This window comes from Cajanus cajan, chromosome 7, assembly GCF_000230855.2.
Source record: "Cajanus cajan strain Asha chromosome 7, NIPB_CcT2T_4, whole genome shotgun sequence".
NCBI classification, from domain to species: domain Eukaryota; kingdom Viridiplantae; phylum Streptophyta; class Magnoliopsida; order Fabales; family Fabaceae; genus Cajanus; species Cajanus cajan.
The window spans coordinates 675,111-736,058 of record NC_138523.1 but is presented as its reverse complement, the minus strand read 5'-3'; the positions used below and the strand labels follow the sequence as shown (position 1 = coordinate 736,058).

Sequence of the window (60,948 nt, the reverse complement as noted above, 5' to 3'; positions counted from 1 at the left end):
ATAATGAGTATGGAATCATGTGAATGCAACGCATAGAGACTGTTTTCCATGCATCATATGCATAAAAATATTTTTATAAGGATATGATATGGAATATACCATCAGAGAAGATTCCTTGTGTAAAATCTTGAAAATCAACCTTGGGGATAGCTTAGTTTAAAAGTATCAATCTTGCCCTCGTGAGCATGGGATGTATCTTTTGTAGCTTAGCTATCCCAACCAGACCCTAGTAGTATGTCCTTTTAGTGAAAGTGTACAGAGGATATGATCCGACATATACTCCTAGACTATTTTAGTGTATTGTTAGGGACAATACACGTGTGGTATTTTTACTGATGTCACTTGCATGATAACATGTAGTTCATGTTCATTGCATATGCATCATGAACTTATCTATTGTTGTTTGTTATGTTATGAATGAATTAGGTATGATGATAATGTGTAACTGTGTATGTTATTTCTTATTGTATGAGTTATTTTTGTTTAGCTAGCCAGTTTGCATTCCTACACCATGAGCTATAGTGAGATATTTCTCATTCCTTTTTCTTTTGTGTTATTTTCTTATGGTTGTTGCATGTGATCATTAACATGGTGCTGAGCATGTTGGTGATGAGACCTAGTCCTCATTGTTGAATTTTGCTCCAGTAGGACACGTGACACTGGGGATTAGTTAGGATTTGATTTATATTATTTAAATTGAGTAGTTGATTTTACTTTTTTTGTAATTTATTATTTTCGCTAAGTTTAGTTTATGTTAAAATGTGATTCTTTCTATCTATATGGATTTTGAGTTTATTTATTATATTGAGGTTATTCAGTTTTATATTATATTATATTATATGTTATGGTATGCAGGGTAGAGGACGTTACATTTTTCGGGAGTATGTCCATAGAGCAAGCTAGAAACAGCGAGAACACGTGAATGTCAAGGAAGGAAAAGGAAGGGAACGTGTGTGAAAGGGGAGGAAGTACTTGGAGAAAAAACATGCATATGACTCAACACATTTAACATTGTCGAGAAAGTTGCACGTGCCTACAATACTATTTTGCACCAGTTCTCTAATCGGGATGCGTGTGAAAATTGAAAGAATGGAGAGGGTAACATTGTGAAAACTGAAAGGGGTAAGAGGATAATGTAAAAAAGCGAAAGAATTAAAGCTACCTACTTAACGAGATGCATGTAAAAACTGGGAAAAAAATGTGTAAAAAATAAGAAGAAAGTACTAAATTGAACAACGGAGATGTAAAAAAAATTTTAAAAAAATTAAGAGTATTTTAAAAATTTGCATTTTTAAAAAAGAAAAGGTGGTATATTTATAAATAATAATAATAATAATAATAATAAAATTAAAAAAAAATCCATATCAATTTAACTAAATATAGATCCAATTAAAGGCTAGTTGATAAGTTTTTTAAACCTATTAATCCGATTTATTTAAGAAAACAAATAATATTATAATTAGATATTATGTCAACATAATAATAATAATAATAATAATATTATTATTATTATAATGTACAAAATATTCAAAAGGAAAATATTATCAATCAAGATATTAAATAGATATTTATACTTATACAACATATTTATATAACATAATTTTTGTATTTATCTCTCAATCACATTTTATTACATTCATTAATGATGAAGAGTTAGACATGAAAAATATTAAACAAATTATTGAATGAATTGTTGTCATTACTCAATAATGTATTAAATATTATATATGTTTTGGTCTTTTTTAAAGGCTTAAATAAGAATGACATACATTGAAGTTTAGAATCGATCATCCATCTAAAGGCTTTACGACGAATTGACAAATTTATACTCTACGATATTTTTTTAAATAAGTATTTAAGATGAATTAGACTTTTCAAAACAGCATGTTGAGCCTTAAAAAATACTTTATATAAAGTGAACAGGTCAAATTCTCCAACTTGGACATGAAGTTACAGAAGTACTACTTTGCCTTTATCTTTATAACCGATCCTGTGAAAGGAGTTATATTTCCTTGTTAAAACAGGAGACAAAAAAAAATCAAATTCGTATTTTAGAATTGAGAAATAGAACAATGTGGGCCTCGTAAAGTTGACCCTTCTTCCATTCATTTCATTCCTACAAAAGTAGTTTCTTACTCTAGTAAAATCTTCGCCATTAGAGGAAAATGAAAAATCCTTCTTTTGCTATTCCTTTGCTTAGGCATGAATATGTGAAATTTTAATACCAATAGAAAACCTCCAAACAGGAGAGAAAACCTCGGATATGAGAATTGACACCAAGGAGAGACACCCTGAACTCAGACAGGGTTCACTAGGACACTAACTAGTGACCCACTAAGGCCAACTTCCAGAAAAAACATCTCATCACTGATAAGTGATAAGTCTAGAACAATTGATAGATGGTTGTCTTCTTTAAATAGTGTAGTCATGCATATAAAGAAGACTTTATTTAAAATAAAATAAAAAAACTCACCTTGATAATATTTATGTCTCAAAAGGAAATCTTCGGTGAAAACTCATTGGTTGAAAGATAATTTTGGTGAATAGAGATGTCAAGGGAGAATCTTGAAAGTACGAGAAAATCCTCCTTTTCAAGTAATTTTAATATCCTTGAAAATACTATTGAACTTGTACTAATATTAACATGGGAGTTCATGTAGGTAGCCATTAACCGATTTAAGGGTTGTATAAGAGCATCTGCAATGGGGATTGTTTATAAGCAACTCCCTGTGCCACATCACTTCAAATCAGCACTGACCCGCTTTATGGGTTGCTTAAATTTTAGCAAAGTTGCTTGTAACTATTTACTATCAATGAATTTAATAACAAAAAATTCTGAATCATATGTTGTGCTTCAAATTAGATCATAATAAATGTGGGAGAAATAATACTTACACAATTTGTACAATCGAGAAAAAATTAATATCATAATGTAATAGAAAAAATAAATAAATAATAACGCAATACTACCATTATACAAATCTCTTGTTCATGTATCATTACTCTATAGATAGTAGCTTTGTTTCAATCACTGCTGCAGTGAACGAAATATCACTGCAGATTTTCTAGCTGGACAGTAGTCACACTTAGTTACTTGTGGCTCAGGGTCTACACAATTTCACAATCTAAATTTTATGGATTGTTACGCTTATGAACGATTGTGTATGGATAATTACCCAAGGTCTATTACTGTTTCATAGAGTCCAGCCCTCCTTTCAGAAAATACAAACAAAAAATAAAAAATTTGTATTTGAAGATTTGTTTACTTAACTAGCATAGTAAAAGAAAAAGTTTACACAAGGACAGGGGAGAGTAGTTGTAAAATTCAATTACACTAAATTCTCTATTTTCACTAGTTTGAACATTTCACAATATAACCCGTTACAATTAAATGCAAATGATATTAAAGCTATAATCTTGATTTATTGTCCACAATTTGAAATGAGTACATAACGCTACCTAGCTCTAGGTAGATACATATCTACAGAGTCTCGAAATAGGACCGGAAAGAGGAGAAAATTGACTGACTGGCTAAAACAACAATCATTCCAACGACTTGAGAAGCCTAAATAACGCAGCTGCCTCTCTAATCCGAGAAAACTCGATGCAAAACGCTTGAACCTCAATGAAGAGATCTTTAACTGCAAGTTCAGATCATTCACTAAAATCAGTCACATGCTGCCATTTTCACTTCTTTTGTGTGCCAGTAAATATACTAAATTACATTCACCTCTCAATAGCCAACAACAAATCAGAAACCAGGCAAAATCAACTCTCAATACTTTTTTTTATTTTAAAGAAAGGAGATTCAAATACAAGAGATAAGATATCCTCAAAAAACTAATCCAAGAGGGAAAAAAAAAAAAATTAGAACATGAAGATATACAAAGCCAGCCCCCCTAAAAAAGTCCCTTAAGCCACAGAATCTGAGTGCACTAGTCAAATCCCAAATAAACTCCAAATGTAACAGTCGACTAGAGAAAATTCCAGAGTTTCTTTCCAACCGAACACACCAAACAACCACAAATTGAGCACAAAGCCTTTTAGCATCTCTATTGGTGACAAAACTTCTAAATTTAACACAAAAGAACCTTTTGGAGATCTTGGTGGGAAGCCAAATTTAGTACCATGTCCAATGTATAGTTAAATTCAAATAGCAGGATGGCAGGAAAACATGTGGTTACAAATGATGATCCAACAAAAATGATTATTCAATGATGGCTTGTTGATTAGCTGTATGTAGTATGTGACTGAAATTTATAATACAATAAACACGCAGCCCCAACAAAACCCCATCGGAAGTTTATATTCCAATTAATTCATACTTGCTTACAAATTCAGCAGCTTATTGAAAGTAAATTTCAAGTAATGAAAATATTTCTAGATATGCTTAGTAAACAAAACGCAATTAGAAGAACTTCACTGGTATGCCTTCAACAAAGAATGTCTTTTACAATATTATCTACCACAAACAAACAACAAAATCCTTACCTTACTAAGCAAAGTCGACTACATGGATCAACAATATAATCTACAACAGTTTTAACAAATTCCAAACATGTTCAAGCATACCCATTCCACACCTTCCACTAGACATCAACTATATAATTTGTCCACAGCAAAACTAGCTATTTACCAATAATTTATCTTATTTTCTTCCCTTTATTAGTGACCCAATTTATTCAAGACTATAAAATTACAAGAAATAAAATTATGTTATACAGTTGTAGACATTCAACAATGTCCCAACTAGGTAAACTCACCATTAATAATGTTGTTCCGAATTAGGCTTTGCAGAAAAACGCAGACAAGTCTCACAAGCCTGTTCTGCATGTATTTATCCTGAGAGAAAGAAGGTAGAAATCATAGACGTTAATTACTGAAAAAATAATAACATAGTCATCTTGTGAATTGCAAACAGAAATGATTACCAAAAAGATTTTCATTTTTCTATGGCAATATTATTTGTATGGATACAGCATACCAATGCCTGTTTTGTGAACCTTTTTTACACCCACATTCATTGCTTGGAATTATTTTTGGATTTGTCGAAAAATAAGGTACTCTAGTATACATAAGCAGGTGATTAGATAAGGGCGTCTTAATAAGCACAAATGTGTGTGCATGCATGCATCGTACATTCATGTGGACACTTTTCTGTCCGGTTCAAAGAATATTGTGAAGTTAAGGTATCATCTACAAAGCACTTCTATGATACCACAAAACAGCAAACAGATTGGTGATTTCCGAAATTCCAGACCTAACACCATCTCTAAGGTCAATTATTTTGCTATAAAATAAAGTGCCAATAACTATTAATACAGAAGTACAATATTTTGGTGAAAAAATGTTTTTCAGGCAATAAAAGCTTATGACACAAATGCAAAGTTAAGTACCTTAATGCTCACACAGGATGCTATACAATTAGTTATGTACATGTGAATGAATTGTGATGGTAGTTCAACTGCTGTAGTAAGCCTGTTAACAACTTCCATTGAATGTAGACTCATGTCCATATTGACCAGTACTGTAAAGTATCTGTATCCATAAATAAGCAAATAGAAATAAAGAAAATAATAGCGATAGGATAATTTATACAGTAAATGACAGAAAAATATAATAGAGGAAAAATCCGTACTCTGCTATTTCTGGAGAATTTATCAACTTAGTGAGAACGTCAACAGCGATAAGGGGATTGTTTTCCACCAGTTCCTGATAATTAAAAAAAATGAGAATAAAACATCAAGAGCTAACTTGGTCAATGAGTCATCAAAAGAGATTACAAAAACACGTACTGGCAATTTTCTTGGTGTCAGCCCACAGTGATATACAAGTTTTGGATCATTCGCCAGCTCCACCAGGACTTGCTGGATTAAAAGAAAATCACACATCGTATTCTTCATTATACATTCGATGAAAAGAACTAAGATACAGATATCACTTTCCATACTGCAATGAGATGCAATCTGTAGCAATTAGCAAGGAATATCTACAGCAGATCATCTATGCTATTATATGTTGAAGAGCCTTCCAGTGATTTATTCAGCTTTCCTTAAAATCCCAAACTAAAAGGAAAACTTTTTCCTTACAAATCAATCAGGAGATCCATCTCGTAATCTAATTTCCACGTAACAAGTTGCAGGTTTGGATTCCATACGAACCACATTTTTTTCCCCTTGATATGTATGTTACAATGTGGTACTTGATTGCTTGTTCAGAATTATTTCCTCATCTGTCCCTACATTGTTCTGCTGCTGTCTCTTAATGATGCCCTACGTCCAAGGACCAATTTTTAACTAGCTTTAAAAAATTTGGTCAAAGAGGCTAAATTTTTTAAGGCAAATTGTTATTCACAGTTCCACACTACTATTAGGCTAATTTGGTTAGTGTAACATTCATATTTCAAGATATTTCATGAGTTGAAAAAATGATATTTTAAGATTAAGACTTTGGATTTTGCTCAGGGTAAATCATATTGTCTTTTCAAGGGCTTATCCACTTATTCTTAACAGAGATGCAGACACAGGGTAATCTTTGCTCCTATGATGTTTTCATCTTTTATCAAATAATAATAACAATAATAATAATAATCACCTCTTGCTGTGCAGGTGCAAGAGCTCCCTTCAGAGCTTTTGCAATTAAGTCCCTTACTGCAGCCCCTCTGCTGGTATCAACGCACATACCATAGTCCCACATAAGTTCATGATTGTCGTCAGGATTGAGCCAAACTAGCTGAAAAGAGTTTCCCAGCATAAATAGTTTGGATAATTAAGACTTAAGAATCAAGCACTGTAGATACAAATATGCAGTACCTCCCCATCAAGTATCGGAAGCCTTGGTGGAAGGGGTCTAATCCAGTGAGGACTTAATCCTTCCAATGAAAGATTTGACAATAACCCAAGTACTGCCTCATCTTTATCTCCAGCACCATGTTTAGGTTTTGTTCCAGGTTGCAAGTCAAATCTATAAATGGGTCATTATAATAATACAGAGCATAAGAACTTTGAATCACCATGCTAAAATTGCTAAAGGAAACCATTAAATGGACAAAAAAAACAAAGTAAAATTTAATAAATAAAAAACTATAAATTAGTCAATCCACCACATAGGTCCATACTCGTGTGAATCTGCATCACAACTTGGGGGAACATCTGGGTCTGGGACTAGATTTTTTACAGAACCATCTTTAAATAAGGATCGATATGATTCTGGATGAACTTTATCACAAAACTGCTGCTTCAACTGATCTAGTGGAGGGAACTCCTGGAATCAGAGAGGATAAATAAGTATGAAATCCTAAACCAAGGGAAGGACTATCTGGAGACATTTAAAAAAGCAGGGATACATCTCAAGAAAAGTTAGATATTATGGAAGGACAGTATTGGATATATTATGGGCAAGTATTTTGCAAATCTATTAGTAACTTACATGTAATGACTGATCAAATCCTTTCACATAATCTGATGCAGACTGTTTAAGAAACTGCAATCCTCCAGGCAAAGAAAAACACCTCAGATTCTCAGAAATTATAAACTGCTAAAGATAAACATCTAATGAAAGAGACAGAGTAAGGAAGACCAACAGAAAACATTTAAATGCATGTTGAAGGTGAAACAAGTGGCAGAATCTAAAACTAAAAATATGTTAGAAATATGTTTGACCATCAAACAACATTCTATTTATAAATTTTCCAATCCTAGACAAATTTAATGACCAACAAGAGCATAGATTTTATCAAGGAACTTTTTAGGAGAGATGAAGGAGAAGGGAACATGAAAGGAGGATTAGAACTCCAATCCAACAGACAAATATTAGAGCCAAAAGAAACAAGTTGAAGGAAAAAAGATTAGAAAAAATAACACCAAATCAGCAACAATCTCAAATCAGAAGTCTCTTATAATAATAATATGGAACCAGCAACCAGTAAAATAGACCCCCTTAAGAAATACATCTTCTGAATAAAACTTCTGCTTTCCAACTAACTTCATTCAAATTACAGAAAACAAAATAACACCTCTAAATTCTTCCTCTACTTGACAAAGAGTAGTTTTCCAAGGTACCATTAATAGTATTACATATCAAAACTTGCAGGTGCCTAATAACAATACCTATAAATTTCCTCTTTCCAGACTATGAGTTCAAGAAATTGTAGCTAATAGATAACAAGAAATGATGCTTAACTGCATAAAATAGGAATTATGTTGAAGACAAAACAACATCATTATGGAGGATAAATAGAGATAACAAAGTATATGACTAGCGTTAGACAATAAAACAGCATATCACCTCTTTCCCACTGTTGGAGATATCAACACCTAATAGCTGCAGAATAAATGCCCTCTCAACTTTTTCTGACCCTTCATTACAGGAAGCCTGTAACCAAAAAAAATTATCTTTATCTTTCATAATTGTTTCAGCTAAGAATTTCATTAAGAGTTCCAAAAGGCAATTGGCTAAAGAGAAACTACAATAGTAAACACTGAACATATTTCAGCAGGCAAGGTTGACTACATAAACCAACCAACACTACTTAGCTCTGTCAAATCCACATTTCAGTTACACCATTTGCACAAGTTCTCTTTTTAATAGTTTATTCTAGTGTTTTCCTAGCCCCTCCTCTCCCCACTAATTGGTCTATCTTGCATTCATACACTTTTCTTACTCACATGGTTGTCAAATTGCTAGTTTAAATCATACACATTTTTCAGCCCCATAGTGACAAAATTAAAATTGCTAGTTTAATGAAATATAGTTAGTTCTATTTTGTCAGAATTTCAGGTTTGAGAAGCAGTGAAGATCAGAAAATTAAAATGCAGAAAGTATGTTAGATTTTTCCAGTTTGTGCAACATTTCAAGTCACAAACTTTTTCATTGTGTTTGGATGAGCATTATAGTCATACATATTGTCTAAGTTATAACATGTATCATCTAATTTTAGCGTTAAATGTATAAGCTACATAATGTAGCGTTGAGCTGAACATGGATCCAAACATCTGGAAATATAGTCTGTTGAGACATTTACTTTCTCATACATCACTAACAATATTCTAACTAATTTCAACGATAAAGCCTTATTCAAGGTGCCTGTCCATCTTTCCTATGTTCTTCACTGACTCTTTGTAAAGGAATCATATACCCCTCTTGCATTCAAAACTGGTTTTAACTTTTAACTTCAAAGAAATAGACAAAAAAAAAAAGTAGTAACCGTACCAAAAAGCTCCAACAACAATAACCACTTACGTTTACGATGAAGCTTATGAAGGGATTTGAAGCAGGTTTCTGGGATGAATAAGCCTCAACTAGCAGAGCAAAAGCTATTAACCGCTCAGTGGTGCTGAGCACCTTGTTGTCCTGCCCGCAAATGATTCCAATTAGACAACATTCAACACCATTTCCAAAAAAAATAGCAGGGTAACAAAAAAACACACACCAAAAATCTTTAACTCACAAAATTGAAGAAAAAAAAATACAAACCCATCATGTTAGAATTTAAATGGGGCAAAGAAAAACCCCAACCCCAAAAGAAATGACATGCCAAAAGCAGCATCTAATTATGAAGAAGAGTTGTGATAGAAAAACCCTAGTAGTTGAAAATTGAGAGTACGGAACCAAAAAGGGTAAAAGGAAAGGGATTGTTACCTGTAAGAGAATGAGGAGATAGGAAGAGATAGTGAAATGGCGAGAGGAAGAGATTGCGGAGTTGAAGTTGGCGAGGATCTCATGGAGTGGACGCTGCTCTGCTCTTAGGAGTGAATAAAGTGTTTGCGATTCTTCGCCACTCAACTTTCGAATGCTCATCTTCCAGATTGCGTTAGTTAGGGTTTCGCAATTTGGGGAACGCTCAAAACGCGATTTCTAGGTTTTGCTTCTCTCTCTCTCTCTTCTATTCTGCTGTTATCAATACCACCATGAACAAGAACAACCAAAGGAAACCAAATCAAATCATTAACATCATTTTTTTATTTTATTTGTTTGTTGAACTAGATTTATTTTTAATTTTATTTTATTGGGAACCTGTGCTGTTTTGAGTTTTCTCTTCTTTCTCTATTTTTAGATAAATTATATTCAATAAAAAATATAAGATTTGAACATATTTTTATTCTTATTTTTTTGATTTTTTAATTATTAAAAATATTTTTAAAATAGTTCATATAGAATTTGTTTTTACGATTTTGGATCTACTTTTTATTTTAATTTTTTATAATATTTTGTTTATTGAGTTAGTTCCTTTTAAAAATTAGTAACAACTAAAAATAATAATTTTTTAAGACTGAGTATATTTACTCTTTTATATTATAAATTTTAATTATAAATTTATTATTATTATTTATTATAAATAAAGGTTTTAATACACAAACAAATGTCACTTGATAATACATTAATTTTTTTTCAAAATATTGTTGATTTTTTATTAATAATATATGTAATAAATAAGTTGTTGCAATAAGCATATATTATGTGAAATATTTAAGAAGTGTTTGATACAATGAAATATTTTAGTTTTACTATAATCTGAAGTTGTAAATCTTAGTTTCTCATGTTTAGCTTATGATCCAAAACTTTTTATACATTCAGACTAATTAAATATGTGAACCATAGCATAAAATATATAGGTCTAAAAGCCAAGGATTGGATATGGATCGGGACAAACAAAGGCAACACAAGTGTGAGAGAACTATGAGTGTGAGCTTGACATATCTTGTATTTGTCAACCTTATTAGTGGGAATATGTTTATTCTCTTGTCAAAGTTCACTCCTATAAGGTTATTTTTTATTTTCGCTTTAAGTGTTGCTGCTAAAATTTATTGGCATTAAATTTAGTGAACTCTTCAATGTGTCTTATATTCACCAAGCTTGCAAGAACATTTGTGAAAACTTCTAAAACTACACCTTGGACAAAGTGAACATATTAGGAACATGTGCATTCTTAGATTTCTTCTTTTGAATATCAAGTATAGGGAGTATGGGGCAAACCCTATTAGTATTAGGTATTATCTTCACCTCGATTGGCTCCTTGACATGTTAGAATGAAGGGATAAACAACTAGTACTTTAACATAGTTGTTAGTTTGATGTTGGTAACATATTAAAGCCACAGGTGGAAAAATTCATCCTCCATGGGATGAAGTGGACAAAACTTCTAGTTGGCAAGTCAAATGATAATTTGCTGGTGTAAGACACTTTTAGCAATTTTCTCAAAGGTCTTTCTATTTTTGGACTAGTAAGCCTTTTTTTATTTGTCTTTATCTTCTTCTAGCATTAAGTGTGGATACATCCATGCTAAGCACAAAAGCCTTAAAAAGCATAGTGTTTGTGGGCACTAAGTGTGATTGTCCTTATGTTAAACATTAAAGTCGCAAAAAATGACTCTTGCTTGGAAACTAAGTGCACCTAGTTGTGCTATGCACCTCCAAAATAATTTTAAGATGTGTATTAAGGTTTTAAAGCAATATCATGTTGATTATTATGTGTTATATGTTTTGTGAGTTTCTCAACCTTTATTTCACACTAGGAGCTTGAGTGAGATGTATCTCACTCTACCTTTTCTGTTTGCTTATTTGTGTTTTGACATTATCATTTGCAAGAAAGGATCAATTTAAGATTGATGCAGAGGAGATGTTCAGACATGAAATTATGTTGAAGTTTAGACGTGATCTCAAAACTTGAGTTATAGTTTAATATTTTGGAAACTTATGGGTCTTTTTATCCTTTAGTTGCTTTGGTTTTGAAAACATTTATTTGTCCTTTGGAGTGCAACAACTTTATTTGTTGCCTTTGATTTTTCTTTTATTAAAACATTGGGTGTTCAATTTAAAGTTATACATGTAATAACATTTACTAATTTGGGAATTTTTTTTTTAAATCATCACACATTTTTCTTTCTTTTTAAAATTTGTTTTATCTAACTAATGTCATGAGGGATATAGGGTGTCAAACTTTTGTCCTAGTTCAAGCCTTTGCACCACTTCACTGTCATGACCACAATCATAGCTACCTTTTGGTTGCCGTAAAAATAGTTTTTCCATCTTTTGAATTGTGGAATTTGTATATTTGTTTTGGTATGAAGTTGCTAAAAATATGAAGTTTGTAGAGTAACAATGGAGTCGTAAAAGAGGAAGGGAAGCATAGACAACAAAAAGAAGGGGGGAAAACAAAAAAGGTAAATAAGGAAAGAGAGAAAAATAATAAAGAAGGAAAGAAAAATTTTAACCATTTATTTAAATTAAACAAATTGTATGGTCCTAAAAATCTTTCCCATGATGGGAGACATGTCAAGGTTACTCACCCTAGCCTTTATTCATAAAGCATTGTTCACCTGGTGTATTTTGTTGTTTGTTACATTTATTATATCTTCATTGTAGTAAGATTGTTGAATATATTATTTCTCATACATTGTTCAAAATTTGTTGCATCAATAGTGTATATGTATACAACTTTTCTCATTCATAATTATTTTTATGTATTTATATTTTTAAAGTCATTTTTTAAAATAAAATGTAATACATATTTATTTTTTCTTCAACAATTGTCATAAAATTATATTAAATTCATATTAGGATGAATAATAAAATATAAAAAGTAAGATACATTATTAGCCAGTAAAAACTTTGATGAGTTTTTTGGTTAAATAAAATAATTAATCAAGTTGCTTAAAATATGAAAGATGATATGAAAATATAGAGAAACATACAAATCTATAAAATATATAATATAATAACTCACATAAGTTGCTTTTCGGGAAATGTATTTGATGTAATGCTCAATTTTAGCTCTAATAATACTTTATGCAAGGTGATATTTAATGTTTGAGATAATTAGATATGATAAAAACATGTTAGCTAAGCTCATTTTGGCCCACCTCTCCATCATCTTGCTGAAAACGGGTCAAAGAGGGATGACTCAACAAAAAATCTTAAAAAAGACAAGTCTTAAAAAAGTAAAAAAAATATATATTTAGACTCCTAGTAATTAATATTCATTTCATTTGTCTACCTAATGATATTTAATCACACTATTTCACTTGATTTTTCTATTTTTCTTATCTTTGATACCAAGAGCATCTCCAATATATTTCATCCTCATATTTTTATTTTCTCGCAAGTTTTTATCATTTGTTTATCTGATTCGTAAAATACTAATTTTGTTGTCAAATTTCTCGAGCGATCTTTTTTTCCTTATTATGAAAAACTCAATTCTATTTTTGTTAGGAACATAAACCCTTCCGTGGGGGTTGTTATAGTGGAATGAAACCGACAATGGAGCACAAAATTGGAATGTCACGTGTTGCATGTGTTAGTTCACTTGTCGATGAGAAATTGAGATAAAAAAGAGTGACTATGAAAAGACAAGTGCACACTACGACTAAGATATTTATTGAAGTTCTTATTGATACGATATGTTGTTTAAAAAAACTTGCATTAGAGTAGACATAACAATATTTATCTTAGTTGAGTTACTTAAATAAGTAATGGTTCTTAGAATAAAAACATATTTTTATGAGAGAAGTGCTACAAGAAAGGATATTGTTATATGTGTGAAAGAAAATTATATAGTAGGGTTCACAAATTGAAGTTAAGAAAATTATATAGTAGAGTTCACAAATTGAAGTTAAGAACTTGCTTGCATTGTAATCAAATTTGGTGAAAAGATAATTGTTGTGGTCTAAAATATTTACTATAGAGAGATAAAAAATACATAGAATATGTGTTCCAAAAATAACTATTGTGACTTAGAACGTCCATTCTAAAATGGTGTATTGTGCTCCAAAACACTCATTTCAAAAAATATAAAATAGGGGTTTCAAAAAATTTAAAGATATTTTAAACTAAGAAAAATGTTGGGTACAAGAAGCACATTAACAAGTGTGCAAGAAAATATAAAAATAGTTATATTTTAAAGTAAACTAATTTAAACATATATTAAATATAATTTTGAACTATATTATTTTGATATTGAAAAATTTAAACCAAAAACTTTATAATGTGAAAATTTTAAAAATAATATTTATTTAATTAAATTATTCTCATGACGCAATCATGATGTAACTTTTCTTTTTCTTGATAAATGTGAGAAATTCATTGTTAAAAGACCTTTTTAACATTACTCTTTAATATGTACAATGTCGGATTCGAATACAAAATTACATATCTTAAGAACATAAATCTTTTTATTCAATTTTTTTAAATAGAAATGACGAAATAAGTAAAAAAGAAATTGCCTATGATTACATGTAATATTAACCTTGAAATGTAAGTTTAAGGATGACTCCGAATTATAGTAATAGATTTTTAAAAAAAATTGACAAAAATCTAAATTAGTGAATGATGCATGTTGGTATTAAATTAAATGTTTTTTTTTATGACAGATCAACTTTTTTTTTTTTAATGATGGGACATTGAACAAGACGTTGAACTTTTATATGAAAACTCACTTAACATCACTACAAATTTTGTACGGGCTAAGGCCCATATATAAATTTTGGCACTCGTTAAAGTAAATGGCCTGTTAGTCAAAGCCCAATAAAAAGGGAATGTTTGTTTCAATTCTTAAAGCTACATGATATATTATTGACTAAAAAAACAGCAAAATATTATGTTGGGGGAAGAAAAGACAAGGACCACAAAGCCTTTTATTTGCGCCATTATGCATGTGTGTTGAATAATAATAATAATAATAATAATAATAATAATAATAATAATTATTATTATTATTATTATTATTATTATTATTGTTGTTGTTGTTATTATTATTATTATTATTATTATTATTGTTATTATTGTTATTATTATTATTATTGTTATTATTATTGTTATTATTTTTATTATTATTATTATTATGATTATGATTATGATTATTATTATTATTATATTATTATTATTATTATTATGATTATTATTATTATTATTATGATTATTATTATTGTTATTATTATTATTGTTATTATTATTATTGTTATTATTATTATTATTATTATTATTATTATTATTATTATTATTATTATTGTTATTGTTATTATTATTATTATTATTATTGTTATTATTATTATTATTGTTATTATTATTATTATTATTATTATTGTTATTATTGTTATTATTATTATTGTTATTATTGTTATTATTATTATTATTGTTATTATTGTTATTATTATTATTGTTATTATTATTATTATTGTTATTATTATTATTATTATTGTTATTATTATTATTATTATTGTTATTATTATTATTATTATTATTATTGTTATTATTATTATTATTATTATTATTATTTTATATTTTTGGATTTACTCTACCAATATTATCATTTATTTAGAGACCAAAATAATATTAACTATTTAATAATCAAACTGAACCTAACACATCAACTTATCTTACAATAACTAGTAATTTAATTCCAATAAATATACGAAGTAAATGTTTTTTATATATAACTTAATTTTATAGAATAAAAGTATTATTATTTTATTATTTAATGAATCAAATTCATATAAAAATTATATTAATATACTAACAAATAGTTGATTCAAGTGATACTAGATTCAGTCCTTCTAAGTAAAGTATTAAGTTTGAATCTTGTGTAAAAGAAACATGATAAAGAAGGGAGATCCTACTAAAAGTGACTAAATTTTTCAATAAAGATTAATTATTAACAAAGTTAATAAATATTTTGTATCTATAATATGATTAAAAAAACATTATAATATACGTATTATTCTAATCTTCCATCATTAATAACATCATTGATATTTCAAATATAATAGAATTTGATATAACAAATAAAATAAAATTTACTTAAATTTGAAGATAACTTAGCATCGATTAAATTATACTTTTAATTTCTTATAATATTTAATTTATAATTTAGTCTTTTAATTTTTAATTATGTAATATTAGTATTTCAATTTTATAAAATTCATATTTTGATATCATTACTAAATATTTATCTGTTAATTGTTAAAATTATAAGATTTATTATCTGATATTAAATAAATTACATGATAATTAATATTAAATAATATTTAAAATAAATTATATTTTTAATCTTCATTTTTATTTGATAAAGGTATAAAAATAATAGATACTTAGAATATGAGCTTCATAAAAGCTTCTTGTTAAAAAAATATATAATACAAAGGAATGTACTATATTTTTAGCATCGCCTATTCATAATACGAATTTTGTCTATTGTTTGTTTAATTAAAAAAGGCTTTATTTATAACATGTTAAACTTTTATTTGTTATAATTAAAATATTTAAGAGACATTATTCATGACCTGATAAAAGTTATATAACAATAATTTTTAATTTATTAACATTATAAAATATTTTATACTATCACAATGTATAGAAAATAAACTCTTAATTCAATTCGTAAATCTTACATGTGATTCTTTTTTAATTTAACTATTATTTGAAATAACACATTTTTCTTAATACCTTTATATATCTCAGATATTTTTATTTATGACTATTTTATTTTTTTTTACAAAAAAAATAATATCTCCATAATTGAAAGTTATAAGACTAATTTATCAAGAAATTAAAATAATAATTAATAAGATAGTTATGGGTGAAAATAGGACAAATTTTCTAAGAAAGGCCTATTGTTTGACATGGGCCAAACTAGACTTTATTAAAAAATAAGTTAGGTACAAAATTTCATCAAAGTTCATTTAGTTTAAAAAAGTAAAGTTTTAAGTCATTCAACATTTTTTTTTAGGTTTAATAAAACAACTTTTTAAATAAAAATAGATAAGTACTTGTTATTGTTGTTGTTATTATTATTATTATTACACTAAAATAGTTATAAGATATTAAAGTTGTATACTTGTGTATTTTTTCAATTGTTAAACACTGACTTATATATAAAGAGACAAATTTATAAGCTTATTGAAAGATAAATTTATGTCTCATTTAAAGATCTTATTATAAAATATGTTTTAAATAAATTATCAAGAATGTTGTATCATACCCTTAAAATATGTTTATATCATATTAACAAGTTTCACTTGATTTTTATAAAGTTTAATGATATGCATATTTTTTTCTTAATTTAGTGTTAAATTATCGCAAAGTAGACCTTAAAGACGCTTTATATGATAGGTCAAGCTATAAAGGCTTTTAAAAAATGTCTATGATAAATAAATAAAACAAACTAGATTTTATGTTTTTAACTAAGGTTAGAATTTAGCTTAAAAAAATCTAACTCGACTTAGTTTATTTCTATCCTAGAAACAACTCCTCTTCCTTATAGACATTGCTCTATTCATATTCTGGTATAAAATTTAAGGTAGCTATAGTTAGAATACAAGTGCATGATACCTCTTTTAGGTTATTAACCATTTATATATTTGATTTAATTGTCATCCTCTTTCATTTTTCTCATGAATATTTATTATTTTTTATATGCTCTACATTTGTTCTCTATGAATTTAAGTTGTGGACAAGGTATATTATGATCATATCTTTAATCATATAAGTCACATTGCAATGAAAGTTAAGTTATACAATGGACATAATCAATCAAAATTGATTTGATTTTTCAACCAATTTCAAGTATAAAAAAACCTTGACATAAACATGACCAATGACTGACAAAAATTATCGTCGATCGACCTTAATATCTAGGAAGAACCACAATGCTCGTATAATAAAAAATGGAGCTTGTATAATGTACTTAAACATTTCAATGTACTACATCTTTAATGTGTATGAAAAAAAATATTTATTGAACTCAAACCTTTAAATGAATATGAGTATTTTAAAGCTTTAGTTTTTAATATATTGTAAGTAACTATTATAATTATATCCGTACTTCTTTTAGTAGGTAAAAGAAAACAAGTACATGAATGAAAAGTTAGTGAGTGAAATGTGGCAATTTTTGCAAGAAACTTGACCCATATCATAAATAACATATAACCCTATCTGCAAAGTTCAACTACCACCCTCCACCATCACTCACCATACGGCGCTTCCTTATTCCGAGGCGTACGTCCCACCATTATTATATTTCTTGCCACAGATTAACATCAATTCACATCCAAAGTACCTTGAGCCTCCCCAAAACCATGTTTCATACATTCACCCTTCATCACTTAACACACTTAGAGTTGTGTTCAGTATTCTTAAAAATGCTTCTGAATTTGAATTTATTCATGTAGATAGAAGAATATATATAATTAAAAAGAAAAACTTAATTAAATACAGAAATAAAATAAAATATAAAACTAGTGTAGAGTACCCCTTTGGAACTCATGAGTGATTTAGTATTCAATAATAATATATGTCTCTCCCTCCCACTAACTTTGAATTATTCGTGAGTGAATTATTGATGGGTCTTTTCTTTCTTTCCATTCTTGGGTTTCTCTACAAACACACCCTTCCCTTTCTTCACGTCAATTTTCATCTTCATAACAATAGGGTGTTCTTTTCAAAATTTGAACCAGTTCTAGCTAGCTTTCTTTTTGTTTCAAAAATTTAAGAGATCCACTTCATCTCTTTAGACCCTTTATACGATTGCTTTATTGTTGTTTCTTACAATTTCGATTCTTCACGGCAATGTTTCAAAAATCTCCCTTTTGTTTGTGTAATTTTCATTTATTTAACGTGAATAAATTAAAATATGTTAGTCTCTTCCGACACAATGAATTAAGGTTTAAATACTTACTAGAAGAGATCTTCACATTTACTATTTGCAGTATATATTGAAGAAAGTTGCTGCAAAAAAGATATTTATAAGAAAAAAAAATTATATAAGTATTTATATAATGGATAATATATTATTCATAATTAATCGATATTCAAATTTGTTAAACTTTGTACCTTTAAATGCCAAAAGAAAATAATTAAACTATTTTTTTTGTATGTTTGTTCCTTTCCATTCAAGTGGCTGATTCTCAAATGGACTTCGGAACTTGGAACTATACGTGTGTCTGTCTTTTGTGCTTCATTATGTTCCATTTTAGCTCGAATCCCATGCACTTTGTCTTTCAATAAATCAGAAAAGATAAAAGCTAACACTACACGTGTAAAAAGTTACATCTGAAGTTTATATTTTAATTTTTATTTAATTGTATTATTTTAGTTTAGATTTACATATAATGTAAATTCAACCTATTATTTTTTTTTTTTAATTTGATGAAATGGGATATCCTCATCCGTTCATTAGATTTTGCCTATCGATTAGCAAGCCAAAAGGATATACACGTCAACGTATAGGTTCATCCCACTATGGATGATGAAAAAAATGATGTCAATTATTGATGAATATATAATTAAAGATTAATCATCATATTCCTAATTTAGGTAAGTGTGTGCTTTGATTATTAAACTCACTTTGGGTATGGTGTTAGCTTCTACGGAATCTTTTGTTAGCAAAAGCATGCCCCCGTGAGTAACATATCCCAAAGATTCCTAAACCAAAATCTACTACGCCCTTCCATGAAGAATTTCGAGGTGATGATGATATGCACCTTTTTTTTAAATAAATAATTACTACGTTATTAAATTTGAAGCAATTTATTCTATTATACCTTATTATTTTAAATTAAACGTCATATTTTGTAACGACTCGACTGTTCACTACACTCACAACCATAACACACCGGAAATACTAGGCAGAATAGAACGAGTATATATATATATATATATAGGATCTAGAATATAAATATATACAGATGTCCCAAATCCGACTAGAGTTAGGGTGTCCAATACAAAAAGATACATCCAAAGCCACTATGTCAAGTAGCTGAAACAAAACAAAATCAAACATTGACAAGAGTCAGTCCCGCCTACCAGCTGCAAACTCACCATTGGCCACCATCTAACCCTGCTCTACTCTCATACATAGTATGATCATCGTAGTCCAAACACATGGAAACAACAAAAAGGATAAGCTAGCATAAAAAGGACAACATATAGGGAAATTTTAAGCAATAACAACAATTACAACCATCAACAATTCATCAATAAATATCCTGTCAGTTTTACAACACAATTTACCAATACACACACAATGCGTCGTCACGCATATCAACTCGGAGATCTCTTACAACAACTCAGCCTTTCGGCCTACATCACCTCAGCCTTTCGGCCTACATTACCTCAGCCTTTCGGCCTACAACACCTCAGCCTTTCGGCCTACAACATCCAATATCAACACACAGTGCAACTAATACAACTCAACATATCCAGCAACAATATTATCTACTAATCATCGCATCCTATTCGTCCATTTCAACTCAACTCAGCATATAATGAATTATTATCTATGCGCCTGGCGCACTCATGGTTGCGCCCAGCGCAGTTCAACCAAAAGGGCACCAAGGGCCAGAGCGCCCGGCGCAAGCATTCCCGCGCCCGGCGGGACTCAACTAGAGAGCCCAAAGCTTTCACGCGCTTGGCGCAATAAATAATTGCGCCCAGCGCATGCCAGACAGAGACTCCAAGGAGTCTCTCGCGCCTGGCGTGCCCAAACTCACGCCCAGCATGGGAAAGGCATAGACCTCCCTTGGTCTCGCGCCCAGCGCAAATCTGAATTGCGCCCGGCGCCTCCCATGGCAGAGACTCCAAGGAGTCCCAGCACCGAGCGCGGCCAAAATCGCGCCCAGCGCCAAGTCAGAAGCTCAAAACCAAGTTATAACTGACATCGCGCCCAGCGCGGTTCAACCTACGCCTGGCGTGGGCCATCCAGAGGCTAACATCTCCAAGCCTGCCCGGCGCACACATCTTTACGCCCGGCGACTTGCCTAAATGCTGTCCTCAGATGGCCACGCGCCCGGTGCGAAGAACTGCGCCCAGCGCGAGTTCAGCAGTAAACCTCATATTTTCGAAAACTCTCCAACAATCTGCAAAATAATCAGAAAAACTCCACATGCAATCGGTTCAAATTACTACATTTTCATCCCAGAGTCCAAAAACACTACCTTTTTCAACATGCAACAACAAAATCATCAAAAAGGCCCAAAATTTGTCAAACCTTCAAAGAACCCTAAAACTTCCCATTTCAGCATTTTAACAAAATCATCAAACATCAACCAACTTCAACAGCTACAGAGTTTGCAACAACCTATTTTCAACCAAAATCAACAACAAAACTAACTTCCCTTACCTCGGGCCAAAGATCTGAGCTTCGGGATAGAGAAACGAAGAAGAAGAGAGTACGAAGTGGGCTTGAATGAAGGAGAAAGGAGAAGAGGAATCCAACACCAGCTAACAATCCGAGTCACTCCGCTCCACCACCTTGTAGTAGCCAAAAGAAAGAACCAAGGTAAAAGAGTGAAGATTGAGAGTGAGATGAGTAAAGAGAGATGAGAGTGTCGGGAAAGGAAAAAAAAAATGAATTAGGGTCTCACATATTTAATATCATTGAAAAAAAAAAAAACTTCTCACCGCCCGAGTTTTACAATGTTGCCGAATTCCAATGAATAATGAATCTAGCTAGTGTCATTTTTTAATTTTTGAAAGGAAAAAAAAAAGTGAAAGATCTTCAGCTAAATTCTTATGCTGATATTTTATAAATTAACTCGTCTATTTGATTTTTAATCTATAAAAATTGCAAGATTTAGATTTGAATTAAAAAAAAAATACTGATAAAAATATATAACTCCACTATATATATAAGTCCTCGTTAAATTGTTGGTAAGTTATCTGATGTTGAAATTTCTTTGCCGAAAGAATTCTTTTACTGAAATAGTTTTTTTATATTCATATTATAGGTATGAAAATTCAATTTTATTGATAATTAATTTTTATTAAGAAATTTGGTCAATTACATCTTGTGGAATCTCATTCCAAATATGATTTTTCTCTCTACAAGATTCAAAGTAGAGGCCTTGTTTAAGAAATTAAATTCATATCAATTGAATTTAGTGAAATATAGAAATTTTAGTTTGTGAAAGTAATACTTTTATACGGAAAACTTTTTGGTTGTCTCTGCATCCCTACCTCTTTTATCACTTAGCAATCATTTAGGGGCCTTAGCTGATGATCCGGGCTGTTTCCCTCTCGACGATGAAACTTATCCCCCATCGTCTCACTGGCCAACCTTGACTTACATCTATTTTTCCATTTCATTTCAAGAGTTCTTATGTGTTTCCATGCCCCTTCGAGACCTTGAAAAATTGACAAATTATTTTTTTTAGGAACACATACAAGATTTGTTACCACAAAAAAGATAATGGTAAACCCACCATTAACTACTTCAATTTAATAATAAGAAAAATACATGCCCTACCAAGACAACCTCTTTCATATATGAATAGCTACCTGTTCAAAAACGAAGAACTTGCAACAGTATCTCAATTTCTATTCAAACATGGGTTTGATTCATACTCTATGTTCTGAGAAATATTTACCATCTGTAGGATTAAATATATAACTTCACATTTTTTAAAATATAAATATACATTACAATTGATTTTGGTTTTTCTTAGTGATTTTGGTTGACTTTGTTTGTTTTGGATTACTTTTGGTCTGGTTTTCTTAGTTATATCTTGTAGGTTACTTAAGAAACTAGATTTGTCTATCTAGTTTTGGTTATTTTTTATAACTGTTTATGGGTTGAGGTACCCCTTGTACTCCCTTTTAATATATTTCATTTTGCATAAAAAAATATATACATTACAATTGTTCTATACTAGATTTCATATTTTAAAAATATTATATAATTTTCTCATTTTCAAATTTTCAAAAACATCTTTCCATACAAATAAGTAAATAATCATTTTGTCATTCATCTTTCATATCAAAATTTTGAACTTTTTCCTTTTAAAAATAGTATAATATGGGTTTTGTTGAGCTATTCATCATCTCTTTATTAACTTAACTATAATAATACTGCATATTATATATACAAGTGGCAAAAATAGTCACTTTATGTCTCTCTATTTAAAAATAAAAAGATAGTAAGAAATTATTCAAAGCATATAAAAAGTTTGAAAATGAAATGTCGTTAAAGTAAAATAAATAAATAAATAAGAAAATGATTTAAGGGTAATTATATGAGTAAATTAGTTTAAAGTTTGTATAAACTAAAAGGAGATATCCCTTATTAATAATATATATAAATATTATAAAAATACATTAATAGATCAATTTGACACTTTTTTACAAAATAAAAACACAACAACAAGCGAAATACTTGATTTTTAAGATGTTAAGTTGTTACACTTTATTAAAATATGTATATAAAAAAAAAAGTTGAATATCAAAATGTTAGTAAGAGTATTTGTCCCCACAATAGAAGAGGTGAATTCTTTGGTGCTTGAACTATCGATTTATTGATAACTAAAATAGTCTTTAATCAGAAAGAAAAAGAAAATAAAAATTCTTCTTAGCAAAAAAAATTCAAACTAGTTATTTTTTTTCCCATTCCTTTCGTGTTTTTTTTCTTTCTCTTTTCTCTTTCTATATTTAAATAAATCATTACACGAAATAGTTAGGATTTATGACTTAGGATCGGCTTAATAATTAAGATAGGAGTAAATGTATAAAACTTAAAAGTTGGATTCTCATGGTTAATGTTGTAATTTTTTATTGATAAAAAAGAACATGCGTATTGTCAAGATTGGCATGTAATTAATTTGATCCAAGAATAGGAGATTGTTGAATAGCACATCGTGATTGACATGTCATGTTCAAGTCAAATTAAGCCCCCCTTAGTGTCTACACATTAGTTATGTTGGTGCTCATAATCAAATATTCCACTGAAACCTTATTTGAAACTTGAACAAGGATATTCAAATATGATATTTGCTCAATTGGGTTGTTGTTTCACCATCTTTCAACAGTACTAGGCCTCCGTGTCATCCATGAAATGAGTTGTTTCCTATAACAAGAGATGCATCATTCTCCCATTAACCTTGTCCCTCCCTTAATTCCCCACATACATATATGTGTAGTTCTGTCCCATCATATTATACCTTTTTAATTCTTCACATTTTGCTAATCATCACCCAATTAGAAGCCTGTGGTTTATACTGTAGCTTTGACCTATAAAAAAAATATGGCCAATTGGGAAGACATAGTGATAGTGGTGACTAATCAATGAGTGTAGATACCAAATTATGTATATTATATATTCTTGGTCAAATGGAATCATAACTTTGCATAATTTCGCACGTACAATGGGGATAGTTGTTGTTATTGTTGAATTCAGACACAAACTGAGTCAGAATTAATACTGAATCTCCTTTTGTTTTTGCTTAGTTGATGCAGCTCTGCCCCATCTCATTATGAATCCTTCAACTTTCGAATCATTACAAGATATAAATTGCAGCACTAAGAAAAGGTACACTTGTGTATATTACAGACTCCGATATTAGATTCATTTTAAAATTATTTGAAATTAAGTGAATGTTGCTAAACTGGTATATTAAGATCTTAAAAATTGATTTGCTACTGCGATTTCGGCCATGATATAAAGGCTTCGAGAATCTTGATAATTTTATCTAGTCCATAATTATGATTGTGTCAATAATATTTGCCTTCAGTTTCGTCAAAGATCGCAATGACTATTAAACATGTGAATCAACACAAGGTTGTTTTAATTTAACTGATCATTTTCAGTTCGACTAATTATTTTGAATTTGTAATTGTATTAATACTCAAAGAAAAGACTTGTCATCTATAATTATTTTATCCATTGATTCAAATAAAATTGTTTAAATAAAGAAAATATATTATTAAGAAAAACAGGAAAATCAAAGATAGCCACGAAATCAAAACAATAACCCATGCAATTTAAAATCTTAAAGTGTATATAATGTCCCATCAAGTTTATCTAGTTAGATCCATCATGTTTATCCATGGGTCATGAATATAGAAAGCATTAATTAATTGAACTATAAGAAGTTGAAGGTCCCATCAGGCTATAAGGCCAGAATTTAGGGTTTAAGAATAATTGGCAGAGAGATTATGAAAAGGTACTAATTAATAGATCCCAACTACTATTCTCTTTGGCTAAACGTAGTACTCCATCTTTTCTTTGTTAAGTTAAAAAAAATTAATTTTACCTATATTAAAAATTTAATTAATCACATTAAATTTTATTAATTTCATGATATTTTTTTTCAAATTATTTTTATGATAAATGTTCTAAAAAGTATTTCAACTAAAAAATCATTAAAGGAATAATATTTTAGAAAGAGTATATTATTAAATGAGATAAAATATTTATATTTAAAAAAATGTATTTTGTTTTTACAATAAATAACTGAGGAAGTATCTTATTGTTAAATATACATGACATGGTACCAACACCAGCCTATATTTGCTTCTTTTTTTTTAAAAAACCGATATATGCATTTTGCAATGCACCCCACCACTTTAATAGTATATATGATATGATATGTCTATCTATCACATTGTTCCCTCCTCTGACTCATGTTGTTGTAGCTTTTGAGTGTGGATAATTTAATAGCACACTCCATTTTGGTGCAAAATTATGTGGTTGGCATAAATTCGAATTCATGAATGCCCTGACTCCAATCATGGTACTTTACTTTGGTATTAAAGATGGATGACCAACGAAGATTCAAAATCCGGTACTTGGTGTGTCAGTGTATATATGCACACATAATCCTCACTTCTGAGTGAAAGAGCTGAACTAGAGCTTTAATAAGGAACTTTTGTTGCAGGCTTTAGTTGGCTGCTTATGCTTAGTAATGTTGATAGAATATAGTAGCATTTTTCAGAGTGAAAATTCACATTGTTATGATGATTGTTTTTATGTTTAATCATGACGATCATAAGGACCTTGCTATGTTAGAGGCCACACTTTCCTCCAATGCCTTTTTTGTATCTAGCAAGCAGGGCAGAGTAATTATATTTATCTTTTCACGGATCAAATTTAGATAATTTTTTTTAAAGAGTCAATGTAGTGAAAATTTTGAAATGGTAAATGGACAATTTAACCTCAAAAAATATGTTATTGATGAACACTATTATTATTATCATCACAATTATTATTATAATCGTAATTATTAATATAATTATTTTTGTTATTATTGTTATCATTATCATTAACAATAATAATAACGATAATAATGATGATAACAATAACAAGATAATGTGAATAGTTGTGAAAGTGATAATAATAATAATCTTATAAGAGAATGTTTTGTAATTAAATTTTAATTTTGATTATTAACTATTTTTATTTATAATCTAAAAAATATGATTTATTGTTCTTATAATAATACATGATATTATAGATATGCTCTATATCATATATATATATATATATATATATATATATATATATATATATATATATAAGGAGAGATTTATTTATTTCATTCAATAATTTATTTTATATTAAATTTTAACTATCAAATTATTGAATTAAAAATTCTTAATATATAAATTAAATCTACAAATTTTAAAAAAAAAAATATGATATTTTGTTATTTATATTCAAATCAATACATAAAATATTTTAATGATTATTCATCAATTTAAACTAATGAAACATAATATAAAATAGTTTTAAATTTTTTTTAAAATTTGTGAACTTGATGTATGCATTAAAAAATTTAATTTAATGGTTGAATTAATAAATCAAAGTATCAAACACTTAGCCTGTATTAGAGGTTAACTAATAAAAATACACCCTTAGAATCCTTGTCATTTTTCATGTGTTGTGCTTTTAGGCCGTGTGTGTCAATATTCACGAGTATTCTAGAGATCTCGTCAAGATTTTATGCAAGTGGTCCCACTTAACACTTGTATAGATGATTTTATCAAGTATATGTTGCAAATCATACACCACCTACAAGTGATATAAAAATTATTAAAATTTTTATAAGAGGTCAAGTTTTCTTCTAATCCCATAAAGTTTAACTATGGGCAACAAACTCCAATTCAACAATCATATTTGGTTGGTCTCGAATTAATTTCATTACAACAAAGTATAATGATACTACCTTAATACAATAAAAAAATCTACCATGTTAAATACCCTAATTTATTATATCTCTATAATACAACATGTTATGTAAAACATTGTAATAAAATGGAGAACTTCATATTGACACTATAGTTAAATAAAAATACCAAAAATATTTCTCACAATCACTAGCATCTCATGTCAAAAACGATAAATACTTTTAGGAGTTAAACTTATAGAACTCACATCAGTGATACCACCATACTAAAAATGAATCAACATATTTTTATCTATATTAGATTTAGAGTGAGTTTCATCTTATTCTTAATAGTTGATGTTTTGGTGACATACATACTAAATATTAGTTCTTCTCACTATGCAACAATTCTCTAATATTAATTGTTTACATCATTATATAAATAATGTCTCACAGTTATTTTCTCTACTTCTTTATTGTACGCCATCCTTTCTTTTAAATTAATTTTAACTTTCACAAACATACATATATAGGGAGCGTATCAAGGGAGAGGATATATTATTGTGAGAAATGAGAGAATTAAAATATAAAATTTAATGAATTAGATTAAATTAAATTGAATAGTCCCTATAAGTTGTTTCATGTCTATATGTCTATCAATAAATTTTCTTTTCATGTCTATGTATCTATCAATAAATTTGATGTCAAAATGAATATGTTTATTATACAATTATGAACACACGTACAATAAAGAAAAAAGAGCAAAATAATGATGCATGCGTTTTAAACATAAAATTAAACATCCTACTAAACTATCTTGAAGCCCTTCTGTGAAGTTGGTGTAAAGAAAACTATTGATTCGAAGTTCATTACGAATAAAAAAAATTATTTATGACACTATCATAAGGAATTTTCAGTTTATAAAGTTTTAATGAAAGCTCCTATCTATTTTTTCTTCTAAATTTGAATAGCTCAAAAAGATTTAATCCTTTTAAAAATGAAATATGAATCGAATTAAAACGGTGAATTTGTCATGACTCATGAGATTCAGCATCGCATAAAGGCGAATTACAAAGCGGAAAGTTGCACCAAAGCAGAGATTTTCAACCCAAATTATCCCAAAAATGAACAACTAGTTGACCACGAAGATCCAGCTAGGTAGAACAATGTTCATGTCATGTGACCTAAGTGGCAACAATGTTGGCATTAAAAGAAACAAAAGTACAAACATAATCCGAATTATTCACCAATGTCACCAACCAATTAACCATTTACAGCCCCACATATTTGACCACACAAATATTCCTTCCCATTTCCTCACTTTCATTGCCCTTCCACACTAACATCAAAGCGACAAGGATGAGCCTAAAGAGACAAGTAGCAACATGTCAAGTAAGTGGCTTGGGAAATCCAAATTCAGTGGCAGAGACTTCAATTTACTCAGAAGAATAAAAAAATCATCGTGTTTCACCTCTATAAAAAAAACAAACAAAATTCAACACTATTGATAAATAACTGAATTTCTTACACATGTTAACAGAACTCATATTCTCTCCTCGTGTATAGAAAAGAAGAAATATTGTAAAAGAAATGTTTAAGGAATTGGTCTTTGATAATCAATGAAAAAATATTGGATTAATCACATCTTTTGTCACTTAACTTTTAAAATCACTAATTTTATTGTTAACGTTTTAAAATTTTACACATTATCCTATCTTGTTAGTTGATTATTAACGTAATACATTGATCACTGATCTAACATATTGACTATTATCATTATACATTAATTATTAATATAGTATATTAACTATTGATCTAATATGTTGTATCAATATATAGTCAATGTATTACATTAATAATCAACATATCATATTATAAGATGATAGCCAGTCAATTATTATGATAATAAAATTAATTTTTTTTAAAATAAGGAGAAAAAGTATGTAATTTTGTAAATTAAATTATATAATTAATAAAATCATAAAATAAAGGTGGTAAAATAAAACTTAGGATGAAAGAAAGGATATTTATAGTGTAAAAGACAAAAAGGATATGATAAAAGGAGAAAATGGATAGAGGGTGGAGAGAGGAGAAGAAAAAGGTGTTGGTGTGGGAAGCTTTAAGGGGAGAAAGTGAAAGGGAATGTTGGATGAAGTAAAAATAAAGGGGAAGGCGTTAAGGGCACATTGAAAAGGTCAGTGATTCAGTGAGAAGAAATAAGAAAGGCTGAAGAATGAAGATTTGTTAGGGTAAAACGTATCTGTCTTGTGATTGTTGTGAGGGCCATAACTCATAACACAAAGGTTGAGAGGGACACGGCCACAACACGCTTAGATGACACATTGGACCCACATTAATTACCCTCTCCCTCTGCTTCATACATCATACATCCTTCCCTATTAAATTCCACTTCTTTTTTTTTTCTTCAATATTTTAGCCTCACATTCAATCATCTTTCAATTAATCACTAGGATTAGCCTAATAATTGGATGGAGAGAGGTTAGAGTAGTTAAAAGCATAATGACTTAGGTTCAATCCTCATTGTGATCATTTTTGTAATCTTTCCTATCATTATCACACAAAAAATTATTTTTCAATTCCATTTTTTTTGGAATTTTTAAAATGTTTAATAATTTTTCAAAGTAATTCATCTGGAGGTTGGGGTTAACGATAGAGGGTTTTTTCTTCTTCAAAACTACAATTTTGTCCCTTTTTTTTTCATGTATGATTTTAATTTTTAGATTTTAAAATACAGAAATTTCGTCCTTAAAAAAGAAAATATTCCTTACTAACTTATACGTGAATAGTTTCTTCTACATATTTCCACTTTTAGGTAACTAGAATAAAGACCACGATATTTTTTTTAATATAAATCTCATAATATATATTGTATGTAAAAATATTCTTTTAGTTACCCAAATGTTGTATATCAAACTACTATGTTTATCCGTATGATTTTAATTAAAAATATATTTTATATAATAACCAAGATAATAGAAAAATAAATATATTTTTGTTGTCTAAGTTTTAGTTTAAAAATTATGTTGCATATATAAAATTTAATTTTTTAATAGTTTAAAATTATTGTTCTTTTTGAATTTGAATATAAATATATGATTATAAAATATATAGGAATTAATGCATATGATATTGAGACTATATATATATATATTGTAACTATGATAAGAGCATCTGCAATGGGGGTTGCTTATAAGCAACTCCCTGTGCCACATCACTGCTACATCAGTTCTGACCCACTTTATGACAATGATGTGGTACAGGGGTTGCTTATAAGCAACCCCCACTGCAGATGCTCTAACTAATGTATATGATAGACATTTATTGATTAACGTTAATAATATTAGGAAAAAAAAGATTTAGTAAATATATTTGATGGAGGAGGTCTATGGGCCTAAGACCCAACTACTAGGGTTATGACCAAGAGGATACATGAAGAATGGGCCCATGCTCAAGAGAAGCCCATAGTAATCTTCAGTTGGGCTTTGACTCAAACCCAAGTAGAGTAGGTTGTAGAATAGGTTTGGGCCTTTAATTTGGGCTTGTATTGCATTTTTTAGGCCTTGTATTTCGGTCACCTAGGTTAGGAATTTCATTTCATGGCAATGTGAATTTAGGGTTAATCTAGGTTAGCATGTGCATGTTCATTTGCATGTAATTAGTATGCCATTTAGTATGCATTTCGGCCATGTGCACACATGCACATGGTGTGACCGAAATGATGCTCAAATGGATACCAAATTACATCCAAATGAGAGGCGCACATGGTGGTGACCGGTTGGCACCAAAATTTGAATTTAAACATTCAAATTTTGGCGCCTAAGGTTAAGTTAAACCATATCATGGTTTAACTTAACCTTGGGTCAAGCCAAACTTGTTCATCACACTAGTTACCCTATATATTCACCTTGGTCGGATTGTGTAGCCACTTTTGGATGATATATGAGAATTTCTCCTTGTGCAAATTCTCTACCGAAAGTCCCTCCTAGATCATTTCTTCTACCCTACTTGAGTTTCTCTCTTTGTAGAGTTAGGATCCCCTACCTTCAAACCGGAATTGGAAGGTGAACCTTTGGCTACTCTTGCTTCTTCTCCTTGCTTCAAGTCCTTGCATCCATCTCAAGGATCCGAGAAGAAGTTCTAGTGAAGCACATAGAGTTTTCACCATTGAAGACTTCATCAATATTAGTATATGAGAAAAATGATAGTTTAATTACATAATTATATGTATTTATAATTAGAAAATCAATTTAAAGGAAGAGGAATGACTTTTAATGGAAGAGGAATAAATGCATAATGAATTGCATAAAATTAATTTTCACATGTATCAATCAATTTTAAATGGATAGTAGAGACTATATAGGCGTGTAGTAAATAGATAGAAGTTGAAAAGATAAATGAGAGTGGTTGAAAAGAAAAGAGTGAGAAAATATTACTTGAGAACTTATTCACTTTATATATATATTGTAGAAACGAAACAGAGGATCCTTTAAGAAAATATATATATTTTTGAAGCAGTAACTTTCTTGTGCGAGGTTTTATTGCAAATTTCATTGTCAAATATTAAATATCAAATGTGTATAAATAAGTTGTTTTGATTAATGAGATTATATGAGAAGAAGAATGATAGTTTAGTTACATAATTATATCTATTTATAATTATAAAATCAATCTCACAGTTGATGAATGACTTTTGAAAAGAAGATGAACAAATGTATAGTAAATTGTATAAAATTATTTTTCATAGGTAGCAATTAATTTTAAATGAACGTAGAGATTTTAGACATATGTAATGAATAGATAGAAGTTGAAGAAAATAAATAAGAATAGCTATAAAAAAAAAAGAGTGAAAAAATATTATCGAAAAACTTATTCTCCTTATATATATTAGAGGGACCGAGGCACTTCGTGCCTCTAATAATTACACTCAGATAAATATTATAAATTATGATAGTTATTTAAAAAAAATATAAGAAGATTTTTTTTTATATTTAAGGAGTATATTCGTCCACTAAAAAGTGGAGACCAAAGAGGTGATTACCAAAATATATTCCCTTTATAATATGTATAAAATGTATAGAATATGTATAGATTAGAAAAGATATAAGAAGATTTTTTTTTTATATTTAAGGGGTATAATCGTCTACTCAAAAGTGGAGACCAAAGGGGTGGTTACCAAAATATATTCTCTTTATAATATGTATAGATTAAGATAAATTATAAATAAATGGGAAAATGATATATATATATATATATATATATATATATATATATATATATATATCATAAATGTGGAAATATATCAAAACTAAAAAAAAACACTTATATCTTAATATAATTTATTTATTGTAATTTTAAAATATAATTTATAAGTTTAAAATATGTATTTATTATTAATTATAATTATAATATAATTTATATTTTATAATTTTAATTATATAAAATAAATTTTTATTCTATAAATTATAGTTGTGCAAATTAAAATATTAATTATTATCATTTTTTTATCTATCAGATTTACAATGATAAAATTAAGGTTTAAACCTAAAATCTTGTATATTTTACTTCAATCTCTCGTTACTAGACCAATTATAATAATTATTATCATATTTACCTTTTCTTTTTCTTCTATTTCTCATCTTTTAAATTCATACAATAAAAAAATAAAAGAGAGAGAGAGAGGTGTAAGTTGAACATTTTCCTACGAGAGCTCAGTGGCATATACTTGCATGCATTACGTACACTCCTGCATAGGAATAACTCACACTCACATGTATATGATTACGCTCAAATATATTTATCAAGAGTTAATGGTGACCCTAGTGTAGAAAATTTTATTTAGCAAATTAATTAAAAATTACAATTTTATATTATTTTAAAATAATCATTGTAAAAGTTAACAAATTTGTTATTTATAATAAATTAATTGTGATTTCTTCGCTGCATAATGTCAGTTAAACAATGTGTTTTCTTATGAAAGCATTCTCCTCAACAACTATAGCAATTTAGTAAAAAATTTATTTGTTTACCCTTCTTTTGCCTTCACATTAGGCATGATTTGGTGTGATCATGTGATTCCCATTCCTTGCAAAGAAAATCCACCAATGACATGTAAGTCTATGATACATTAATGACTACTAATCCGTTATTATATGTTTCAGTTGTTTCAAGATAATCTTTACCCACTATCTTTAGAGAAAATTTTGGAAATGCGACACAAGTGTGTAAGCTATTTTCTTCAAATAGGAATATGTATGATTTTATGTATTTACTTTTAGAAATTGCATGCTTTTAGGTTCTTTTAACTTAGGTCGTAGTAGTTTATTAGCTATGCATGAAATATAAATGTACATGTTCTTTATTAATTAGTTGATGAGTTAGAGGTAATTTATAAATAATTTGGTGGAATATTAGCATTTTAACTTATTTTAATGTCATTTTTATTATTCAAGATGAAACATTTATTTTGAATAATATATATATATATATATATATATATATATATATATATATATATATATATATATATATATATATGTGTGTGTGTTTGAATTTGCCTAGGATAATTAATTGTATTGCAAGTTTTTGGTTTTGGCATAAAACAAACAACATATTAAAAAAATAAGATACTTTGTGTACGTAAGTTATTGCATTAACCAACGTAAATTTGACAAGTTCAATGTCGGTTATTGCTTTAACTGAAAATAAAAGATGATATATCATATGTCAATTATTTCCTAAACTGATATAGAATACTGTCACTTTTATTTCGATTATTAAAAGCTACCAACGTTGAAAGTTCATTTTCTATATCCGTTCCACTTAATTAGTGCCTTCTCTATTTCTTTTCAATTATTATTCTAATACTCTTCTTTTGTGTGTGTATATATATTATTTTGCACGGAGTATCTTATAGTTATAATTAATACGTGTACGAAAGAACTAATAAATATCAAGTTATAAAAGTAATTAAGAGCAGTGTGAAGATTATTTATTTCTTTGAATCTATTTAACATGCATGTGCTGGCCTTGGTTGTTAAATTGTACCTATCTCTACTACATACGTGCTTAACGCAAAACAGCTTGCAGATATGAGGATGAAGACACAAAGGATTCTTTCCAGCATACTTGATAGTAACAATGACTCATAATTATTGTCCATCACTGTTAATGCTTCTTCCTATATATTCTATCATTGCTTTGGTCACAATCTGATTTTGGTTAGTTGTCTCGTGTATACTCATAGTGTCTTTGTCCCTGCATCAAGGATTCGTGCAGGTACATATAGGTGTGAAAAATGACAAAAAAATATTTATATATTTAAAATTATAAAAAAAATATTACATATAATTAATAACATATATCACTATATAAATACAAAATATATATATATAAATTTAGTTGATATATAATTACACACAATTTTATTATTAATTTTGAATAAAATTCAACTTATTATTTTAATCTAAACTTAAATTTTTAGTGACTTGTGTCACAACATAATTTTTTAGTGTCTTATAGTAAAACTCCGACAGTGACAACCGTCCAAAATTAATTTTAATCCAGAAACATGCATAATTGTATAATGTCATGTGTTATGTTTTTAATGAAGAAGTACAATATTTTTAGAATCTGAAAATCTTTGAAAAATAATTAATTCAATTATACTATCATCATATAATAGCATCTAAAAAAAATGAAATACCATTAATTTTCTAGATGAAACACTAAATTAGTTTACCCATTATCCAATCCAGTTTCCAAAATATTGATATAAACAGACTAACCCTAACTCTCATAATGTGAAAATTAAATAGTTATATTTAGAATATAGTTTAATTATTATGATTCATTATTAGGTAAGAAAAAATATATTTAATAATGTGTTTGACCCTGGTAGTTATTAGCAAACACATTCATGAAATAAAGTGTACTTACACGTACGTATTGATGATAGTAATTGATAATCCAATACCAAAAGGCAAAGATGCATCAAACTCAACACTATTCCATTTTTGTTTCCATTTGTGTGGCAAGTGCACATTAGAACAACGTTAAGAACATATCCTTTAACACACGTTTTTTAATACACTCACTTTTATATATTAAAATTTATTAAAAGATTATAAAATTAAGAAAAAAAGACATTAAATAAAATGTGAAATCACTAGATTTTATATTTTTTTTTTTAAAATTAACTAATAAAAAAGAATATATTTAAAAAAATGTGACAGAGTATTATTAACATTTTTCTAATCGTCCATATGCATGCGGAAAAATTCAGCATTATATATATCTACTGTATTATATATAGTACATATATCTTCATGTTCACTATTTATTATTTATATATAAGAATAATTGAAAAAGAAAGGTTCCCTCACCGTGCATGCTTGTGCCATGAAGATTGAAGACATGCATTGAACTATATATCTAGGTATCACCCCAGAGAGAGGAATTTCATTAATGGACAAGCTAGCTAGATGAACAGTTTTAGTGTTCGATGTTTCTAATCAGCTTACAACCTAATATGTCATGAGACACTTCTTCTTCATAGAACTGTAACATCCTTGTCCCCTCTTCCTTACTAGGAACTCGTGATGTTCGAAGATAATTCTATGATGAAGGATTCATTAATGTAGTAGTAAATGCACAATATTAATATGTCCTACGTGACTTTAATTATACATGTTAATGTCATATTCCTCGTGCAGTGGATTGAGTTTATAGCAAACTGTGAGAGCTTTGCACGAAACTCAGATAAGTCATATCAGTAGTGAAGACCTTACATATGTATGGTAGTATATTTGTTTCGAGATTCACTTCTTATTTGTTACCAGGATTGTGTATAGAAATTTTGACAATTCAGATCAAATTTATATTCAAGTATAATTTATCATAGTTTACTTTACTTTTTTTTTTTATTTTTTTATTTTTTATCTTTATTACTACAAAATTATTAATTAAGATTTTACACTTAAGTAATTCCAACATCTTAATAGTATACATTTAGTAACTATTTTACAGCACATTGATTTTAGAATATAATTAGTCTCAAGGTCACCTGATTTTAAAATATATAGTTGAGATGAAATATCACAATAAAAATTATTTGTAAAAATTAGTTATCAATTAAGTTAGCAGATATTGATGGAGTCTAAATCATATATTTAATTTTAGAAAACTTCTCTTAACGAATGAAAATAATGTAAGTATATATGTCAGTAACATTTTATAAACATTTCATAATTTTAAAAAGAATTTTTTTAAATAGCTTAATACATTAAATATGATATTAATCTTGTTTATTAATATTAGTGGGGTTGAAATACTTCCTGTCTCTATTTATTTTTTTTATAAAAAATAAATCTTTTAAAGTAATTATATATCATCAATGTGAAAAAAGATGAAGGTGTTACATTGAAATAGAAAGCAGATGAGAAGAGAGAGAAAAAAGATACTTGTATGAGCAAGAAAAGGATTTTATTTGGAATAGAAATGTAATTATAATAATTATTTAAAAAAGGTTAAAAGATTAAAACGTAAAACTAAAAATTTAGATATAATAAATGAGTATGTTTTTTATCAAAATTTTGAAGAACAAAATGATCTCATAAAAAAAGGAGATTATAACATATGGAGGAAAATATATTTCCATTATCTATTGTTACATATATTATAGATTTTCCCACATATACCTCCCCTTTCAAAAGAAAAATAAATTTCAGAATTTGCTCATAAAAATGTTAAATTGTTTTAAGACGATATTCTTTTCAATTCATCTTCTTTTATGATATTTCAGATGTTTACATAATCTTTTTAATAAATTAATTATAAATAATATAATAAAATTTAGGTTAATGACTATTGACTATGTAAACTATTTTTACATTCTCAATCAATTTAAAATCTCTGTTAATATAATTTTTTAGTCTTATTTAAGTAAAAATCAACAAACTGTCAATGTATCGTTTATTTTTTTTAATAAAAATTATTATTACAATTTAAATTAAAATAATTTATTGAATAAAGAAAATCTTAGACAGGTGAAGAACTAATAAGACGATTGCCCCCATTTGCCTTGAGAGTTGAGACATCAAGACCCCAATTCTTGTTATATACACCCTTATATACGTGTAATTCAGGAAAAGTATTCTTATGGTTGAAGTTTTCTTTTCTTTTTGATTTGGGCGATGATATATATACATATATATAGTCAAAAATTAATTGTTTTTAAAATATAAATATTATCGAAGTGTTTCGAAAAAAAATATCATCAAATTAAATTTTATTTTCACTAACAAATTTTTCTCTGTACATAAAATAAAAACAAATCCCTATTATATATTTAAAAAAAACTCTAGGTTTTATTTTTAATTTTTATAATTTCATAAATTTTACCTTTTTAATTTCTATAATTAAGAATTTTTCATTTTAATTTTTATGCATATCATTTTTTTTTCTTAGTTCGGTTGCATAAATTTTTCTTTTAAATAGTTTCATAAAATTTTTATTTTAATTCTTATAAAATAAATGACAAGGATTAAAAGAAATAAAATAATGTGTATAAAGATTAAAATGAAATATTTTTAACAATTAAATTAAAAGATAAAATTTACGAAATTATAAGAAAAAAGCTGATTAAACCAATAATCTAATGTGATTTTTAACATTGTTAATATTTCATATAAAACATTGAAATATTAATTTAGATATAAATATAAAATAGGCTAAAAACCTATTTTGGTCTCTTATAATATTTTTTTGTTTCAATTTAGTCCCTCATTAATTTTTTGTCTCAATTTGGTCTCAAACTAATTAATTGGTTTCAATTTAGTCCCAAATTAATTAATTGGTTTCAATGTGGGACTTTCCGTCCAAATTGCTTTAACGGTGTTAACTTTTGGCCACGTGGACGCCACGTAGATGCATACGTGGATGCCACGTGGATGAGAATTTTTTTGAAAACACCTGGACCCAGAACGGGTCGTTCCGGTTTTTTTTTATATATATAAAATATTAATAATTTTATAAAATATATATTATTAATTATTTTTTAATTATGTTATTATATCTAATATAATAAATATATTAATATTTTTTTATATTTTATTTTATTATGTTTATCTTTTTTAATTTTTATCATTTTATTCTTTTAATCTTAAATAAGTTGCAAAAAATTATAAAGTGATATTTAAATATTTCTTCAAACAGAAAGAAAAAAAGAAAAAACTATTACTCTATTTATAAGACAATTATATTTTATAAAAATAAGTAATTTTAAAATTTTTACCATAAAAAAATATTTTTCAAAATTATTATATTTTTTAATAAGATTAATCAAGAATGTTTGTTTAATTGCATTTTTTATCTCTCAAGTATTACAATTGTGCAGTTTTGTGATCTCCAAGATTTTAATTGCATAATTTTAGTCCTTAAAGAATTACAATTGCGCGATTTTGGTTCTTCAATTTTTAATTGAACAATTTTAGTCCCTCGAATATCATAATAGTATGATTTTTGTTTCTCCCATTAAAAATTAATAATTTTAATATATATATATATATAATGTTTTAAAATTAAATAATTATTTATCTATTCAAATTAACGTATATTATAATTTTCGATATTATATCAATAATATTATTAATATATTTATAGATAAACTAATAATTTGATAAATATAACTTGTTATATATTAATATACTTTTACAAAAATATAAGTATATTAATTAGAAATATATATCTGATCTTATATATTTATATTTTTGTAAAAATATATTAATATATATTAAGTTATATTTATCAAATTATTAGTTTATTTATAAATATAGTAAAAATATTATTGATATTAATTTATCAGTAATATTAAAATACTAATAATATATAAATTTTATTTATTTAGTAATAATAATATATATCATTTGATACATTAAAAAAATAATAATATACGTTAATTTAAATAAACAAACAATTATATAGTTTTAAAATATTATATATATATATATATATATATATATATTAAAATTTTAAAATTATTAAATTTTTAATGAGAAAGACTAAAATTGCACAATTATGATATTTGAGAGATTAAAATTGTTCAATTAAAAATTGTGAGACTAAAATTACACAACTATAATTTTTTAAGGACTGAAATTACTCAATTAAAATCTTAGAGATCAAAATTGCATAATTATAATATCAAAAACACAATTAAGTAAAGAATATTTTATTCACAGTTTTGGAACGGGCCGTTCTGAAATCAGAACGGGCCGTTCTGTTTTCAGAACGCCCCCGTGCTGCTTCACTGGTGGTGTTTTATTTTGCAACCAGAACGACCCGTTCCGGTTTCAGAACGGCCCGTTCCGGTTTCAGAACGGGCCGTTCTGGTTTCAAAACGGGCCGTTCCGGTCCAGGTGTTTTCAAAAAAAATTCTCATCCACGTGGATGCAACGTATGCATCTACGTGGCATCCACGTGGTCAAAAGTTAACTTCGTTTAAATAATTTGGACGGAAGTCCCACATTGAAACTAATTAATTAATTTGGGATTAAATTGAAACCAATTAATTAATTTGGGACCAAATTGAGACAAAAAATTAATGAGGGACTAAATTAAAACAAAAAAAGATTATAAGGGACCAAAATAGGTTTTTAGCCTATAAAATATAATAGATTTAAAGAGATTAACATTTAAGAAGATAAAATATATAGAAAGAAAAAAAAAAACTTGATATGGTCGACAGAGAATTTTTTTGACTAATTGTATGTGTTCTGTCATTGGATACACCTGAGTCAAAAAAAAAAACTAGTTTCAAAATCTTGGGACGTGAATTTGTTGGAGAACATGGGTTTTATACTTAGAACCGATCATTCTAGAAGTAAAGAATGAAATGTATATTTAAGGGAGGAAAAAGTGAATATTGAAAATATTTAATTAAAATAAAAAATAAAAAATATTTTATATTTAAATTGTGTATTATAATTTGTAATATTAGAGTAGGTTGATTTTGTTTATTTTTTCTTAATAAAGAAGTATAACTCATTGAAAACGTGTACATGTTTTGTATAAAAAAAAATTGAAACATAGTATATATGTATGGGGGGGTATTTTTGTATTGTCTGGTGCGGTATCTAAATTGTAACATCATTAACAGAAACAGAGAGGCAGAGTACGAGAAGTCTGAGTGAGTGAAGCAGCTGCAGCATTGTCCCTCGCCCTCACTCTCAACTCTCAACCGAATCATGTCGTACGATTTATTCTGTGCATCGTGGGACCTACCTTTTCACTCTTCACCTAAACCTACATCTTAAACAAAAATAAATCAAGAGATAAAACAAAATATTTAAAAAATAATAATAAATATGATATATGTTGTGAATTGTGATCAAAAGGAAAGTCACAAGAAAATAAAATCATAAAAAGGTCGTATGAATATTTACCATGTTTAAATTTCATTTAATATATAAATTAAACTAATTATTTTATATGAGATTTTTTATAATAATACTTAGATATTTTATAAAAGGTTATTAGCTCAAATAATTCAACATTTGTGTTTCTTATTCAATGATCAAATTCTTGTCTTGGACATAAATTACGATTAGAGACATCACTTTATCCTTTTAAGGATCAATTTGATGAAAATGAATTATATCTTCTTTAAAAAAAGAAAAAGAAAAAAAAATCAGTTCCTTCCCATTTCAATAATATGGACAATACAATAAAAAAAATTTGAGTTTGTAATTTCTTTGTCAGCTCGACTAGGTCAAGCTAGTCTTCTTCTACTTGTCGACACTCCAACTCGACCGAGCTGAGTTGTCTTCTCCTATTCACCCACACCAAGCCTCTGACCTATCATCACAAAATAAAACTCTAGGCGGTTAACTCCTAATGACTAGTAGGATATCTTAACATGCATATCTTCTAAAAGATTGTAATCAAGCATGTGATATTCACCTAAATGGAATATCTTTACTTATTAGAAACGATATCCTCACTAATAAATAATATCTCAAAGATATCATACAATGTACCTCTAAACCTAAAGATAAGATCAATCACCTATATATGGAACATTAAGTATCATTCTACTTGAATCTCATTATTAACTTAAATTCTCTTCTAACTTAAGCGTTAGAGTATTTTTGCAAGTGTCCCCTATCGTCGCAAGTATTGGAGCATTGGGGGCGTCATCCCATCATCGGAGCACTTACAAGATTTGGTCCAGTGTAGGGCCGAAGAAAAACTATCCTCCGACCATACATAGAACCTCCCGCCATAATCACATTATGGAAAACGATACACTAAGGACCCCTATATTAATCAGTGACCCTGACCTAGTCTCAAAACAACAACTACTGATACTACAACTCCACACCAAGACCTTTTTTTAGAGAGTGGTCAACCTGCCGAAAGACAATAAGGATGGCGACAAAGCCTTCATACACACCATTGCCAACAGCAGTCCCACACACTCATCATGCAAAAGGCATCTCAAAACCCTCAACAATGTCCCCATAATGCACAATAAGTCACATAGATCACTACGCCCCATCACTTTCATTGACAACGATTTCCTAGACATGCTCCAAATTAAGATGACCCCACGATTATCTTGATCCAAATCCCCAATTGGGAAGTACAAAAGATTCTTGTGGACTAGGGTAGTTTGGCCGACATTCTATATTGGGATACTTTCCTCTAGATGCAATTGTCCCATGATGACATCAAGTCATGCAACAAACCCCTACTAGGATTCATAGGTCGAGTAGTCAACACAAGATGCTACGTGGAACTCCCTACCAAGTTTGGGAGTAATGAACATACCAAATCACTGAGCATCAATTATTTGCTGGTAGATGCAATCATCTCATACAACGTCATAATCGGATGACCTATCCTCAATGCCCTAGGCACTGTGATATCCACACCTCACCTAACGAGAAGTTCCTAGCCAATGATGATGCCATAATTACGGTTTGGGCCAACCAACATATGGTAAGACGATGCTACACTAAAAGCTTCAAAATTACACTAGTTAAAGAAGTCACCTCCTCCAACATTGAATGGATGACAGTGTCGAATGCCCCACCACCTATCATGGCTTTTAATCTCAACTCCCTATTTGAACACGAAGATAGTCACCCAATGCCAATTAACGAATTGGAAGACCTCATGGTCGGTCTCAAACCCGATCAGGTAACCATGATTGGCAAACAACTGGCTCTCAAGATATGCTCAGATATTGCCCAAGTCCTTATTAACAACACCAACCTATTCACTTGGAGTAGCACTGATATATTAGGAATTGACCCTAACTTTGTATGCCACAAACTATCTATTTGTAGACAAGCAAAATTGGTCGCTCAAAGGAGATGGAAGTTGAGCAATGAAAAACACCTTGTTGCTAAATAATAAGCAAAGAAAATGGAAGCTACCAACTTCATTAGAGAAGTCACATATACAACATGGCTCACCAAACATTGTCATTGTCAAAATATGAAGACGGAAATGACATATGAGCATCAATTACATTGACTTGAACAAAGTTTGTCCAAAGGATACATACCAAATCGACGATGCCTCATGTAATAGTTTCTTAAACTCCTACTCCAAGTACAATCTGATCATGATGTACCCACCTGATGAGGAAAAAATGACCTTCATCACGGACAATGCAAACTACTACTGCAAAGTGATGTCCTTTAACCTAAAAAATATGGAAGCGATGCATCAGAGACTAATGTTCTAATGTTGTATATTTTTATTTTTAGATTATATTAAATTTAAATATTTTTTAAACATTATTAACAATTAAAAATATTCTTATATTACAATTTAAATTTTTTGTTATATATTTAAAATATAATTTACACATTCAAATAATAATTTATTGTGAATTTTAATTACAATATAACTTATATATTTAAAAATAATTATTTATTATAAATTATAGTTAAGTAAAAAATTAATTTATCCTATACATCGAATAGTTAGAATATTAATATATTTTTAATTTTTTAAATTTGAGACAAAATTTATTTTTAGTTCTCAAATTATTGATAACATTTTTGACAAATTGAATAAATTATATAATATCGATCAATGATATTTTTGTGATAAATTCAATAATAAATGAGTCTTATTTGACAAATTTATGAATAATATTTAATGAAAAGATTAAAATAAGCTTTCTAAAATTAAATACATTAAAAAGTTAATTTTAAATTTAAAAATAAAAAAATTACCAAATATTCAAGACATTAAATTTATATTTAAATCTTTTGTGAAAAAAATATATTTAAATCTATTTATTATTTACTCGATGTCCAAACTCTTCACTTTTTTGTGGCCCCTCTTACTTGCAAAAGACAAATATCTCATCCACCTGCCATTTTTTTTGGACCAAAACTCATCTATCTTCTCGGCCTAAAAGAGTGTGGTGATTTGTTTTCTTTGGACATTAATAATTGTGCATAAAATTAATAATTACTTTCGTAAAAAAAAAATATAGACTTAATTTTTTTTAAATTTAGATTTTATAAAATTAACTTTATAGGATAATAATTTAGTTTTTAATTTTTTTAAGAGAGATTAAATAACTCTAAAATAAACTTTGAATAAAATTATTTTATTCAATAACTTATGATTTATGTTAAAATTAAAGATCAAATTTTTAAATTAAAAATTCTTAATATATAAATTAAATTTATAAAATTTAAAAATTAATAATATATAATTTTTTATTATATAAATTTAAATAAATGTATACAATATTTTATAATTATATATTAATGTAATTTAATGAAATACAGTATTAAATTTTTTTTTAATTTATAAATTTATTTATATATTAAAATTTTTTAATTTAATAATTTGATCGCTAAAATTTATCATACATTATAAATTATTAAAAAGAATAACTTTATCAATATTTACTTCAAGATTATTTGATTTTTTTTTTAATATTTGAGTAATTTGTGTTTCAAGAAAATCATCGCATACAAGCTAGAAGAGGAACACTTTCTCCCTTTAACTCAATAATAAAGGGTTCAAACTAAAGACGCTTTAATCTTATCCTCAAGTGTTTGATTTTATTAACTCAAGCGTTAAAGTAGATCGAATCATGTATTTTTTTATTTTTATTTTTTTCCTTTTCAGAACTTGGGGATCCAAACGATCCATTTTTTTTTAAATACTAATCACTTTTTTTTTTCTTGTTATTTTTTTTATTATCTGTTTGATACCAATCACCTATGCATTCACATTTGACACTTGCGACCAAAACAACAAATATTATAATTTCATTTTATCCTTCATTGATTATTATTATCATTGATTTCAATTACTTTACTTATTTAACATTTTCTCCTCCCCATTTTTTTTTTCGTTTTAACTAAATTTCCCTTTCTTTTTATGATTTTTTTTTTACCTTTATTAAAACGTACAAACTTACCTTCTTGAAACTTTGTTGACTACATGAAAGACTTATTTAACCATGATAGCAGTGATTGTTAAATAAATTTTATTTTAGTAACGTGTAATATTGTCTAAAATAAATTACAATGATATCTTTATAAGTTTCATAAAATTATACAAATATCTCTTACTTTTTTTATCCTACAATAACCTCTCTTAATTATTTGAAAAAAATATTATATTAGTACTCTTTATACATTATTTTAACTATCTTATTATTTGAAAAATATTATATTATATATGATCACCTATAAGGGAGGTCATCGTAAATCTTAAAAAAGCAAGAGTATTAGTGCAATTTTGCAGAATTTTGAAGTGTATCAGTATAATTTACTCTATTTTTATAACATTATTTCAAATATCATTTTATTTTATGTACGAATATGAAAAATTAATTAAAGAGAAAATGTGTTATACATCATCGTTGTATAAAAGTTTAATAATATCATTTGATCATAAATCACATGTATGATAATATGTTTTTATTTGTAATTGTCACAACTGTGAAAACACATAAAGTTATAAACAAATAATCTTGTGTCTTGTTACTTTAGGTTTGTAATTGTCACACTTATACTTATTAATGTAGTTGAGTTTTACAATAATTACCATGAAATTTGTTAGAAATCACAAAATTGTGTAAGTTTCATTCTTTATTCAATGAACACACTCTAATAATATTATAATTAGTTTTTAATATTTTTAACTAATAAAGTGAACAACATTAGAAAAAAATTATTATGTTTCACATCCCTTAAACATATATTAATCATTAATTATCAATTTTGAAATATTACATGAAATTATGAATTGTGTTCATAGACAAAAAAATATTAAATTATATATTAATAACACTCATTTTTAAATCAATACATAAAGTTATTATGAATATTTATAATAATAATATTATTATTATATCAACAAATCACTAGTTTGAATGATAATAAATTTAAATTTTATTAACAAAATTTCAAGTTTGAATCTTATAAATAAAAAAATATATTTTAAAAAAACTTTATTAAAAGTAGTTGACTAAATTCATAAAAATTAAATGTTTTATACTAATAATATAATTATTAAAAATTTATTATTATATTATTATTGTTTACTTTACACCTTTCTTTCTTGCTTCTAGAGATAAACACTTTCGTTTTTTTACTTATATTTTCTTAAACTTTTTGTTATTTTCATATTTTCATAAACTTTATCTTTTAATTTTATATTATTATCTAAAATCATTTTAAGTGACCAGTGGTATATCGATAACAAATTCTTATAATTTATTTTATTTAATTTAAACATGTTATTACTGTAATATATATATATATATATATATATATATATATATATATATTTTATCGCATATTTATTTTTATGAATCTTTTTCCGAGGTCCAAAATTGTAATTATAAAGTGTGGGTGGGATATGGTAGTACTAGTATTTGGCAGAGAGAATAGCAGCGAGCAACAAGAGTCGTTGATGAAATTCTGGGGAAGATCAACGGTGCGAGCATCTCTGGTGGCTCTTTTAATAGAACTCCTTCTTCCCACTCTCACTACAAAACCTCTCTCAACATCCAACAAAACCTCTTCCCCTTCCGACCCGAACCCCAAAAAATGGAAAAGGAGCGACCCGCATGGCGACCCGACCCGTTTCACGCTAGACCCCCGCCGGAGACGCCGCGCGACCCCATGGAGTTCCTCTCCCGGTCGTGGAGCGCCTCCGCTCTCGAAGTCTCCAAGGCCCTCTCATCATCTCAGCAACTTCCACCTTCTTCAAACAAAAACAACAACAACAACGTTAACAACAACGTTGTTGTTTGTTCTAATTACTCCAACGCCCCCGTAATACTTGAAGACATAGCTGGTGAAGTGGAAGAGTCTGCAACCGTTTCTGGCAACCCTTTCTCCTTTGCTACCTCCGAAACCTCTCAGATGATCATGGACCGCATCATGTCCCACTCCGTATGTTCTTACTCACTCTCTCTTCTTCTTTTCCATGCTCTCACTTAAATCATGTTTAACTTTAACTTTACAATTATCTTAATTTCAAACGCTACCTCACCAGAATTTCCCTTGCTTAGTTGCTTTTATCATATAACTGGTTGTAAGGCATGACCATTGGACAAAGACTTGGTTGAATGACTTGATATTAATTTATTATTTGTGTTTGTATGAGTATTTATGGAGTTATTTGTATGACAATGAAAAACGTTTTTATGTTAGTTTTGTGTTTTGATGGTAACAAACTGAAGAGAAATGGGTGGTTTTGAGTTTGGTCAGCAGGAGGTATCGCCAAGGACCTCAGGAAGGCTCTCTCACAGCAGTGGACCTCTTAATGGCTCCCTAACAGATAGCCCACCGGTTTCTCCTTCTGAAATTGACGATTTCAAGGTAACTATGTCACTCTCTCTCTCTCTCTAACCGACAACCATGTTGTTGGGTTTTTTAATGAGTTAAACTTTTTGGTTGGGTACAAAGCACGAACACTGATATCACTGCACACTTGGAACCAACCAACCAAACCAACCATGTAGTTTCACCTTTCTCTGTTACCAACAAAAACAAACTTGGATGACACCCAGAGAGAGTTTCGGGCTTTTCTCTTTTCATTTTAAAATGCAAAGAAGGATAATTAGTACTTGTTTTTGTTTTCTTGCTATACAAAAAAAATTCACCCAAATTACAACTAGTTAACTAGAAAAGAGTGGAAATTGGCCCTGCAAAAATGCAATATTTTCGTTTCAGGCCCTTGTGTCTGGGTATTATTATTGTTTCTGTTCAGTTCACAATGACAAAAGCTGCACTTGTTTGTTTCCATTACAAATTTAGTTACAAGGTTATCCGTAGCCACTAGCTTGTTATTTCTGGTCCCCTCTTTGTCAAATTGGTTAACAACACCAATCAAAAACCATTCTTGTGATTCCTGATCAAGAAAATTTGCATTAATTGCTGATGGACCCCTCTATCAGGAAAATTGGGAAAAGGGGTTGAACGCAACCATAGGCATAGGCCAAAATATAAATAAAGATAAGTACATTTTTTTGGCAGTGCCACACCAACGTTGTAGGTTACTTGTTCTGTTCTTCAGAACCACAGAGCCTATTGTTGAACATCTTGTACTAAATGGACAAAATAATATTTACCGATTTTAATAATGTTTTAGTTATTTAGAAATAGATACAGAATTGAGTCAAAGAAAAAATAAATAGACGCAGAATTTTCACTGACACGACAAGATCCATTGCGGAACACAGTTTATGTTTCAATACAAATTGTTGGTTATTTTTATTTATGTTGTTGCTGAGAGTGAGAATGGCCCACCACATGCAATTTTCTTTGCAGTATAACCGTTCCAACAACAACCACAACACCGCCAGCATCATTACCGGCTTGAACGGTCAATACTGGGGTGCAGGTGGCGCCGCCGCCGCCGCTGCCGGCGGTGGCAAGACGGTGGGTAGGTGGCTGAAGGACAGGAAGGAGAAGAAGAAGGAGGAAACCAGGGCCCACAATGCTCAGCTCCACGCGGCTGTTTCGGTTGCCGGTGTCGCCGCCGCAGTTGCCGCTATCGCCGCTGCCACGGCCGCTTCGTCAGGCTCCGGCAAGGACGAGCAGATGGCGAAGACAGACATGGCGGTGGCATCAGCGGCGACACTGGTGGCAGCTCAGTGTGTGGAGGCTGCCGAGGCCATGGGGGCCGAGCGTGACCACCTGGCCTCGGTGGTCAGCTCAGCCGTGAACGTGAGGTCCGCCGGTGACATCACAACATTGACAGCAGCGGCGGCCACCGGTATGTCCATGACTCTTTAATTACTTGAAAATGATACAGTTTACATTATATCATATAATACTATTTTAAATTTAGTTAGATATACATAACCTATGTTTTATGAATTTATATAGTGTATTTAAATTAAATTCAATTGCTTTTCTACTAATATGTTATCTGTATGAAGGATTAAAGAAAGCAACAAGGTTCAAATTTAGGCATTAAGCTCACACAATAGTTCTTGCTTTTCTATCATTCATTTATTTTTTATTCCTTTTTCTATACTAGCATTTTAGAAATATGTCCTAAAATTGAAAAGGACAAGTTTTTACATCTTATTCTGATGTACATGCAAAATTTTCAGGTTACATTACTTCTTGTTTGTAAAATGTATCTTTTTCTGTCCCTACATGGGATTTTTTGGTGTTTTCTTGTTGAGTAAGGTGTTCATGGCTTGAATTTGCAGCTTTACGTGGGGCAGCCACGTTGAAAGCGAGGGTCCTTAAGGAGGTTTGGAATATTGCAGCTGTGATTCCTGTGGAAAAGAATTTGGGCGGTGGCGGTGGCGGTGGCGGCGGCGGCAACGGTAACGGTAGTAATGGTAGTTCTAATAGCAGTTTCAGTGGTGAAATTGTACCGGAAGAAAATTTCTTGGGGATCTGTAGTAGAGAATTACTAGCCAGAGGTTGTGAACTTCTCAAGCGCACACGCACCGGTATATTTCCTGAAATTTCCTTTATGTTCTTTTTTTCACATAATTGTGTCATGATTTATGTTGTGTCAGTTGAGTAAATGACATCATTAGTGAAGAAAATTGTGTTATGTTTTTTGAATTGCTTGTGTTTCTTCCAATTTTTGTGTATGATGATTGGAAAGTGATTTGATTGCAGGTGAACTCCATTGGAAAATTGTATCCGTTTATATAAACAGGATGAACCAGGTGACTTTTTTTTCTCTGATTCAGATTATGTAGTGTTAATGTACTTTTTGCCAATTATTTGGTCATCAATTAAGAGTTTTGATGATGAGTATGAAGCTGGTTGTGGAAAAGGTTGTAAAGTGAGGGCGCCTAGTATGGATCGATGTGATGTGATCAAGTTGTTTTAGTATTCCAAGAAATCTGCGATTGCAATAACACTTTGGGGGCTCTTTTTGTGGTCAGGTTATGGTGAAAATGAAGAGCAGGCACGTTGCTGGGACCATCACAAAAAAGAAAAAGAGTGAGTGAATTACTTTTGTCCCATTCTCCCTAATAATTTAACTGATTCGGAGGTGCATTTGGGGATTTGTGAAAGTCATTGCAAAAGAATCAAAAGGGTTCTTCTTTAAGTTTAATTCGAAACCCCCTTTTTGGCACAGATGTGGTGCTTGGAGTGATCAAGGACATGCCGGCTTGGCCTGGTCGCCACTTGCTTGAAGGTGGTGAGAACCGTCGCTACTTTGGTTTGAAAACCGTGATGCGTGGTGTTGTTGAATTTGAGTGCAGAAACCAGAGAGAGTACGATGTGTGGACTCAAGGGGTGTCAAGGCTTCTCTCTATAGCTGCTGAGAGGAACAACAGGAACCGAATATGTGGCATTTGATTAGGATCCAATGATCATGGTAGTAAGTATGATATATAGTAGGTCTTTTGATACATGGTGGGGTTTTAATCCAAATGTAAAAAAGGGTAAATTGAATTACTAGTATGGGGGGGTTTCTTAGTTTCTTTAATCTTGGGGGACACACATGAATATTTTAATGTAATTTTTGAATGGGAAAGTGAAGGCACTTGAACCAAAGTGAGTGAAAATCATGTGAACCTTGGTGTTGTTTGTTTCTTTTGCTGATTTGGAAAGAAAAGGAGTATCTTGGACCGGGGTAGTCAAAAGAGAAAAAGAATGAGGCACGTTTGAGTCCAAGTGTGATAAAGACAAAGGGTGGTTTATGTGCTTTGTTTATGCATGTTGATTTGGGCTTTCCCTCATTGGATCCCGAGAAATAGTTTAAGGTTTGAGCTAGAGCCATCATTGTTTTCGATTATATTCTTCCACTTTGGTTAAAGTAAAGTGCTCAACAAATATATAAATCTGCCTCGCCCAATATAGCTGAGAGCGATGTCGCATAGGTAAATTCTTTTTTCTTCTTTTTTAATGTTTCTTTCTAACTCTTTCTATGAAATTCTTCTATAAAAAAAGCTTGATATTTATAGATTTACAAAAATTTACTTTGGGTTTTTCAACAAATTGTTAAATCTTTTTGGTAATTTAAAACATCTAATATGTTTTTTTTTATACATAATGTGTGCTTTCATAATAAAGTTAAAGTCATCATACCAGCGAGAGAATAAGAATACTCGTTTGCTTCATTGCAAATCTGACCATAAATCAAGAAGATAAATGGAGGATTACCGGAATGTTTTTGAATCCTGAAGCAAACCTGACCACAAATCCAGAAGATAAATGGGGGATTACTGGAATTTTTTTTTTTGAACGAGGTTCAAAATATATTTATGTTTACATTCTAAAAGTGATTTACCAGACTACTTTTGTCTCTTTTGATTGCAAAATATCTTGATTGTAGGGTTAAGAATCATGGTGCACAATATTGCCAATTGATTCGCTTTTCACAATCAAAGTTGCTATGAGTAGATTTCTTTTCAAGCAAATTATATATTTACAGTAACACTTTTCAAGGGATTATACTTTCAACCTGCTTATTTTGTATATGTCTTCAGAGTTTGAACCCTCTATTAAATTAATAAAATGCTTAGTTTTTAAGGATATTGATTAAGTATTAAAAGTAATTTTTTTTATTGAGAAATATAAATATTTCATTGAAATTAACAAAAGCACACGAGAAATGGAATTAAATTGTGTGCTAGTGATTTTTGAAATCTTTACACAAATGGTTACAAATAATTTCAAAAAAGCTTTGTCCAACAAAGAGAGTGATAAACACAATAGTGAATTTATATTATAGTTCACTTAACTTAAACTAAGTTTAATTATTTCATTAACCAACTTTGATTACAAAAATATTCCCAAGATCATTTTTACTCATACAAACATGATTTTATTTGAATATTACTTAATTTAAGTGTTTTCTTTTTTATATATATTTAGTCTTTTCTAGCTTTCACAAACAAACAAAGATTAAAATATTACTAAGTCAACTCCAAGAAGGAACATTTGTAAACTTAAGCACAAATATAAGTTTACTTTACCTACCTAAACATAAGTCTATTTAAGCTTGTATATCTATTTGCTAGAGAACAATGCTTATCACAAAAAAAAGAGAGTAGAAGGTAAAGATTAAAAAATATTTGTTTGAGTAACTAGACAATGTATGTTTTTATTTGGTCTTCATCATGTTCTTTATTTATAGCGTCATTATGATATATCCATTTAGAGAGACGCTAGGGATGTAAATGAGTAACAATTCACCTGTAAATTTGATCTATCTTAACCAACCAAATTACATTTTTGCATGTTAGTTTGGATCATCAGGTTAAGTCGAATAATTTTTATGTTACTCAATTATAATTGGGTTGGGTATCAAGTCAAGGGATTTGTTTCCTGATGAACTCGAACCAATCCAACCATTAAACTAAAAATACTATACTCAACACAATTTATAATATACACTTTTGCATATATTTAATCATACTTTTTTTTTACCAAATATTGTAAGAATGAGTTGATTGAAAAAATTAAAGAAGGCATACAACAAGGAGAATGATTTAATTATGCTTGTTATGTAATTCAAAATTTGTTATGTTAGTGACATAATGTTTGTTTAATTAGGATATTTATGAATTTTCATATATGATTGTTTTAATGTTATTTATATTTTGAGCCGTTAATTAAAATTTGAATTAAGTATCTCATTTTTTCTATTTTTTTCCATTTTAAAACATGTTAGATTAAAGGATGATATGAGAGCCCTCAAAAAACTATGTTTTATAATGTTAACAAACTTAGATTTTTTTTTTTTAAAAAGATATGTATATAAAATCATATGCCTAAAATAATATATTAAGATGCTTTTGAATGATGAAATGCATAGTAACCTCTCAAACAGAATATTTCATCAGTAATTGAGATAATTCAATATAAAGATACCTTATGTGATTTGACTTGCTTTATCTTCATTTTTTTAGACTTATGCTACTACTTTGTTGTTTTAAAAAGGTGTTGAGTTTTTGGTTAATACTATTCAACCCTTTCCTAGTATATTTTTTTTTTCTTTCTACAACATGTTTCTTCTTAGAGTATTGCAATAATATCAAAGTAAAATATGATATTTTAGATTAGATCATGTAATTCATGTCACTATTAAGTAAGAACTCTAATGCCTAGGAACCAATTACAAAAGAGAAATGATAGACCCAAACAAATTCAAACAATAATTTGTACAAAATCATTCTTGTGTATTCATTGCAAAAATTGTAGAAAGTTGAAAATCCAACTGTCATGTTTCATAGTTTAGGAAATTAATTAACTCGCACAAAATTAAAAGGCCTTCTAATATATTAAGGTTTTTTTTAATAATTTTTTTTACAAGTACAATGTTGCACTCTCCATGATTTCCAATGCAATTTCTCGATAAAATTCTTCTAGGTAGTTAATTAATATAACATTTAACCTATTAGCTTATTAAGTATATTTTAAAATCTAAAAGTTCAAATATATAAATATAATATTCATAAATTGATAAACATATAATAAAAACTATGTATTAATTTCTATACTTAATAACTCGACTAAATGTTATTTTTAATAAATGGTATTTAATGTTATTAGATAGTCAATTTTACTTAAAGTATAGTAATTGTAATGCATTTTAAATATAATATATTTATTAAATTTGATAAATGTTATACATTTTTTTAGACGTGTGACTTTTTAGATGAATTTATATAGATTAAAAAGTATACGATAAAATAAAATATAAATATTAGAAAAAAAATTCTAGAAAAGTATTGTGTCCAATGATTTTTTATTATTGAAATTAGAGAATAATTTTAAAAAATAAGAAACAATGGTACTCTTAGTTTTTGTATATAAAGTGAAGATCCCAATTTAAGTTGAGAGAAGCACATAGCCTCAGACATCTATTTGGGCCTTTGACTTTGGTCCATTAAAAGTCCACCAATAATATCTCTGCTCTATATGCATAATATCTTGAACCGAACCAAACCAAAATATCCAAAATCTGAAGTCGACAAGGCTATACAAAAGCCACAAATTTGTCATCTAATTCTGCAGCAAAAAGTAAGGATTGCAAGCTAAGACGAAATGAAAAACTTAGCAGAAACTCAACAATCAGTAATGTGTTCTTATTCATCAACTAATGTCTTTGACACTGGGAAATACACCACCGATCTGCAAAGGGTTGAACCTGAATCACATGCTCAAAACAATAGTACACTTATGCTTCCCTAACTATCCTTTACAATTAAGTTTTTGCATTTTTTGGTTACACAAAACTCAATTCAGTTCACTGTGTACTTTTTCTTTTTAATGATCAGTTCCACCACCAAAATCTCTCTTGATTGCCACTCCTCTTGAAGCTGGAGAATTCCCACTCATGTTGTTCCTGCATGGCTATCTTCTTTACAATTCATTTTACTCTCAGCTAATACAACACATTGCTTCTCATGGCTTCATTGTCATTGCCCCTCAGGTCAGTGCCTATTCTACACCTTACATAATTCAACAACTACTAGATTTTGCAAAAAACAGTTATAATTAAGAATACCACTTTTACAAGCAGATTAGTGTTATTTTCAGTTATTTTGAGTATTGTTTTCCCTTTCCCTTGGCCAATGATTGGTAAGTGTTTTTCTTTTGTTAATCATCAAAAGCATTGGAAATAGGCAAAACAAAGATTAAAATCTATGTTCACGTCTTCAAATCTAACTAATCCAAACATTAGAATAGTTGCTTCACTACTTCTGCCACTCAGCCACTAGTTAAGATAAGATTTTGATTAATGCAAACCTTTGAGTTAGTGGCTAATGAAGTGATTTTGTATTAGACGCTTGAAATTTCAAGGACTAGATTGGGGGTTTAAATCAAATTGAGTATATGCATTTCAATGAGTTCATCCCTGTCTTGGTCTCCTCTGATATACCTTTTCATTTGAATTTCCTATTGGACAAAGATTTGGGATTATCATTTATTAGAAAAACATGATGATGATGATGATGAGAGGGTTGGTTTATCATGTCATTACTTAATCCTTTTTATCAGTGCCATTATCAATTATTTGTTTACTGCACGAGTATAATGTACTTTTCTCCCCTTTAGACGTAAGGATGCATATCCTAAGCATCATAACAGCATTATAGCCCTGGAACTTTGAACACATAATCATGGGAAATCATTAGAAAATAGGCCTGATTGTGATGTTGAGGAAGAAACCATGATGAGAACTTGGTCTTTGCTAATAAATCGGTTTCTCACCATTGATCCTTTTATACTTTACCCACAACTTTACTCATAGTCGTTAAATATATGTAGCTAACCCTTTTTGGTGCAACCAGCCCTTATGTTTAGAGAAAGGACCAATTTATGTATAGCTAGATATCTTTGATCTGCTACATCATCAAGTGCCAAATGAAAAAGTGAGTTTTATTTGCTATTTATTTAGTCGGCTAAGTTTGAATATGTTTTTGTTTCTATTACAGATGTGCAATTTTAGTGTTCTAATTTTTAATTGAACAATTCTAATTTTTAAAATATTATAATTATGTAATTTTAATTTTTTAAGTATTATAATTATACATTTTTTTACCTATTTAAATTACATACATTGTTATTTTAGTTATAATAAATATATATAATTTATTAATACATAAATAAAAATTATAATATATATAACTTAAAAAATTAAAAAATTATATAATTACAATACAATTAAAATTGTACTATTATAATATTTGATAAATTATAATTACTTAATTAAAATTTTAAAAAATAAAATTTGTACAATTACAATACTTGAAAGATTAAAATTTTCAATTAAAATCTTAGATATAAAAATTACACAATTGTAATATCATAAAGATAAAAATGAATGCAATTAAACCTTAAATTAATTGATGTTATGTATGCCAACCGAAAGAAGCAAGACCTAGAGGAGGGTGAATCGGTACGTTAAGCCATTATCTAACATACAATTCTGTCTCTCTTTTTCATTTAACAGATTACGTCTGTTTCCATTAGCTACATTATTTCTCTTTTGACATTTAACTGTCCTGTTTTCACCAACGGACGTCCTTCTCTTTTTTCTTTTCCAGTTACTCCATTTATATTTCTAAGATCTGTTCATCCAACACAACACTTCAAATTGGTTTAGTTAAATTGGCAGTCACCGTTATTTAGTAGTTTATATTCTTGTTCAGTAACAAAATGTAGAACACCTTAAATATACATAGGGTCTTGCTAACTAGTTTCTTAAGGAATCAATAGCATTTTCCATATGCATAATACCTTAAACTGATATCTAACACTATTCATGAATCGAATTTTTAAGATATGAAGAATTGAATTGAACCCATCCATTTTGTAAAAAGGATTGATGTTTTTTATAAAGTAAATTGATTAGACATTCTTAAAAAACGGATCAGATTTTGCTTAAATTGAATTGTTTGGTTCATATAATTATCTACTTGATGTTCATATATAAATCCATTTTCAAAAAATCAAATTGTCTTTACAAAAGTGGATCTATTAGAGTTTTTTTTTTTCTTTTTAAAACAAATCAAATTTTATAATATCAATTATTATGGATATTTTTCACATCTCATACTAACATCACTCTTAGTTCAGAATTCCATTTAGTACATTCACGGAAATAATGAATCCAGTCACAATTCTAGGATTCTATTTTCACACCATATATGTAATATGTGGAATTTCAAATCTAGAGGGTATATTTGTCAAAGGCACGTACTTGTTTAGTTTGGATGCTGAAGGCATTAAATTGTTGTCCTCGTTTGAGTTCTTTCTCAAAACCAAACTAAATCTAGAAAGCATACAATATAATATCTAAACAGTAAACAAGTAAATACCTTAAGTGGACATGTGTATCTCATAAGAGTTACTACTGTTCCAAGAAAACTCTTCAAAAGGACTACTATCGTAATTGTGAGTGGATTTGAGGACTCAAATTCACTTAATTTGGTTAATTGTTAACCCAACCTAGTGACCTACTTATTACTCTGTAAAAAAAAAAAAATCAATTTCCAATCAATGGTACCTTGACAGACAAAAGTTTAACAATATAGTAGAGTAACATTGAGCTTTGGTATGACATGCTATTAATTTGATTGTTGCTACATAATTACTTGTATTCTTCCTTTAGGTGAAATTAAATGTTGTTTGCACTTGACAGTTGTACACAGTGGCTGGACCTGATACATGTGATGAGATTCATTCTGCAGCTGCAATAACAAATTGGCTTTCTGAAGGACTCTGCAAGTTTCTTCCACCAAAAGTAAGACCAAATTTGAGCAAGTTGGCACTCGCTGGCCATAGTCGTGGAGGCAAAACAGCATTTGCTCTTGCTCTAAGAAAACTAAACATCACCACTAATCTCAAGTTTTCAGCCTTAATAGGAGTTGACCCTGTTGATGGAATGGACAAAGGAAAGCAAACCCCCCCACCGGTTCTCACATATGTTCCTCACTCATTTGATCTTGATATGGCAGTGATGGTCATAGGATCAGGTTTAGGTGAAGTGAAAAGGAACCCCTTGTTCCCCCCTTGTGCACCAAAGGGTGTCAACCATGAGGACTTCTTCGGTGAGTGTAGGAAACCTGCTTGGTGTTTTGTGGCCAAGGATTATGGCCACTTAGACATGCTAGATGATGATACCAAGGGAATTAGGGGGAAAGCTACCTATTGTCTATGCAAAAATGGAGAGTCAAGGAAAAACATGAGGAGCTTTGTTGGAGGAGTCATAGTTGCATTCTTGAAAGCTTACTTGCATGGTGATAATGGAGACTTGTTGGCCATAAGAGACAGGCATGTGAGTCTACCGGTGGAGGTCAAATTTGATTCTTTAGTGTGAAAATCAGAATTATTCATATATCTTAACTTGAAATAGCAACCATTTTTACTCTTTTTTAATGTTCTTATGTTCACTAGTGATAAGACCTTAATAGAATATATAAGTGAAGTGCAATCTTCAACTTAAAATATATATATATTTTTTTTTTGTTAATTTTACATTCAAAATGTTCAATTTATATATTGTATTATATGTTTTATAAATACTTCCACATCGGCAAACGTGTGATATATTAGAAAAAAAGTTATAAGTAAAGTGCATCATGTGCAAGATATTAATTGTTTTTTTTTTGTGCATTTAGTCAATTTTCTGGCTCAAAGAACTATTTTGGACAAATATTAAAACCATTAGAATGGTAAATTCAAGAAGTGACTATGGAGAAAAAAAATAAACACTAGAAGAAAAAAATATGTGTGCAAACGAAGTAAAGGAAAGAAAGAACACAGTTTTTATATTGGTTCATCTCAACCATTGAGACAAAGTCTAGTTCTTGATTCAACTAGATCAAATTTCACTATCTTATCCAAGATACAAGTATTATTTACTAAGCTACTCCTGACTCAACCCTAAGTATTCTTTGATTTATTTCTTCAAACAAATACTCGAGTATTCTTTATACACTAAGTCTCTCCAAGCTTAAACAAAGTATTTTTTTATAGACAAGTCCCTCCATGCTCAACCCTATAACACAAAGTTACAAAGGTTTACAAAGTTGTTTCATCTTCCTTTCACAACTTAATACAACAAATTAAGAACAAGATTTTTTACAAAGAGAAAGAAAATTTGTACAAGACGTTCTCTTCCATATCTCTATCTTTTCTTTTTGAACATCATGCTTATTTATAGAGTAGTGTTGATGAAGATGACCATTGCAAAACTCTTGGGTCTTTCTTTTAAGATTGCTTCGTCTGTCTTCACTTTGGGAACCTTGATGAGAGAAGTATTCGTTGATGCATTAAATGTATTTCACCAACTAGTCACTTCTTATCTGATTAAGGAGGCTAGTTATCATTTTTTGAGCACCAATTAGATAAAATCATGTGTGTGTCATCTTTTGTAGAGTTGAAACAACTTTCACAACAACTTTTCTGTACTTGTAGGGACTTATCTAACATTTTCTAACACAAAGCACATCTTTCTTCTCTTTTAGAGTGGAGTAAGTACCAAAGAAGCCTTTTAAAGTCCGATCTGTTAAGAAAACATTTAGAACGCAATTACTATCCTTTTAGAGATCAATAAATGATAAGAAATTAATGCATGTTTATATTTAATGATTCATCTAAAAGCATATCATCTTAGTGCGTCATTCGTCTTAACTAGAAGATCGTTTTACAAAGATTGCATCTTAATAAAATGTGTCTTAATGAATTTAAAAAACCTTTTCTAATAAAAACATCTTTGTTTATTAACAATAAAACTTTAAGACTATGGGAATCTGAAGATGTCTTTTGATCTAACATTCTCCCTCTTTTTAATCATGACAAACATATGTTTTTAGAAAACAAGGTTTTAATAAAAGAGCTTTTTTTGGACACAAAATATTTTAGTGATTAGACAAAATATTTTCTTTTCATAGAAGACTTTAAGATTTCACGAGAAAAAGTTTGTTTTTATGAAGACAATTTTGAAGGTAACACGATAAAGCAAAGAAAAAAAAAATATGGGAAGTTCATAAAAAAAAAAACTTTTCTTTAGAGTTTATGGAGATATGACGAACTCATTCACACAACGAATATCAAAGCATATATCAATGCAAAAAAATTAATTTTTTAGCAGAGCAAGATTATCAGATCATAAGCATAGTCTAAGAATCAAAACACAAAATATTATCAGAGCATATATCAAAGTGAAGCATTTTGAGTAAACGATAATATTAGAGCAAAGATAAATAAATGAGATTTAAAAATGGATGCTCCCCTTCAACATATGCATGCACAAAAAAATGTTATCAAAGCAAGAAATTTGTTTGACAAATCAAATTGTATATATACGAACGATTAAGTTCAGAACCATGAAATGTGTAGAGTAAAAAAAAATCGGATACTACTTTAATAAAAACTTTTTCAATAACTATAAATATACTCCCTTTTTGACACTAGCAAAAGCCAGGTCAAATTATTCATCTTCGTCTAAGCTTATCTTCAAGTTGAGTCAGGTGAGTAGCTTTTGAAACTTGTGTTCCAAGAATGCTTCCCTTTAGAGTGAGCTGCAAAAAGCTCGAACTAGGGAGCCAATTGTGAGTTGTAGAGCATGGTCGTAATCAAGCTGTGAGGCTTCAGGAGCAGGAGTTGGTTTCAGTGCAGTAGGAAAAAGAAGGACAGATGTAGTTGTTGTGGGTGAGTAAACAAAAGTAGCATCTATAGGTAAAGAAATATGAAACCTAATATTAAAAGGAGAAGACTAGTGGAAGATGTGACATGGTAGAAAACATTCCTGACAAATGGAGTAGTGTGAGAGGGAGCTAGAGAGACTTGATAGCAGCAACCAACAAGGAACATGGGATAAACCTTGTCTGAGCTAGAAACATCAGACTGATGGCATCGAGCGAATCTCATGTACCTCACATCCTTATCATATTGAGACTTTTTCTCCTTCTCCTTGCATACAGAGTGTAAAGTAGCCTTGGGTCTTGAATCGACAATGGTGAAGGTGATCCAAGGATAAATCATGCATATCCTTTGTGGGCCTCTAATCAATAGAGGAAGTTGATGAGGGGTACCTTCAAAACTTAGCTCTACAGCTGCACGCAAATGAAATTCATCTTCAAGCTCGTGGCATAATTGATTGATGAGATGAAGGGTCTAAGCATCCAATAGTGGTGGAGCATAAATGTCCAATGGTCTTTTTTCTGTTTATAGGGTGGTCCAAATGGGTGGTGATAGTATGCTCGTCCCTATAACACATGTTCAAGTACTCATTTATGTTGAAGTAAGGGGATCTCCTAGTAAAATCATACATAGGGGCCTCTCAGTACTTTTTTTTGTGGAATGCTCCTCTAGTAATTGTTCAAGTTTCGTTGCTTCCTCTAAGTCAACACTCTCAAAATCAAACATAGTCACTTGGGGGCACAGTAGAAGCAAATGCTTCTGGTCCCCGAGGGCTTGGTTGCACCAAAGAGGTGTCCACACTCAATAGAATGACCTCAAATGCAAACACTTCAAGAGACAATTGTTCATCTTCAACAACCAAGTCTTTAGTCTTAGGGGCATACTAAAAGACTTCCTCAACAGAGGCAACTGGTTCAGCGTGTACTGCCTCTTGGACCGGTGGTGCAAGAACTGCTTCTTGGATTGTTGGGGTGGCTTCGTCTTCTGCCATCATCTAAATAATAGACGCATCAGTTTAGGTAGGATGAAGACCCTCATCCACGATAGACGATTCTAGCTTAGACGAAGACTAGAGTCTCTAACTAACCCAAATAGATGAATCACTTGTGCTGGTGAGACCTTTGATAGACAAGCGAAGTGTTTCCTCAAGCATTTTGGCCTCTTCAGTAGCTAATGCTTCATCTTTCTTCCTCTGTTCTTCTACCTCAAGCTTAGACAAAACCTTAGTGCACTTGAAAAGCCTTTGCTCTTCCTTTTGAGTTTAAGGTTCAACGAGACCTCAAATCAAGTGTCATTTTTTGGATTGTGGGGGTTGAAAGACTTCTGTTGTAGGTTATGATGGTGGTGGCGAAGACGTGGGTTTTGGGCGAGTGAGACAGAAAGAGAGTGGTTTTTCATTTGAGTCAGATGAAGACTCATGAACATGAAT

At 29.3% G+C, this 60,948-nt stretch overlaps 3 protein-coding genes across 5 annotated transcripts; 2 read left to right on the top strand and 1 right to left on the bottom strand.

Annotated features, from left to right (window-relative positions):
• Positions 1-3,313: 3,313 nt before the first annotated feature.
• LOC109791225 (CCR4-NOT transcription complex subunit) lies at positions 3,314-9,945 on the bottom strand. Its single transcript, XM_020350496.2, has 12 exons — positions 9,640-9,945; positions 9,241-9,351; positions 8,287-8,373; positions 7,429-7,482; positions 7,118-7,263; positions 6,813-6,963; positions 6,595-6,732; positions 5,796-5,867; positions 5,639-5,712; positions 5,397-5,538; positions 4,764-4,842; positions 3,314-3,641 (listed from the first exon to the last, which is right to left on the bottom strand). Exons 1-12 carry the CDS (start codon positions 9,796-9,798, stop codon positions 3,544-3,546), a joined length of 1,311 nt encoding a protein of 436 aa, XP_020206085.1. The 5' UTR covers positions 9,799-9,945; the 3' UTR covers positions 3,314-3,543.
• A 35,960-nt stretch (positions 9,946-45,905) lies between these two features.
• Positions 45,906-50,154, top strand: LOC109810795 (VAN3-binding protein). Of its 3 annotated transcripts, none has more exons than XM_083059454.1 (7): positions 45,906-46,325; positions 46,647-46,754; positions 47,706-48,153; positions 48,599-48,847; positions 49,023-49,072; positions 49,295-49,352; positions 49,492-50,154. In XM_083059454.1, exons 1-7 carry the CDS (start codon positions 45,978-45,980, stop codon positions 49,713-49,715), a joined length of 1,485 nt encoding a protein of 494 aa, XP_082915580.1. In that variant the 5' UTR covers positions 45,906-45,977; the 3' UTR covers positions 49,716-50,154. The 3 variants fall into 3 exon arrangements, with proteins under 3 accessions (XP_082915580.1, XP_082915579.1, XP_082915578.1); XM_083059453.1 differs by having other exon boundaries at positions 46,644-46,754; XM_083059452.1 differs by having other exon boundaries at positions 46,635-46,754.
• A 3,170-nt stretch (positions 50,155-53,324) lies between these two features.
• Positions 53,325-57,350, top strand: CLH2 (chlorophyllase 2). The gene is made up of 3 exons (XM_020354781.3): positions 53,325-53,538; positions 53,645-53,799; positions 56,515-57,350. The coding sequence occupies exons 1-3, from the start codon at positions 53,412-53,414 to the stop codon at positions 57,190-57,192; spliced, it is 960 nt and encodes a 319-aa protein (XP_020210370.1). The 5' UTR covers positions 53,325-53,411; the 3' UTR covers positions 57,193-57,350.
• The last annotated feature ends 3,598 nt before the right edge of the window (positions 57,351-60,948 follow it).

Coding starts and splice junctions, on each gene's coding strand:
- LOC109810795 (XM_083059452.1), top strand. CDS start 45,978: ATGGAAAAGGAGCGACCCGCATGGCGACCCGACCCGTTTCACGCTAGA. Junction 48,154..48,598: donor GACAGCAGCGGCGGCCACCG/GTATGTCCATGA, acceptor TTGAATTTGCAG/CTTTACGTGGGGCAGCCACG. Junction 49,073..49,294: donor ATATAAACAGGATGAACCAG/GTGACTTTTTTT, acceptor TTTTGTGGTCAG/GTTATGGTGAAAATGAAGAG.
- CLH2 (XM_020354781.3), top strand. CDS start 53,412: ATGAAAAACTTAGCAGAAACTCAACAATCAGTAATGTGTTCTTATTCA. Junction 53,539..53,644: donor ATCACATGCTCAAAACAATA/GTACACTTATGC, acceptor TTTAATGATCAG/TTCCACCACCAAAATCTCTC. Junction 53,800..56,514: donor TCATTGTCATTGCCCCTCAG/GTCAGTGCCTAT, acceptor TGCACTTGACAG/TTGTACACAGTGGCTGGACC.
- LOC109791225 (XM_020350496.2), bottom strand. CDS start 9,798: ATGAGCATTCGAAAGTTGAGTGGCGAAGAATCGCAAACACTTTATTCA. Junction 7,264..7,428: donor GATTTGATCAGTCATTACAT/GTAAGTTACTAA, acceptor CTCTGATTCCAG/GAGTTCCCTCCACTAGATCA. Junction 6,964..7,117: donor TGTGATGCAGATTCACACGA/GTATGGACCTAT, acceptor ACCCATTTATAG/ATTTGACTTGCAACCTGGAA.